General features: G+C 42.2%; 6 protein-coding genes across 15 annotated transcripts in view; 4 read left to right on the top strand and 2 right to left on the bottom strand.

Moving 5' to 3' along the window:
• The first annotated feature begins 6,296 nt into the window (after nucleotides 1-6,296).
• cops7a (COP9 constitutive photomorphogenic homolog subunit 7A) lies at nucleotides 6,297-18,646 on the top strand. 2 transcript variants are annotated; one of them, XM_020093101.2, is made up of 8 exons: nucleotides 6,297-6,529; nucleotides 11,380-11,502; nucleotides 13,855-13,930; nucleotides 14,645-14,733; nucleotides 15,533-15,735; nucleotides 15,826-15,931; nucleotides 16,543-16,712; nucleotides 18,101-18,646. In XM_020093101.2, exons 2-8 carry the CDS (start codon nucleotides 11,380-11,382, stop codon nucleotides 18,138-18,140), a joined length of 807 nt encoding a protein of 268 aa, XP_019948660.1. In that variant the 5' UTR covers nucleotides 6,297-6,529; the 3' UTR covers nucleotides 18,141-18,646. The 2 variants fall into 2 exon arrangements, with proteins under 2 accessions (XP_019948660.1, XP_019948659.1); XM_020093100.2 differs by having other exon boundaries at nucleotides 6,390-6,529; nucleotides 16,543-16,704.
• Nucleotides 18,647-21,508: 2,862 nt separating this feature from the next.
• On the bottom strand, nucleotides 21,509-27,625 carry pianp (PILR alpha associated neural protein). Of its 3 annotated transcripts, none has more exons than XM_069538000.1 (6): nucleotides 27,520-27,625; nucleotides 26,938-26,994; nucleotides 26,323-26,735; nucleotides 25,849-25,927; nucleotides 22,369-22,515; nucleotides 21,509-21,674 (listed from the first exon to the last, which is right to left on the bottom strand). In XM_069538000.1, exons 2-6 carry the CDS (start codon nucleotides 26,946-26,948, stop codon nucleotides 21,653-21,655), a joined length of 672 nt encoding a protein of 223 aa, XP_069394101.1. In that variant the 5' UTR covers nucleotides 26,949-26,994; nucleotides 27,520-27,625; the 3' UTR covers nucleotides 21,509-21,652. The 3 variants fall into 3 exon arrangements, 2 of the variants coding, with proteins under 2 accessions (XP_069394101.1, XP_069394102.1); XR_011245974.1 differs by lacking the exon at nucleotides 27,520-27,625 and adding an exon at nucleotides 22,013-22,079 and having other exon boundaries at nucleotides 21,537-21,674; nucleotides 26,938-27,078; XM_069538001.1 differs by lacking the exons at nucleotides 22,369-22,515; nucleotides 27,520-27,625 and having other exon boundaries at nucleotides 26,938-27,078.
• A 370-nt stretch (nucleotides 27,626-27,995) lies between these two features.
• LOC109647778 (uncharacterized) lies at nucleotides 27,996-35,052 on the bottom strand. Its single transcript, XM_069537999.1, has 13 exons — nucleotides 34,764-35,052; nucleotides 33,210-33,328; nucleotides 32,542-32,747; nucleotides 32,088-32,211; nucleotides 31,684-31,805; nucleotides 31,066-31,152; nucleotides 30,756-30,845; nucleotides 30,278-30,366; nucleotides 29,359-29,581; nucleotides 29,082-29,204; nucleotides 28,773-28,938; nucleotides 28,490-28,578; nucleotides 27,996-28,312 (listed from the first exon to the last, which is right to left on the bottom strand). Exons 1-13 carry the CDS (start codon nucleotides 34,851-34,853, stop codon nucleotides 28,209-28,211), a joined length of 1,632 nt encoding a protein of 543 aa, XP_069394100.1. The 5' UTR covers nucleotides 34,854-35,052; the 3' UTR covers nucleotides 27,996-28,208.
• Nucleotides 35,053-36,007: 955 nt separating this feature from the next.
• Nucleotides 36,008-44,424, top strand: znf384b (zinc finger protein 384 b). 5 transcript variants are annotated; one of them, XM_020093014.2, is made up of 11 exons: nucleotides 36,021-36,219; nucleotides 38,242-38,309; nucleotides 38,458-38,686; nucleotides 39,087-39,200; nucleotides 39,815-39,960; nucleotides 40,217-40,305; nucleotides 41,069-41,293; nucleotides 42,310-42,477; nucleotides 42,593-42,671; nucleotides 42,787-42,945; nucleotides 43,083-44,424. In XM_020093014.2, the coding sequence occupies exons 2-11, from the start codon at nucleotides 38,244-38,246 to the stop codon at nucleotides 43,464-43,466; spliced, it is 1,659 nt and encodes a 552-aa protein (XP_019948573.1). In that variant the 5' UTR covers nucleotides 36,021-36,219; nucleotides 38,242-38,243; the 3' UTR covers nucleotides 43,467-44,424. The 5 variants fall into 5 exon arrangements, with proteins under 5 accessions (XP_019948574.1, XP_019948573.1, XP_069394099.1 ...); XM_069537998.1 differs by lacking the exon at nucleotides 41,069-41,293 and adding an exon at nucleotides 37,037-37,131 and having other exon boundaries at nucleotides 36,059-36,219; XM_069537996.1 differs by lacking the exon at nucleotides 36,021-36,219 and adding an exon at nucleotides 37,820-38,028.
• A 1,356-nt stretch (nucleotides 44,425-45,780) lies between these two features.
• gnl1 (guanine nucleotide binding protein-like 1) lies at nucleotides 45,781-54,344 on the top strand. The gene is made up of 12 exons (XM_020092996.2): nucleotides 45,781-46,003; nucleotides 46,914-47,061; nucleotides 47,252-47,388; nucleotides 47,510-47,661; nucleotides 48,708-48,779; nucleotides 49,546-49,738; nucleotides 49,859-49,957; nucleotides 50,042-50,224; nucleotides 50,588-50,766; nucleotides 51,097-51,283; nucleotides 51,537-51,677; nucleotides 51,788-54,344. The coding sequence occupies exons 1-12, from the start codon at nucleotides 45,931-45,933 to the stop codon at nucleotides 52,051-52,053; spliced, it is 1,830 nt and encodes a 609-aa protein (XP_019948555.1). The 5' UTR covers nucleotides 45,781-45,930; the 3' UTR covers nucleotides 52,054-54,344.
• A 9,770-nt stretch (nucleotides 54,345-64,114) lies between these two features.
• The window catches only part of ddr1 (discoidin domain receptor tyrosine kinase 1), a 39,434-nt gene continuing 38,645 nt past the window's right edge, over nucleotides 64,115-64,903 (top strand). For 2 of the 3 annotated variants that reach the window (XM_069537564.1, XM_020092924.2), the window contains exon 1: nucleotides 64,119-64,456. The gene's annotated coding sequence lies outside the window, so the exon portion shown is untranslated. Of the gene's footprint in view, nucleotides 64,457-64,903 lie in introns of all 3 variants that reach the window. The other variant, XM_020092922.2, reaches the window with a different exon arrangement.

Raw genomic sequence — 64,903 nt, 5'->3', positions numbered from 1 at the left:
GAAAATTTGTGTTTGCACATGGCCACAAATTCTTATCGTCAGAGCGTCTGTACTGATTCAGAGTTTGGTATTTCATTAAAAAAATAACAGGCAGCTGCTTCTATGAGCATTTTTAAAAGTTTTCTGGTCTTTTGCACGTCACATTCTCACATGATGTCATGTATGAGGCATCTGTAATGGTAGATGGTAAAGGGATTGTATTTATATAGTTCTTTTTCAGGCTTATTGACCACGAGCTTTAAAGTACAAACCACATCAACTCAGCGCTACAACACACTGCCAGGACAGGAGTCAGGGACAACTAGAGGAGCAGGGGATCAAACCACCAACTATCTGATCAGTGGACGACCCGCCCTCGCCCCCTGAGCTCTCCACAGCTGCCCAAAATCTGTCATTCCTAGAATCAGAGCCATCAGAAGGGTGAATATACAACTGGGATTGTGCAATGTTATATGTGGCAGTTTGACAATGACAAAACAGAAGCACTAAACTGAAATCCAACACACAGAAGAAAAACCTGAAATGATTTGTCTCCTCTTTTGTTCAGAAAACACTCAACAAAACACTAATTTGTTTCTGGGGTCGGCTGGTGGGTGTAGTGCAGCATTTCTCCCAGGACATTTGTTTAACACTGCTGCAGTGTTGCGGGCAGAGGGACGTGGCTCAATAAATCAACCGGCGGAAACAAATTTAATTTCAAGGAGAAATATTGCTGCTCGGAAGAGAGAGGAGACACCAAAGCCTTTAGGGAGCGGAGGAGTTCCGCCATAAAGAGAGACAAAGCGAGAGCGTTAACAAGGACACTGCAGACCACAGAGGAGAGAGTGAAAAAAACCAAAGCTGTCTGCAGGGGTTCACAGAGGAGCCAGCACCTGGAGGGAACAGGCCTGTCCTCCAACACAGCCACAGTGTTTTATGTGTTCATGTAGCAAAGATCACAAGTGTGTACATTTACTCTTGTACATAACAACAACCAAGGTATTTGTTCTTGACATTTCCTTTTTATGCCACTTTGTGATTCAGCACATACATAATGAGGGAAAATACAGCTGTGATTATATTAAACTTTGGAAAGATTTTTACAAACATCTTTAACTTGTGTCATCTTCGTCTGACATCAGGTGTTTTGAGATTTTCACCAGACAACAGCTTGTAAATAAAGATGGATCCAGAGTCTGCACAGCGATGTGGGATGATGCCCCGGCATCATGGTTCCATCCATACTCAACCAAATAATTTTTCAGAAAACTAATTTAACACATTCTTTGACTTTTAGTTTGGTCCATGTCTTATCCACTAGAGACAGAGTTGCTATTTTGTCTCTGAAACATGTTTTACCTTATTTGTTGATATCCTCTCTACGTCACAATAACCATCAATGAATAAAGTTGTCTGGAAAAAAGACGATAGTAAGAAGTTTGTTTGCACGTTCAGACATTTTATCATTTGAGAAAAGTAAATGAGGCTGAATTCTGGTCAAATGGTTTTGCAGCAGGTCTGTAATCTCCTGTTACTCAAAGTCTGAACTCCACAAGCTCCACCAGATGATTTAAAATATAAACTGAATCGGCAGCGAACATGCTGTGGACTATTTTGTGTCTAATCAGGCTCCCAGGGACTGAAGTGCAGCGAGAGTGTGAGGAGTCTAACAGCTCTTCTGATGCTTATTGGTTTTTTGGCCTCCATCTGCGGCAACATCACACTCACTGTGAGTTTAAACACTGTCTTTCAACCTCCTGTCTTTCCCGCTCTTGCAGTCTGAGCATGTATACCTGTCAGTTGCCCTCTTTTTCTTGCAAGTCTCATTCTATTCCTCCATCCGGCTGATTGTTCTCTCTTTATTTCAGCTCAGTGTGCTTTTGGACACCTATAATTGGCAATAAAAAAGACAAAGTGCTCTCTCTCCAGTCCGGTGAGGGTCATGTAATAGAAAAAACACAAAAGTCCATAATTGTGAAATATATTTCCTGCTGGGCCAACGGTCTTTGGCAGCTCTGCCCGTTAATGTGCTTGTGAGGACACTTGCTCATTTAAAACAAACACCACTGGGACTGTACGTGCTTGATCTATTGCCACACATGCACACACACACACACACACACACACACACACACACACACACACACACACACACACACACACACACACACACACACACACACACACAAATAGAAACATCTGTTATTATAAGACTCTTGATAGAAATGTATTTTACTCAGCAATGTGAATAAGGTATAGAAGTATGAAATATGAAATACTTTCCATAATATTGGTATATTGTGCTGCTTTTTGTGCAATCTTTGTATTAACCAACATTGATTTTTTAGATAAACACATTTGTACAACACACATTAACTCTAATCGAATGAATCGAGATAAAACACTGTAAACAATTTGCTAAATCAACGACAGAATGAAAGAATGACTTTTGGATCCTTCCTCAAATTTCAAACTCATTCTGAGACACTATCTGACATGTTGTCATTAATACTGTCTCTCTTGATAAAAGCCAAATAGCCTAAATTTACCACCATTATCTGTATTCATGACTAATATCACATGAATTAGTCTTCTTATAATGTATTAATGTTTCTGTAGGCAAAGGGGAAGTGGCAACATAAACAAAAGAGACAGAAATCTGGAAAATGATGTGAAAAAAAAAACAGACGATGTTCACACTGTAAAATGATCATTTCCTTACAGCTCGAGGGAGCTCATATAAACTCAATTATTCCAGAAACAGCAGCAATAAAATCTCACAGAGATTCACAAAATGTCCACAGGACCAACACAGGGTGAAGATAGAGGAGAATCAGAAAACTGGTCCAATATATCAACACCTACAGAAGGTGTTGCCATGACGTTCTGCAGGGACAGTCATGGGCCCCAGAGGATGATCCCTGCTTCACTTTGATGTTCACATGATTTTTCCCGTAGTAACACCATCATCTTGACATTTATAGTTTTCAGGAAAATGCCTCAACAATTGCTGGATGAATTATCATAAGATTTATGTTCCCCTCAAGATGAACTGCAATAACTGTGGTGACTGCTTAACTGCTTATCTCGACAAAAGAAGTGACTCTTTATATCTTTTTTTTCAGTCCTCCTCTCAGTGATTGACAGGCCAGAGCCAGGTACCTCCCCGGCCTCATCATCTCCAGACCTGAAATTGAACTCGAATTGAATCGTTGCATCCAGTTGTGTCAGGACTTCACCACCCCAGGACAGAGCTGTTCAAAGAGAGGGGGCAAGATTTAGATCAAACATGTGCATGACCTCGTTTCACTGCTGCCTTTGATTCATTATGTCTCCCTCGTCCTTTTGTCTTGTTCTGTCTCTCTCATTAACAGTTCAGCAGTGTCCTGAAGGAGGACTTCATGTCAGGGATCAGTGTTACTATTTCAGTCGTGACAAGCTGGACTGACTGAAGAGCAGAGCCAGCTGCAGAGATGGGAGGCCATCACTGAGCATGTACGTGTGTGTGTGTGTTTGTCCTGACAACACTATTATTATTCTATTTCTATAAGGTTAAGTAATCTGTATAGCACTAATATTTGAGGAGATACCTTGGACTATTGGTTGTGTGGTTTTCGTTCCATATTTTAATCGAACTTGATCTTTGACCTTTAACTGATCTAGAGATATCCTTCCAAGTAATATGCTCACCAAGCTTGGCGAAAATCTGTCCATGTGTTGTTGAGTTATTTTGTGCACATACCCACACAGTCAGGGGTGAAACCATTACTCTGCGTGTGTGTGGCTATGTGCAGCGTAATGAACTCTTCTGCAGAGCCCTGCTGACCAGCGCAGGTGTTCCTCACTCCACCTAATTGGGTGGGTTACTGTGCACTGAGGGTGTGTGTGTGTGTGTGTTTGTGTGTGTGTGTGTGTGTGTATGTGTGTGTGTGTGTTGAGGCAAGGTCACATGATCTGAGTGTATTTAGGGTTTGAAAATAGAAGTTAGATTGAATTTGAGGACTTCAGAGGCCTTTTGAAGGTTAAAGTTATTCATCCCTTTGCTTTTCACTCTACAAATATTACCACGGAAAACTGAGTCACCTGTGAGAAGTTTGTTTTCATCACATATGTCTGTAAACTCTTCACATTATACATGCCTATATGTTAAAGGTTCTGCACATCTTTGGTCCCTCCTACATACATTACTTCATTGTATACCCAATCTATTCAGGACTGTGTGAGTGAAAACACACTGTGCTTGATTTGGTTCAGTGGGACACACTGAAGTAGATTATAAGACCTTCTACAACAAATCAAAATACAGTATCTGGTTGAAAAAATAGCCATTTAAGTATGCAAATATGCCATTGTACACTTTTTGAATTATAAATTAGGTCTTTAAAGTGGTAAAGATCTGGGTTTGGTTCCTCTGAAGATCTTTCTAATTATAATAATAATACAATTATTAAAAAACACTGATTTTTTGTGTGATTACATTTGGGTTGTAGACCATGAGTGAGCACCTTTTTTTGAAAAAGCACATTTTGTCTCGTCTTATGGAAAATACTTGAATGAGTATGTGGAGGTGAAGGGGCGGAGAGAGCACCTTCACCTCCACAGAGTATATTTGAATGAAAATTAGATTTTAGGGTTAAGGAATGCATTATGAATTTATGTTATCTCTAGGATGCTCTGGAAAAAGAAAGTGAAGAGAACCATTGGATGTGATTACCACTACTGGATCAGGCTCTTTGATTTAGTGAATGAAGGAGAGTGGAGATGACAACACACCACAGCACAAAATTTTAAAATGAACACAAATTCCCTACATTTAACATCTCATGCATAAAGTAATGATTGTGAATAAACTGCCCAGTAAGAGTCTAAACTATCCCTAATGAAATAAACAACATGTTTTTACCATCTTAAAGCTATGAAAAGTCATAAACATGTCACTTAAGAAACATTCACAACATTTAAAAAGGATTAAAATTCTTAAATTCAGCAGCAAAGCCTGAGATGAATGTGAGTTCCAGCATTTCATCATCAATAAATCAGGGAGCTGTGTGAGGTGAGCTTGTTTTCCCAGTTGTCAGAGATGTTCACAGCCGTAATTTATAGCTCGCCCTATCTCTCCCACTTTCCTGCGTCTTCTCGCCCTGTCACCGATATTGGGATCAGTGGAGCTCAGACCCAGATAACCAGCAGTCAGGACGGGAACACGGAGACGACTGTGCCTCCTCAGACCGCCACTCAAAGACAAGGTTTGATTTTCCTCGAGATCACATCTATAAACGAATCTGCCAGATCGATGCAATTCATCTCAACTGAATCCTCATGTACAACTGGAAACTACACAACGCTGTGAAAGAAAAACCTAAAAGTAATAGGTTTATATTCTGAATCACAAAAAATAAAATTACTTAAATTGCTTTACAGTCCAAAGAGTCATCTTTGTGACACCCCCCGTATTGAAGAATCAGGACACAATTTCTGGAAAGGGTCTATGAATAATCAATTAGTGTATTATTGAATTCATATATTTTTGAGAGGTTTCATCCAAGTTATTGAGAATTTCTAGATGTGCAACATATCCCATAATGTGATGAGATGTAAATTATGGACATGTTATATGATTTTATTTTCCGGGTAAGATGTATTCTCTAGTACAAGATATTCTATTCTGTTCTTCACCAGGGACACCCCTCCAATGGAAGGTTAAACCACTTCTTGAAAAAGGCTGCAGGACACGTGGACCAGTATCCATAAACTGATTAATAACATTGACACCTGCAGACTTTTACTTATAAATCAACATTTACAATTACATGTTGTCTCACAGTTGATAATGGGGCTGAGAAATATTAAAAATAGTCCTTATTTACGCAACATGGAAGCTTCTAAACTTAAGAATGTAATAGAAGCTTTAATTTTACCTCCATATCAACAGCTATGTTGTACCATAGTAAATCTGCAGTTGTAAATAATACGTTTAATAATTAGATTCTGCTCCAGATGTTGTTATGCAGCCTTTTTCAAGAAGCCTAGAATTCCAACACGACACCAGACCCCCTGATGAGTTAAAGAGCTAAAGTGCTGAAATAAAAAGATTAAGTGATATGTTGTTGTTGTTCTCAGTTACAAACGGTGTCTGCTGTCCTTCTGTTCATGCTGGGAGAGGGATCCTCACATGTGGCTCTCTCTGAGGTTTCTACGTTTTCCCCTTGTTAATGTTTTTTTTTGGGGGGGGGGGGGGTAGTTTGCATGTGATTTCTTAATTTATGTTGAGCTCTCTCGGCCACCGTAACTTAGTGACCCCTCACCTCTCACTTTAGGACCGAGTGAGGGCATCGATCCTCACATTGGATCCACCGCTGAGGAACATGTGGTCTGTTCCAGGTGGAATACATCGCATCGCCGCTAGATGACGCTGTTCTCCCTCAACCACGGACACAGCTTTTGATGTCCCGCCTCTTTCCCTTTAGTATCCAATCAGAGGACACGCTGCTTTGTTGTCGTACGTGCTCTGACAGTCACGTCGGTCTCTCTGCTACAAACACACAACAAGGTGAGTCTTTACGCTTATTCAACATTTGAACACTTTGTATACCAACACTTCTGCTCGTGTCGTATCCCCCGTGTCTTCAGACTGTGTGCCGGTGTCACTTAAACAACCAGAGAGGCTTTAAAACGTCTGAGGCCTAGCGTCGGCGGTGAGCTAAAACCGCCTGGTTAGCCGTTAGCTACCGAGCTAGCATGACACATTGAGCTTCGATAAAGTAAAACGACACAGACTCAAATGAAAAGCGTAAACGTGAAAGCAGCCTCGTGGCCGAAACCACGCGTGTGTTGTCTACTTAGCTCTTCATTCGTCAACTTTGGCATTTCCTGTCAAATAAGACCGTTAGCTTTAAAATTAGCCGAGTGGTTTAGCAGTTGAGCTAACGCTAATACAGAGGCTGAGGTTCGACTGAGTGAGTCTTACTTTAGATTCGATTTACCTTATTCCTTCATAGTGTCCTCACACTATCTGTGTGTTGTCTTCAAACACCACCTACGGTTACGATTGAGAATGTGTTTGATTGCATATTTTATTAGTGAACGGTGAAAATCCTCCATCTGACAGGGTCAATTACTACATTCAAGTGTTTTCAGACTTTTAAAGTAGTGTCACAGTCACACTGTCGTTCTGTTTGTATGGAAGTGGTGCAACTATGTGCCAAATACATGATATGTAAGTTCTTGTAATTCGTATATATTTTCAGATTTTTGTGTATTTTGTATTTTGCTGTTTCTGAAATGACAATTAAATCTCACTATATTTGCAGTCACAAGTTGAACTGGACAATAACACAATATCAATAATTATTGCTTTGTTAAATTGTATGTGTAACAATTCAAAGAAAGTGCAACACATCAATATGTTGATTATGCATTGTGTAAGCACAATGAGGCGGTATAACAATTGATTGAACTCAGATTTGTTAAAGTTTTTGTTGTTCTCTGCCCTTAAAGAAGAGTTTAAAACCACAACCTTCACTCAGAAGCAAAAATCAGTCTGCTGATATGAGAAACATTAGCGTGACATTTACTTTAAGTTTTGGCCTGACTCTTGCTCACCAAGTAGAAATCTTGTTGACTCCTCATTGTGAGAGACAGGAATATGACAACATCAGAGCTGTGCTTTTTTAACCTTGTGTTATATCAATTCATGCTGAAATTAATTTATACATTTATACTGCAGTTGAGAAGATAATTGGCATTGTTTTTGGTTATGAAATTATAGTTTGAATAATTTGTAATGCAACACTGGCAACGTTGAAACATTTCCTGATTCCCTGAGCGATTGCAGCTTTTCTCTGCTCTGTAGCATTTTAAAATCAATATATTATTCACTGTTCATTAGACTAAACAAGAAATATAGTCATTGAAAAATTGTGAGGAGAATTTTTCAGCCTTGTCTGACTAAGTGTTTATGTACTTAGTCAAATAAACTAAAAGACATGTGTCTTGTAGCCCTAATAACTAAACTTTTTTAATAATCAGAATATTAACAATAATACTATGACAATACAGTCAGTACTATTTCTATGTCTATAGTCTGTTTACACTGTTTATACACTGTAAAACAGCAAATTCCCATGTTGGACTAATAAAGGATTATCTCATTTTATGTCATTTGAACCCAGCCTTTAGTGATGTGGTTTTTTGTGCAGCCCTATTTTCCTGTCTTAAAATAACTCTAGACTTTTACTTCAATACTTTAATCTTAAGCTTTTATAGCTTTACAATTAGAAAAAAATCTTTTCACTTTACTGTGACATTGCAATAATCTCTTTACAGCTGCCCACATGCAATTAAAACCCCTTAAGATACAGTTTTCCATTTTGTTCCCCTAAGTAGCTTGAAGGTTATTAGTGTCATTTCGTCTCTGACTGTGCAGAAACATACATCTACTGGGCCAAATGGGTGTGCATGGTTTTCTATCTAATTTCCCAGCGTCTTTGCTATTTTTTAACAGCTTGAGACATTCACAATAATGTTGATAATGTGTTGTGCGTGTGAACAATGTTTAGTTGTACAGTATGAGTTTTAAATGTGTGACTGCTGGTTATATCAGTCTGAAGTTGCTCATTAGCCAAATCACACATAAAGGTACCTGTCCCCATATCTGTTGAAACATTGCATAATTTAGCATAAAAAGTATTCAGCACGCTCCACTTCATTTCAGTAAATTCTCAAATCTTCTAAGTGGTTTGGAGATATTTTCTGAGCCATTTAAAGTCCCTTTGGTTGAAAAGGATTATGGTGAAAATGGATGACTCACTTCTTAATAGAGCTGTGAGCCTATTGATGTGAGTGCTGTTTAGTGAGTTTGTACAACACTGGAAGCTTCCAGCTGCCAAATCCAATTTTCAATTATTTTCCTCCTAGTAGCCTATTGTGTGTTCGTTTTTCTTCAGTATTCCTTTATGATATTTTATTCTGGTGAATCTCTAAATCTATTTTGAAAATAAAGTCGCTGGTAACAATACCAGTTATAATCAAACGATGTAAAATGTTTTCAGTAGGGTCCATGGTGCCTGTTATACCACAGAAAAGAGAACAGAAGATACTGCAGCGAATAGTGTTTGATTGAAATTATTTTCATTGGCTGAGAGGATTCACAGTTAAATATACAGATGACAAACTGCAGGATACATTAGTGAAAAGGATGAAAATCCATAGTGCACGTATGGTCAATGAATGGGTTGAGTATGAAAATTATGCAAATCAAATGCTGTGGCTTTTGCAATGACAAGATCATAACCCCAAATGAACACCTTTGGGAGATTGTGGACCGACATGTTAGATGGTGTTTTCTACCACCATCACCAAAACATCCCACAGGGAATTTCTCTTGGAAAAATGATGTCATTTCCTCCAGTAAGGTCTAGAGACCTGTAGAATCAATGTCAAGATGCATTAAAGCTGCTCTAGCAGCATGAGGTGGCTCAACACCTACGGAGACACTTGGTAATTGGACTATGGTCATTACTGTATGACAAAGCAGTCACTGTAAGCAACTGTGTCCTTTTGTGCTTTGAGATACCTTAAATTAATGAATTAATGTTTACTTTTTTTTTATAGTTAGTTTATTTCTAGATCTCAGTGGTCACCAAGGTAATCTGTGTCTAGACAGCTGCAAATTGACAATAGACTTTATATTAAGATGGACAACATGACAGCCCCACAAAAGTGATGGCAAAGCGTCTCAATTGCAGTATAATAATAAATCCTCTCTCCCCCATGTTAGTGGATGGGACATGGACCAAATTAAAAAGTCAAAGTTCACGTCTAAGATGGTTTCTGTCATTTAAGGTAGTTCATATCACACTGATGATCAAGGGCTCCTGATCAGTTTTATTTTAATTAGTAATTTGATGCTATAAAGATGGGTGGAAAACTGGAAATGTCAGGATTGACAGCTGAGATGGATTGGTTGAGTGCAAATATCTGTGAGACCTCACAACCGTGGCTCCATCGCTACTGCACAGACTGTGGCTCTAAATGTGCAAGATGGCGGCTCAGTGGGGGGTAGCATGTCATCCATCTTTATATACAGTCTATGGTATTGACCAAGGCCACATATTCCTCCAGTAATTTTTGACTGATGAGATGACATAGTCATGTTTGACCTTCTTTTAAATCCAGTAGATAAACATTGATCCAGCCTCAGATTCAGAACTTTATTCGACTTAAAAAAACAACAACCATAAAATTAAACCAGGGTCTGTCTGAAACCCGAGTGTAGGTTAATTTGTTTGGCTGCAGCACATGCCTGCTCAGCTGTTCAGCTTCCCTGGGAATATGCTCTTTGGACCTTCTTAATGATGGTCCAGTGGGAAAACATATGGAAGATGTCTGTGTGTATCTAAATCCATCCGATTTAGGATGATACAACAACACATCAGCTCTGACTGGGGTGAGTAAGAGCCAGTCAGACCACACATTTTTTGAGCCTTGGGTACATCTAGACTCTCAGTTGAATTAATTTTAGGAAATGGCCTCAGGTAATGAAACTGGTCCGATGCATTTGCAATAATTTTATCATGCGCCTGTAAAACTAAACTTCCCTTGTGTCCCAGGATGTGTCCACTGGGATTAAGATATTAAAAAATCCCATCAAAGTCAAAAGGACATCATCTCACATTCGGATGTTTGTCAGCTAAGATACTTTTGAAATGGAAACTGGAATCAAACTGACATCCAGCTGTGCTATTTTTGTAATTTGTTTTTACTGTAAAACTTGTGTGTGAGCAAGAGTCAGGACAATATGCAGAAAACATTGATAGGAGATTTTTGTTTGTGCTTGTGTATTTGTTTTTTCCTGGATGCACTTTTTGGTATATAATTATCTACTGGAGGCACTTACATATTCCTTTCACAACTTAGGTAATTATTCTGGTGCTGCCCTCAGCCCAAAGCAGATTTTCATGCAAGAAATGTTTCTTTGATGAAAATACATGGTCTGCTTCACATTCATTACACTTGTTGCCCGCAATGGTGCGACCAAGCTATTCTTCCACTATTTGAGTGGCTCTCCAGGTAATTTGAGGGTTAAGTGCTTTGGTCAAGAAGACTACTCGGCTGTTAGACGGTAAATGAGGGGAGAGTATTGTTTGTTCGTAAGTGGCTGGACCATGTTTCAAAGGGTATGACATGATGTGTTTGAAGCTGTAGAGTCTAAGTGATCAGCAATAGAGTTCTATGAATGTTACCAGAGTATATTTATGGAAGAGTTTGACATGTTGTGCATAGATGGCATTTTTCCATCACCATAAAATGACCAAGGCAAAGCTCATATGTGTGTCTCTCCATCTTACCTCAGTCTGACCTGCTAACTGTGTCTGTCTTGTCTGTGTCCTCTTGCATCAGATGGAGGTGGAGCAGCTCCTGTCTCTGTCAGGCCCGGCACTGGCCCAGGCTGTCAGTTCTCTGCTGGAGACCCCAGGCCTGTACGTCTTCTCTGACATCCTGGAGCTGCCTAATGTCAGAGAGGTAAACACGCGCTCTCTCTCATACTTCATCTTCCTCACGCTCACTATCTTTTAAGACATTGTCAGACCTGTCGTTAAAGTCCATCTAAACTACAGCCCGACAGTTAATCCCTCAAGTGTTGATGTGTCCAAGAAACATTGAGAATCTGATCAACCACTATCAGAGGGTGAACTGATTATGGCCCTGTTCAGACCTGGTATCAACATCTGTCCTGAGAGATCCGATAACAACTGTGCATCCCTAAGTACGTCTGTTCACACGTGGCATTAAAATGCGTCCTGAATGTGTCTCCTGTGTCCACTTGTGATCGCATCTCACTTCCCCGCTTAACATGAAAATAATGATGTATGTAATTAGTGTTCACAAAGATCAAATGATGTCGTTTTTACCCACGTGTCTGATGACTCACTCAGGACGGATGTTAATACCAGGTCTGAACACGGTCCATGTGACCACATCGTTTGAGAAAAAACACATATGACCATATTTATCATCTACACACATGGCAATGCATATACGTTTGGGCCCTAATGGTGTTATCAAATTCACCACTCCAATTAACACATCTGTATAAAGATTTCTTGCATGTGATGCTGCCATCAAATTCAAACGTCACTAACATAAATTAAATAACACAGTCAACACCCTATTTTAAGAGTGACGCACTGCTGCTATAGTAGAGTGTGTTTGTGCAACACCGTTGTTCAACTGTTCAAAGAAAAGTCGCAGGAAAAAGAAGAAAAAAAACGAGCAGTGTGTTGATTTACTCAGAGAGGGCTTTTGTTAGGAGTTTAAGTCTAATTATATTAGTCATTGTATTTACAAGCACCACATCACAGTCCTTTGCAGGTAATATGGAAGAAAAGTGGCACTGCTGAAAAACTGTGCGGAAGATATTACATCTGAAGTTTAATGCCTGATAATCAGCAATTTGCTGCACATTTTATTTATTGACTACACGAGAAACAGCCAGGGAAAAACTCAGACCAATAAAATACTTAAGTGATATGTAATATTGCACCATATTATAAAAATGCATTCCAATGTTAACTCACAAAAGAGAGCAATGGTATGTTGTTTTAGCACAAAGCTTTAATCATCTCATTTATCTGTTTCCCTCTGTGGTTTTCTGCTTGAATATGTAATTTATTTTTGAATTGTAATTGCTCATAGCAGGTCCAATTAAATATGATTAAAGCAGCCATTAATACAAATTAAGTAGGTGTGTTATTTTCAACTGTTTAAAACAATAAACTCCTTTGAGGAGTTTAAAATCTCCCACGTTAATTTTCACAGCACATTCTTTTTCTGATCTTTTTGTTGAGCTGATAACATTGTCTATTTATGTTTCCTCACATACAGCCTTCCTCTCAGAGAATGAATAAATGCATTCATTTCTAAAGGTGTCTTCTTTTCAAACAGGTTCAACAGCAGAGAACATTTGGTACTTTTCCGACATCCTCCTCATGACATGTATAGGAATCAGATGAATTGCAGCCAGGCTCATTTATGCTGTTAGTCTTAGTAAAGACTCAGATGAACAGGTTAAACAGTTTGAAACATAATAAAAAACTTTATAGTTTAACAGATGCCTTAATGTCCAAATTCTTGTTTTTTGTGGCAAAGACAGACATCAAGTGATGGCTTCAAGTCGACCATTGGAAACACTTTTTCCTGATTGAAGAAGAAGAAGAAGATTTACTTTTATTGTCACGTCAACACTTTACATGCATACATGAAATTGTTCTCCGCATTTAACCCATCCAGTTGGCACCTGTCGAAACACGCATAGAAACACATTGACAGATGCCATGTACACACATATGCTGGAGCGGTGGGCTGCTGTTGCCAGCGCCCGGGGAGTGGATGTTGGGGAGGGGGGGCGGTGCCTTGCTCAAGGGCACCACCTCTCTCATCATCCAACATCCACAAAGATTTTACTGTCCTCAGGAGGCAGGCAAGATTCTGCAGTTTTGTTACATTAGTAAATAAATGAGAGCTCAACAGGCTGCACCTGCAGTGTGTTTGGGTATAGCAGTTCCATCTTCCTGCAGATGTTTTTATCCAGGTTAGGGTGTCGAGATCAGAATTGTTAAAGCTCTACTGTGGATATATTTTGATGCCAGGTGTATGAATATAATCCTTCAGTGATTAATTCATATGTGTCTGAATTTATGCAGCAAGGTCTGTGGTCTCTCTTTTCTACTCTTGCTGAGTCTCAGCATGACCTCTCCTCAGAGCTTCACAGTGTGCATAGATAAAATGCAGTTGCACTGTTTTTTGTTTTTGTCTCATTACCTGTTTCCTGCCACACCATTTTCTCCCTTCTCTCATCTTTCCTTATAACCTCAGATGGAGAATGGTCCTCATGCACCAATGTACCAGCTCCTGAACCTCTTTGCCTATGGAACCTACTGCGACTACAAAGGTATTGCAGTGGCAGCACAGTGTAAATAAATAATATGGCAGCCTGTGACTCTTTTATTATGAGCTGTATTTCTTTGCTGCAAGGCAGGCACCTTGACACAGAGGCTTTAAACGCCCTCACCTGAGACACTGCAGGCAGGTTATTCACAGCAAAAAAAAATTACTGGACTACTTTTTATCTGTTAGGGCAACTTTTTGTCAAGCGGTGTGATTGGCTGGTGTCTGTAGCTGCAGTGTTGGCACAAATGGGCAATAATCGAATCTTTTCTGACTCAATTTGCCGTCTCTGTAATGCATCGAGAAGCTTCAACAAGAAGTGGAATGTTAATTATGTCTAATTTTGTACTGAATTTCAACCAATAGCCTGTAAAAAGACTGTAGCCTACTTTATTTCTTCCTTCTCTTTTGAGTCATGTCAACAGACAGCACATTTACTTTCACAGAGTTGTGTAGTGCAGCCCTTTTAGAGTAGCTGTCAGAGCTGCAGTCTTGGGGGGGGGTCCTGTCACCAGGGGAGCAAGGCAGCAGAAGACACAATTGCTGGAGACAGACTTTCTCACTGCTGTGTTCTCTGACTGCTTAAACAGCTCCACTCTCACCTGCATGTCCATGTGTAAATTAATAAGCAGGGCCTCAACAATGTGAGAATGTTTGACCCTCAGCTATGTGACACTCACTGCTTTGTTTTATTTCATGGTCTTGTCTGCTGCTGTAGAGAGAGCAGCCTCTCTTCCAGAGCTTACCCCTGCACAGAGAAACAAACTCCGCCATCTGTCCATCATCAGCTTGGCCTCCAACCTCAAGGTTCGTTCTTTCTCCCTTCCAGTTTTTCACAGAAAACGTGCAGAAAAGTGCAGAGGCACTCAAGAAAAAATATCTAATTTCTGCCACCGTCACATTGCTCCAGGCGTCATACAGCAAGATATTAATGATGTATTCACAGTTTAAATTCATTGCGTTTAAATTTGGCTCTGCTATTTTATTCAGACGCATAATCCATTTTTTGTTTTTGTATCTATATCAGCTAAATTAGAAGTAAAGCCACAGACAAGCCTCAGGTTTCTAGAGAAAAAGTTTCCAGCTCAACTTCTGATGCTCATGACATTTTAAATATCTTACTCCTCCTTCTATCTGCATGATAAAGTATTAACTGTTCTTTTTAAAGGCAACTCTAATTTGACACCTTCCATCCATGCCAGCCTTCTTCTTAAGATGCCCTTTTCTTTCTCTGCTCGTGATATATAATTGATTCATTATTCTCACCAGCACTGTCCTTTTTTTTTTTTCCTTAACTTAATCTCACTTTCTATTACCATTACTCCTTTCACTCCTGCCCCCTGTGATTCTCTGTGATATGTCACTACTTTCTCTCCATGTATTCTTGAACTCTCTAATTGCCCTGTGAAGGATTGTTAAATTACAAATTCTCCTCTCTTCCTTCCTTCCTCTGGCAGTGACATTTAGACAAATTAACAATATCACTGTAAAAAAATGTTGTCATCTCCCATCTCCCAAACCATTAAAGTGGAATTAAATGTTCTCTCTGTTTACTTTGGTTAAGAAAGATGAGGATTAAGGTTTTCTCGTGTATTTTTCCCCTCAGTGCCTGCCGTACTCGCTCCTTCTGCAGCAGCTGGAGCTGAAGAATGTGCGGGAGCTGGAGGACCTGCTGATCGAGGCCGTTTACTGTGACATCATCCAGGGTAAACTGGACCAGAGGAACCAGCAAGTGGAGGTTGACTGCAGCGTGGGCCGTGACCTCGGCCCCAACGAGCTCCCAAACATAGTTAACACCTTGCAGGAGTGGTCAGTATGCCCACTGTGTGTCCGTGCACACTTGAGGTTTATGTCTTAATTATCTGTTTTCTAACTAAAAGTCTCTCCATTCCTGTCCAGGTGTACAGGGTGCGAGGCGGTGTTGTGCGGTATCGAGGAGCAGGTCTCGAGAGCCAACCAGTACAGAGAGAGCCAGCTGAAGGTCAAAGTCCAAGTGGAAACAGAGGTCAGTCCTTCATCCCTTCAGCCTACACTTCTCTCACCAAACTCTTTCCCTCCAGAAAATCCAGTGAATGTGACTCTCTGTTTCAATGCTTCCAGTCACTGGTGATATTTTACTTCTCTCCTGACTGCATGTTTCCTTTTCTGCATCTTGTTCACGATTCATGTCATACAGCAGTGTGTTCATATCACTAAGTTATTTTTGTCTGTTTAAAATAAAAGTTAAGGACCCATATGAACATTGAAAACTGGTTTTGCTCACTTTAATGATTGATCTTGTTCATACAACCCTTGCAGAGGTCTGAGTTGAAGGAATTAAGCTGGTATCCTCCAAGGTTACGGACTTCTTACTATAAAATTTCTTTTTTTATGCGATTGTCCTTCAACCGCAGCAAGGAAAGGCAGAGAGACATTAATACTAAAGAACAGTAATCGTAGTAGATATCCACTCTACATGAACAACTCAGATTATTGAAGCATCATAGTATCTTAATATAAACGTTTTACACAGAACATGGACTGTGGATTTTGTTCTGGGTTTTTTTTTATGTTCAATCTTAACTCATCTGTCTTGTTCAACCTTCCGTTCTTAATCTCCCTTTACTTTTCCCTCAGGTTTCAAACCTACAGAAAACGTTAAAGGCCAGTGCCGCCTCTCCCTCATCAGGCCCCGCCCCTGCTGGAGCCGCCTCCAATCAGGACGCAGACCAGCCTGCTGAGCCAAGAGACCCTGCCTCCTCTCAGGAACCTCGGCAACCAGGCAAAAAGAGTTCAAAGGTGAAAGGGTGAGTCCTGTGATATCACCTGTTGTTAACCGTGGTCGTGTGGCTTCATGCATGGGAGGCAGCCAAATAGTATCTGCATGACTGGAGTCATCAGCCCAACTTCAGTGTGGCAGCTTTTTACATAAAACGTAGCACTGAGAGTTTGCTTAGAAATTGCAGTCATTTTTCTACAGCTTCACAAATTGAAAACAAAATATGTTTGGTATGTTTTGGCATTTTCTGAATTTATGTTTTATTCAGACTTGTTGCACTTTGGAATCTAGTTTGACTTTTTTTTTTTTTTTTCATGTTTGAAATGCTATTTACTCCTCTAAGATGTGAAAATGGAACAAAAAGCTTTATGTGGAGGTTCTTTCTGTTAAGTTTTTCATCACTGCTGCGTCTTTTGTTCTGTAAAGCACTTTGTAACTGTGGCTTTTGAAAGGTGCTTTATAAAAACAAATTTACCTAGTTATAACCACAGCGCTGTAAGGACTCAAACACTTCAAACACTAAATTAAAACCATTAGTCCAATGTTCTTGTAGAGTGTGAAGTTAATTCGACAGAGAATTGCTGTTTCCATTTTTCCATAAACATTAAAAAAAAAAACAGCTGCCGGTGTAAGTGGTTTGTCTGTGTGTGAGCATGTGTGTGTGTCTGCATGAAGCATCTTTATTATCAGATGCACATCAGTGTTTTGCAGCAGTACTCTAACCCTGCTATCAGGCACTCGCTTTCTGTTCTGCCTCCATCCGGTCCAATTACCGATGGCTAATTTCACATCTGTCCAGGATTGTAAAATGTCACTGGATATACAAATGCCCTGTGTGCTCTGTTCCTAAAAGAACCATTTCCCCCTCCAGCGATCAAACGAGATGCTTTGCTCGTCTGCTGTTTATGTTGTTGCTGCTGAACAGAAAGCAGTGATTATTTCCTGGCTGCCTGTCACATTCTGATGAAGCATGGAACCCTATAATTTTCCACCACTCAGCAGTGCACTTCATTCAAAGAAGATTCACTTAATGTTTTGAAATCCAAATTAATGATAGCTTAACCTCAATCCTGGAATTAAAATGAGTTTTGACACCATTATTTGTAAAGCTATTTAAAGGATGGGACTAATAGTGCAGCAGTTATAAGAAATTGGATCTTTGAAAAAAAATAATTTTATATAAAGAAATAGGAAATCCACTGAGAACAGTTTTTATGCAGAAATACTGAAAACTCATTAGATGTCGTAGCACAAAGACACCAGAGTGCATCAGTAATGTGCTGCTTCAGTAGAGGAAGTGGAAAGTAAACATGTAAACCATTAAATCTTTCTCTGATAAATCTCCAAAAACGCAGAAATTCAGTGTTTTCCCTTTTTTTTTTTTTTGTTTTTTTTTTTTTGGGTTGTTTCACTCAGGCTGCGCGGCAGTGGGAAGATCTGGTCCAAGTCCAACTGAGGACAGGAGGAAGACGGTGGCACTGATGGACACTGTCACTGATGAATGGACATGTGGACGTGTTGACGGACAAATGGAAACATTAAACAATGTGACCAATGCTCACGGACACCCCCGTCACATACACTTAAACACCAGGAAGCTTCATGGGAACTTTTCTTATCACCTAATTTCACGGATTCGGAAAAACACAATTGACTGATGGATACGATGGGTGTGACATCTTCGCTTGCAGTTGTTAATTACCTAACAGGTGGACTATCACTATATACACACACTTAGAACACATTAAGAGAGCGCAGTCTGCAGAGGCAGTCTTTGACCAGAAACAGGATCAGTGTATTTGAAGCGTGTGTGTGTGTGTGTTTATCTCTATCAGTTTAAAAATGTTGTTTTGGTTCAGATTCATTCTGTGTTGCTTTGTGTTTTCTTCTCTCTGCTGAGTTAAGACATGTTTGAAATCAGAATATAAATAGTTGGGAAATAAAACAACGCCCTGTACTTATCCCGACTGTCTCGTTAATGTCACTGTCACATCTTTTATTAAATGCACTTCAGTGAGCATCTCTGGAGGGTGCATTGCTAAATGTTAACTCGCGGAAAGGGGCTACCCGTTAGGAGGTCAAGCCATTAATTAGGGCATGTCCCCAAAGAGACTAATGTATTATAGAGCTGAGGCTTCCCCTGTGCGCAAACCAGCATGGCTACACACACACACACACACACACACACACACACACACACACACACACACTGTGCATTCATATTTCATACAAGTATGTTTTGCCCAGAGCTTCGATTTCAATGTTGAAATTGCCTGCCCCCTCCCTCATATATCTCCATCACTCAGTCAGAATTGCCGTCATCGTGCCGCCCCTGTCCATCTCTCACTTCTTGGATCCCGTTTTCTCTCAATTCTCTGCTCTTGACATTAATGGCGTCAATTAAATGACCAGCAGCCACAGTGAGCGGGACAGAGATGGAGGAATTATGATCCTGTTTCATTTAACCCTCCGTCTTTCCCCCGTCTCCCCAGTCCCTCCCAACTTCCCTCCCCACCTCTATAAATAGGGGTGTTAATTTCAGTCAGTGTGATTGAGCTACATTAGTTCACAGTTTTTTTTTTCCTTTGGCAGACTGGAGCTGTGAGTTCTAACAGCTGTACACCTTTCAAAGTGTGTGTGTGTCTGTCTGTGTCTGAGTGTGTGTGTGTGTGTGTGTGTGTGTGTGTGTGTGTGTGTGTGTGTGTGTGTGTGTGTGTGTGTGTCTGTGTGTCTGTGTGTCTGTCTGTCTGTCTGTCTGTCTATCTGAGTGTGGGGGGGCTGTACGTGTAATGTAAAGAGGAAGTGGCAGGTGAGTCTTGTGTGAGTAAGCAAGTGATGACTCCACATTTGTTAGTTCACACCTCTAACCTCTGCATCAGTGTTTGCCCGTCGCGGTTACAGATTGCGGCACCGGCTGCCGGTACGGGTCTCATAACTAGACAGTCGTTAAAACTTGCCAGTGGAACCCAGCCAATCAATTACTTTGATTGATCAGTGAAATGCCCTTAGGAGATGGAAACACTGGCTGTGCAGTGGGCTGGTGAGGAATCTCAATACACACAAGTGGCATTTCTCCTCTCGCGCCTGGCCTTGATTTTATTGACATTTGTTTGAAAAACTACACAGGAAATTCTTGCTTAGCATCGTGTTAATCTCTCCGAAGCGAGCGGGATCCATATGAGGTTAAGAGATAAGGGAGAGCTTCAAACGCCCCTTTCAGCAGCTCCTCACTGGTAAAAACATGATTGGCACATGTGGGTCTTTTTAATGCCAAACCCATGTTTCCAAATCATCGCAAGGTGGTGGACTAAATGTTCAATTCATGCAGAGAAAGATTAGGATACAGTAGCTATTAAAATGCACAGTGTAAGCTTTATCCTTCCCATAAAGGAACAAATCGCACGGCTCCCCAGGGAATTCATTCAGCATGCACAGAAATAAACAGAGTAGAGGCAAAGCTAAAACACCAGTTTTGAGTCTTTATTGAACTTCCATGGTACAGACCACATTTCTACAGGAATGCTACTAAAAATCACAAGACTGGATATCTGGAGCACTGCACGAGCCACGCATGATGCCACCAGTACTATGTCTGTTGTGGAAATGTGTGTCAGTGGAGGGTTCATGTCTCAAAGCTGCTTAGAAAAGTTGCCAAATGCACACTTGACATTTGGCTTTGAAACGTTCTATAAGACATCTCTTCACTGATAGATAAAATAGACATTTATAAATAATAGATTTGAAGTAACTCTCACAGATGTCCTAACTTTGTACATGCAGATTCACTGGAGAGACAGAAATGTTGCTGCTTGATGTACCCACTTTCCCCTGGTGCACCCAAGACGGCTGATATACAGTAACTTGATCATGAAATGATGGCGGTGTTGTTTTTCAACATTTGGGAGTCTTGGCTGTCAGGTGGGGGGGGGGGGGATCCTTGCTGTGGCAACATCAGTCCTTTGAGTTCTCTTTTCTATGAAGACACAATCATTCAGAAACCTTTGGGACTCATCGATTATCAACAGGAATGCCTCTTCTATCTGTTCCCGTTTTGAAGATTTAATCTCTGCCAAGTGAAAGTACTTTAACGCTTATAACACACCTATACATGGTCCAGCGGGAACAAAGGGTGCTCGCAAAGGCTCAACAAAGAGGTGCACGTCAGCCAGATAATTAAGAGAACAAATCATGAGGAAAAACTGAGACAAAACAGACTCTTCTACACTGCGGGGGGAAATAAGCCACACTATTTGCATTCCAGGCGCCCGAAGCGGGGAATAAACAGCAGTTTTTGGAGCGTGACATGTTAAACGCATTGCCTGTTGGCTACAGCCGTGCCAAACAGCTTTGTGAAATACCTCGTTCTGTTTAGAGATGCTCAGAATGGCTTTTTTTTTTTTATTTTTTTTTTACCATTTGTAAGCCAGACACAAGCCTGCTGTAAACTGTGCTGAATTTGAGTGTTACTTCATGAAGGAACAGTCTCCTAGATGAGATTGAACACAGAACAGCTTTGTGTGTGTGTGGCTGAATCAATGGAAACAGTTGTGGAAGCACAGGTAGGGCATTTCAGGGGCAATGGGATGCTGCGATGGCTGTTAAACGGCTTGTTTGTGAATTAGTCATGGCAGGTCGATGCACAGAGTGGTCGGGATGCTTTGCAAGAGCTCGAGGCCATTCAGAGGATGGAAAACGGAACAGGTGACAGTGACGCAGAGACACAGAAAAGGAAATTTAAACCCAACAAAGGGAATATGAAGGAAGGAAGTATAGCAGGGAGATGAGTTTGTGTTTTTCAGACCTCAGGGAAGCCAAGGAGTTTTGTCATGGCTGCACACCTGGGATCCCTGAATTCATTTCACAGTTTCAGAGAAGAATAAAAACAGCACTGCGGGCACGTCCTCTGGTCGTGTTGATGCTCCTCCTCGGGCCCCGTAGAAATGTTTACCATATGGAAAAACAGTCACCTCAGAGGTTCACAACTGGGATCCTGACACAGCAAGAGACACAGACAGAGAGGAGTGAGAAAAAGGGAAGGATTGGAGGAGAAGGAAATAAAAAAAAGAGGAGGAGGAGGGTGGTGGGCTGCTTTGGAGCCCTGTTGATGGGAGGAAAGACAGAGGAGAAGTGGAGCAGAGAGGCCCGGAGCAGGAAAAGCGGTGTACACGCAAACAGTAAGCAGCATCACAGGGGACTGAGGGATGGTGGCGGTGAGGGGGGGAGACGAAAAAGAGAGAGTGGAGGAAGGTGTGGGGGAAGTGTGTGTGGGGAGGGGGGGCACTGGAGTACAGCTCTATAATTGTCCTGATTGAGAATAACTTTAAATACCCTGGAATACAAGCATCATTTGGTGGACGGGGGCTGGCCAGCTTTGCACAGGCCCACGATGACTCATCTGGAGAGAGAGTTTAAAACACTGATACATCTTCAGGCCTGAATACTCCACAGAGAATCACACTACTGTCCAATTATAGTCCGTGTACATGCTTACAGTGCACACACAAGGGGTAATAAGACTGCTTCACACACACACACACACACACACACACACACACACACATACACACACACACAAAGTTTTCTTGAGTCCAGAGGTGCACAGTGACACATGCACATCAGACTTATAGACTTACACACACACACACACAAACACACCCTCTCTGTGTGTGCAGGCGACTCATTACCTCTCCCTGTCGGTGAAGGAGGAGGAGGTGCTGTGCAACGTCTGCCGGCTGTCCTCTGAAGCGAGCGAGCGAGGGAGCGCAAGGGTGAGGGGGGGCGCCACGCCACGAGAGAGTGGGGGTGGATGCTGGGAACAACTGCGATCATAACTGGGAGAAAAGAGTGGTCCAGCGGATAAGATGGAGAGAGAGAGAGAGAGAGAGAGAGGGAGGAGGAGGAGAAGGTGGAAATTGAGATTGGGGAAAAGAGGAATAAAGAAATGAAAAATGTAAAGGACACAGAGCGAGGGAGTGAAGAAGAGGGGTTGAGGTGGAGGGGCAAAGAGAAAAGGAGGGAAGTAAAAAGGAAACGATCAGAATTATAAAGGTAAATGAGACAGGAATATAAATAGAGATCAGACGACAAGTAAGAAAGTTGGAGAGATTAAAATGAAAGAAGGTTGTAGAAAGAGAGGGGATGGAGGGAGGGAGAAATTGAAATTAGGAAAAAGAGGGATAAATACATATAAGATAAAAGAAAGAATACGGCGAAGGATAGAGAGTGAAGAAGAGAGGTGGAGTGGGAGAGAGAAAAGGAAGGATGGGAAAAGAAAGATTATTAAGGTAATGGAATATAAATAGGAATCAGAAGACAAAAAAAGAAAGATTAAAGTGAAAGAAGGTTAGAAAGAAACAAAGAGGGAAGAGGGGATGGAGGGAGGAAATGAAATTGGGAATAAGAGGAATAAAGATTGAGAATAAAAGGAAGAATACAGAGAAGGATAGGGAATAAAGAAGAAGGGTGGAGGTGGAGGAGAGAAAAAAGAGGGATGGGAAAAGAAAAAGATTATTAAGGTAAAAGAGACAGGAATATAAATAGAGATCAGAAGACAAAAAAAGAAAGATTAAAGTGAAAGAAGGTTAGAGAGAGACAGCAGGAAATGATAGAGGGAGAGTTTGAAATGAGAGAAGACACAAAGAGAAACGGATACAGAGGGGAAAAAAAGAGCAGAAAGACAAAAGACAGAAGGAGAGAGAGAGACGGAGGAACACAGTGAGAGAGCACCAAGAACAGCCGAGCCATTTAGCATCAGCGAACACATTACACTGCCACTGTGAGAGAGAATTAGTGCACTCATCGGACTCATTAAAACGCTGTCAGAGGGGAGAGAGGGAGGCAGAGCGAGGGATGGGAGGATGGAGGGAGGGATGGGAGGGATGCAACAAGGTGAGGCGGTGGACAGAGGGGCTGACACTTCAGTGAGCCGGCGTGCCTTCAATGGGTGAGTTACGGTGGAGAGTCAGCGGGGTTGAGGCTCTTAAGAATACTTAAGATGCACAACAAAGCTGCTCTCGCTGCCTCGTCCTCCCTCAGTAACACCTGTCCTCTCCTGGCTCACTTCCACACACACCCTGTGCAGCGTGAACACACACAAACACACATCCAACACACACAGTCACGCTTGATGACATTACAGCCACACCGTCAATTTTAGGGCCGGGAGAATCACTGAGCACATATGCCGCTCCTCTATACTCATAATGAAGTGGACTGGGGCCAATTTCCACTATAGGCTATGACTTCAGTCCATCTGCACCCCCCACCCCCATCTAACACATGGCATTATTTACACATTTATGACACTGAAGCACGTGGCAGTGTATAGAGACGAGCTGCTGCCATGTCTCCAGTCTGAATCCCTCCACAGTTCTCACTTTAGTAAGGCCCTCTGTGGAAGAGACCGGCAGCACGGGGGCCTGGAGAAGTAAGTAATCGAAACAACAGTGGCAGGCGGGTTTCAAGAACAGAGAGAATAGTGGGGAGGGGGGGCGCTTATCGTGTATCAGCTCACGGCAAGCCGGAGGATTATCTGCGGATCTGCAGCCGGACTGGCGGCGCTGGGAGAGATAGGAGACTGGTGAGGGAGATAAGAGGAGCGCCGGCTGTGCAAAGACAGGCTGCGTTAGAGAGTGAGGCAATGGAGATAACTGGAAGTGAGTGGAAAACCTGGAGGAGGAGAGGGGGTGGGGGGGAACACGAGGTATTCTGAGAAAGAAATCAAGAAAAGTGTGAGGAAAAAAGAGGAAGGAGGCCTACATTGGAGGAGGAGGAGGGAGATAATGGAGGAGTGTGGGAGCAAAATTGAGATTAAGAGAGAGCGTGGAAAAATGGGGGATATCGGGGGAGAACAAATTATACAGACTGAGGCAAAGTATGATACAACAGAAATGTGGCTGAGATGGATTGATAAGGGGAATACAGGGGGGGGGGGGTAATAGGAGTATAAATGGCGAGGAAGACAAGGAGAGTACGGGAAGAGAGTGGAGTCCCAGCGGTTAAATAAACCAGGTGTTATTGGTTTGATCAGCAAAGCGTGGAAGTGCTCCACTACATCACAGAGATGACTCCCCCCATTTCGCGCTAATGGCTGCTTCTAAAGCGCTATAGCAACATGTACAAAACCCACCCCTCACCCCTCACCCCAACCACAACCCCTCCATGTTCACATGCTCTGACAGGTTTAATGGCCCCTCTCACGCCTGTGAGACAACAGATCTGGGTTTTTTGTTGTTTTTTTCTGTCGGCGTCCTAATGGCCGGACTGACTGTTCAATCATTGCCGCTCTAATGGCACTAAATGACACATCTGTGCCAACTGTGACTTTCAGGAACACACAAGTCATTAGTAAGCGATTACTCAGCTCTCACTTCAGGGGGGGAGGATATACATGTTGTGGAGCCGTTGCATTTTCATGAGAAACAGACAAGACACACATGCACATGTGGCCCAGTCCGTACATTTTCATCTTGAGCCATTGGGGGGTAAACGAGGAGTAAGACCCCACTTCTCCTTTAATCTCTCAACACTAATGCACAATTCTGATTCGTTTCTGTCACTGATTCTTCTTCACTAATAACCAGACCTTCAACAAAAGGACAATTAGTCCTTCTCTTTTTTGTGTTTTTTTTAGAGAAACTTCAAATATCTATTAATTAAAAGGAGAAAACGAGATTGAACTTAAGCCTTATTTTGTGTTTTTTTCTGCTTCCCTTGGTTTATTATTCAACTCGTGACCCCCAGGTTGTAAACGCCTCTTAAAAATCCTTCTACAGTTAACCTCAACACATCCCTGCTTTAATTAGAAACTCCCTTATTATATATTTTTTTAAATCAGCTTGTTCCAAGCAAATATAATCTAGGAGGTCTGCAAAATGTTTTCAGATCAAACACTTAATTTAATCCTTTTAGTCTTAAAGGGAAGAATTCAGAGATACAAAATGCCACCATATTGATGGAAGCAGCTCCCACTGATCTGCACCTTGTTGCATTTAACAATTCTTCTGTCAGAAACTTTTACCTGAGAAAAAAACAAGATGCCCTAGTGTCCTCCTCCTGCTGTGGGACATGTGTCCAGCTCCGACCACTTACACTTGTTGAGGGATGCCCACACACACACACACACACACACAAAAAAGATTTTGGAGGAGAGATTTGGTTCCTACCAGAGTTTGGCTATAATGACGACAGCCGTCAGGATGAGCAGCGAGGAGATGGTCACGGTGACGTAGAACTGAGGGTCCACTGTAACACACACACGCACACACACACACACACACACACACACGTTACTAATCTCAGACCGTGACCATTTCTAATTGTATCCAGAACAAAAGAAGAAATATGGTGAAGCCAGCTGAAACATGAAATTGGATGTGCACGACTCTAGCCTCCAACTATAACACCAATCCCATGACGTCTTCCCTCTATCTCGCAGCTTGACGGCCAGTTCCTCCCTGTGAGTGATGAGAACTTTATTAGGCATTCCCCACCACAAACTCAGCAGGGTGTCAGCCTTCACCCCGGTGACAGCTAATTCCCTGGAGGACTCCTGGTGTGTGTGTGTGCGTGTTCATATGAACTGCAGCTCACGGCCACCTTGATTTAAAAATCCTTCATGTGCATCCCCTGACGCCCACCTTCCTCAGGCTCCGTCTCCTCCGCCTCCGTCCCTCCATCCTCCACTCCCTCCTCCTCCTCCCTGGACTCCAAAGGTGTCTCTTCACGGGGCTGCACGCTTGCACCTGGATGAGGCCAGTCCTCGGATGTAGCGGCGCCAGCCTCCTGCTGGCTCCCGTGATGATGCAAGGGGTCAGCTTCCTGGCCTGAGAGGAAGTGGTAGGTCTCGTCCTCAAGTTGCTGCGTGGGACCCCAGATCACCGCCCACAGAGGCGTGGGTGTGACCTGTGCCGTGACGGACTGCTGGACCGACAGGGCGTCCACCTGCTCCTCGCCCTCAGCGTCGTCCCGGTTACAGGTGGAGGGCTGTGTCACCAGAGCAATCAGGAGGAGGGAGACGAGGGCAGTCAGTCGTGCGACAGGAGAGATGGAGCTGGAAGAGAGATGAAGGCGAGAAAAGATGAGAGGTGATGGAGTGACAGAGAAGTTATCTGAGAAAATGTACTGTCCGCAGGCACCCTGCATGACCTCCAGCACTCAGACATTGATTCCCATGCTAGCCATCACTCACCATGACATTTTATGCATCTGCACCACATACATCCCTCCTTCACCTCACAAACTATTCATCTTACCATCTCTCCATCGCTTCGCTCTGTTCACTGAGACTCTGCTCCTCCGATCATCTCTCTCTGTGAGATAAGACAGAGGGGCAAGAGAGGGATAGAGAGAGGGAGAGAAGGGGGAGGGTCCAGCTTTTTTTTTCTCTCTCCATCTTTTATGTTCTCAGATAAAAAGCATGTAAACATAGACACCAGCAGTAAGACTGTCACAAAGCCAACTGTCACCTTCTTTCAACAAAAAAAAAATCCATGCAGGGGCTACGACGGGCTTTTAAATTTAACAGTCAATTGTGCACCACATGTTCACACAAATCCACATCTGCATGCAAAAAACACCCTGAAGTACATTGTCTGTTCTGCTCCCTCACACACACTTAGAGTGCACACACCTGAGCACAGCACATTAATCATCATTAGAGGCGTCGTGCACAGAGCCAGCACTCTATATGGCACTTTGAGCCGAGAGAGGCAACTTCCCCATCTACAACTAACTGCCTAAATGCCACAGAAATGTCACTAAGAGACACACGAGCAACGCCGGGAGACGGACACAGATACACACACACTCTGACACATATCGGTTATCATGCCTACCTCTGTCAGTGGAGAAAGGGAATGAGAGGGAGACAGCGAGAAAGGGGGAGATACAGAGAGCAAGTGAGGAGGGAAAAAAAGCATCGGTTGCCTTAGCGACTGAGACATGTAGAGTCTGCTAGAGTACAAGAGGGGAGAGAGAGCGATGTAGGGAGGGCAAGAGACTGTAGGAAAGAGATTTAAATGCTAATTATGTGTGTTTTTACCAAAAAATGGGTTCAATTAAATGGACGCGGAGAAAAAGAAAATGAATCTGACGAAGCAAACAGAAATGATACTGAGAATGACATTAATAACCTCATTTTGAAGGCGGAAGGTAAAAAAAACTCTTCAATTATGTTGAGAGAGAGAGAGAGAGAGAGGGGCATAAAGAAGGACTATAATTCAATTTCCATTCATTTACACAGGATGCACCGGCAGAGCGGGGTGACAGACTGGTCAGAGTGACATCGAAAAAAGGCAACAGGAGATGCAAATTTGGAGGTCAGAGTCACAGTGGGACGGCTTTATTGTACATGGAAATAATATTTACATAGAAAACAATCTGCCTATCACTCACACATATGTACACACACCATCCATATGCTCCCCCTCCGACACTCAGTCTGTCACACTTCACTCCCCTCCCTCCCTCTCATTTCCTCTCCGTGGTTGCAGGCCATGGTGTCCTCAGCGTGAGAAACCAGCACTCACTGGAGAACACAGCGCAGCCACGCACCGAGCCCCTCAGCCTCCGTGCCATCACACCGCCCGTCTGCCCCTTCATTGTTGTCATCATCATCATCTTCGTAATCTACAGATGACAAGGGGGTCAGACAGATTCGTCTCAACACGCATCATCTAAAATTAACATGATAGTGGAAACTGCGATTCCACAGTTAGTCATCAAGTGTGTGAGTCAATGAAATGATGACCTGAGGATGTGTGAAATTGCACGTGTGTGTGTGTGTTTGTGTGTGTGTGTCCATACCATCAGTCTCCTCATCATCTTCTGTTTCCTCCTCTGATTCTAGCGTGCACGAGTCCAATCGACTGTCTCTCTTCACCGTGACGTCACCCCTGTAACATTTACACCCACAATTAATTAAACACCTATTATCAATAGAAGTGTGTGTCAAGCTCTGTTAAATCCCAGTGTAGTTCCAGGATTAGCAACTGACCTCAGAAGAAATAATGAATATTCAAATACCGAATATTATTCAGTATTTTAAAACTAAACTTTCCGGAGCAGTGTTTGCGGGTGTCGCACCCACCTTTGCTTCCCGGAGCTGGGGAGCTGCTCCCAAACAATGAGACCGTGACCTCCCGTGACCCACCGGTGGTCACCGCTCCCAGTGGCCCACGCCGCAAAGCAGAGCATTCTGGGAGCATCGGGCCAGGTCAGAGAGGCCAGGTAGCGACACTGAGGCAGAGAGAACACTATGGAGGGAGCAGGAGATGAAGGAGGTCAACAGAGGAAAACAAAGTGGTTTCGATTTTATCTTAAGTCTTCCATTGTGCTGTCACGCTCTTGGAGTGAAGTGAATGACTTGTGGTTGCACATGGTTTACTCCGGGACTCACAATTTAGCGTGCTCTCTCCATTTGCCAGATCATAGCAGGAGCCAATTAGGAGGCCTCCTGTCTGGTGGACACAATCTGTTACCCCGGTGATGCTGCTGTGATTGGTCAGTCTGGATGTTGTTCCTGTGATAATTGAACAGATGTTAGGTGGAAGGATTATGCAAATGTTCCTACATCTACTTTCCCTTTTCACTCTTTATTTTGCTCCCTATCTAACACACACACACACAAACACACAAACACACACACATTCTACCCATGTCATTCCAGAGCTCACCAGTCCTCCAGTGCAGGATCTTGAGCCAGGCTTGACCATAAACCAGGAACACTTTGTCTCCCCGCGGGCTGAGGGTCAGGCGCCCACCCGGCCCCCCTCCGCAGCCCGTCACCTGGCCGCTCCAGTGGTGCAGCAGCCTCAGGGGGTCTCGATCCGAACACCGGTTCTCCCACACAGACACCCCTCCCTCAGCTGAGCCGCTGAACGCCAGCGGACCCTGAGACTGTGGAGGGCACGGGAGACATGGTTGTCATGGTGATGTGAGTCTTTACCCAGTTTTATGTGTATGTGTGTGTGTGTACATGTGCATGTGAGTGTGTGTGTGCATGTGAGAGATAGACAGACAAAGACAGAGTGTGTCTATGTTGTAAAAGGAAAAGAAGTGTATGAACATTTTAAAATGTACATTTCTTTGGTGCTGTTGGTTATAAATGGATTGTGTGCTTTGCATGATAAACAACAAAGAGGATAACAATGATGCGCTATGCTTTAATGCTTCAGGCATATTTTGATGACAGCAAATTGGAAGAAAAAAAGTGTGAATATACAGCTGTGGATTCGATATTCATAATAAAAAAAGCCTTTTTGCTCAGATTCTGTACAGTATGCTCTCTAAAATTGGCCGAGCTTACATCTTAATAAATATCTTTGATTTCCTTTTGAAAGCAATAAACAAGGACAGCTTGTGTGAGGAAAGGCTTGTAGAAATGTAGCCATCTGATTTCCTGAGCAGAGGCTTTTTCACAAATTAATAACCAAGACTTCAGAAGCTACTTTAAGCAGCTTTTACAGAGAGAGAGAGAAGCAGTGTGTTTTTGTGTCAGACATTTTGTTCTATAAAAAGCCCGAAAATTTAAACAGCTTGAGCATCCTCAGGGCAGACAGTGTGTCATGACCAGCAGGTGAGTGACCCACCCACCTGGATGGAGGTGACTGCTTCTTGGTGAGCGTTGATTGACTGGCAGTTTTCAAAAGTGTGCCAGCTCCAGGCTTGAACTTTCCCCCCGTCTGCAGGGTGACAGAATGTGAGGTTAACATGTGCCGACAGGCGGCTGGCAGTCATTATAGTTGGTCACGGTCAACCCACCTGAGCCTGACTGCCTAAACTGTGTGCCTCCATCTCTCTGATTCAGCCTGATAGCCCTCTGCTACACTGACTAACTCACTGGCAGATGATGCCACAGTGGCAGACTCTGCCAACACATTAGTAGGCATATAAGACACTCACACTCGTATAAAATGTATTCATACATATAAGCATGTCTGCTAAAAGCACACACTGCACATGTACAGTGATAGATACAAATAACATGTGATGGGACACCACTTATTCTATCCACTGTGCCACAAGCTCTTAGTTTTCCCACATTCGCCATAGTGTGCGCACAGACACACACCTGATCCAGTGATGATGTAGCCGTCTCCCTCTGGCACGAAGCAGAGAGCAGTCACAGCGTTGAATGTGTAGATAGACTTAACACATTGCCCTGGAGGTAACAGGAAAATACTAATTTAATTGACAAGTCACAGACCACCAGTCAGCCAGGCATACATTAATTACAATACACACACACACACACACACACACACACACACACACACACACACACACACACACAAACAGGTTTTCCAGACTGAGCCCAAAGGCACCCTCTACCTTCATATACAGTAAAATATCTGTGTGTTTGTTTCTGTGGGTGAGCGTACCAACATTCAGGGCCCAGATCTTCACGTAGCAGTCTGCCGAGCCACTCAAAATAAACCTCTCCTTGTCGGACAAAGCCAGGGACCGGGCTGATGAGAGGGCAAACAGAGACAAAAGAGCGGGAGGGGACAGAGGAGGAGAGGGAGGAAAGAACAGGGATCAGAGAGAGGGAGACGGAGGAGGACAAAAAGATTAAGCTGAGGAAGGAAGCTGTAAATAAATGATGATGCACAAAATGAAAAAAGACACCGTTTGCAAGAAAGGCACAGAGAGAAAAGAGACACGATATAAAAAAGGAGCAAATAATTAGTCAATGGGTGCCGCGTTTACATAGTTCCACTGAGCTGCATCATTTATAGACTTGGTGTTTTAAGTTGGGGTAGCGGGTGTAGGAGGAGAACCAGAACCAGGGAGGCCGCTGGAGTTCAGGTGATGGAGGGCTGCCTGCTTCAGACAGACAGTGAACTTTTCCAAAGTGTCTAGTGAGGTTATCACTCACTGAGCCTGATCTGATGAACTGCTCCTATAATTACCAGACCGCAGGACACAGGCATTACTCAGCTCTCATCAGCGCACATGTAACAAAGTGTGTGTGTGTGTGTGTGTGTGTGTGTCCTCACCCAGCCTCTTGCAGTATTCAGGGGGAGGTGCAGACAGACAGGTAACCCCCCCAGTGTGGCCCCCCAGGTTCTTGTGTTCGGTTGCCGTGGGAACGTGCCACACCTTCACCGTGGTGTCTCGGCTGCGGGGAGCAGACAGATGGACAGAACGAGAGAGAGAGAGAGAAAGAGAGAGAGGATAGAAGAGGAGTAAAAGAGTAGGTGAGAGGAGGCAGTAAAAAACAAGCAAAGTTAAAAGGCGTTTGACATAAACCGCAGGAGGATTGAGCCCGAGCGTTCGAGGCGGGGGAAGAAAAACAAATACATGTCAGACAGCGAGGGAAAAGGAGCGGCAGTGTATTAAGTGATAAATTAGGTTGAAATGTTCACTTTGCACATCCATTATGCAAATGAAGCCACTTTACCTTCCAGAAACCACCAGGTTGTCAACGGCAGCCACACAGGTGACTATATCGTTGTGACCCTCCAGTAGCCTCAAGCGGAACCTTGCCTTCTCCCATGATGCTTTGAGGGATGTGAATTCAGCTTCTGTGCAAAGATATTATTTATGCAATTAGCAATGTTGACTCATCAGCACCCCAGTTTGTTAATGTACACAGATCTTCAATATGTATTAGTCTGCCCCTGCAACATGTGGAGCTCATTTAGCTCCAAGGATGCAAATGTTCTTCTGTCTTCAGGGAAGTCAAAGCCGCCTTTTAGTTTGTTTTTTTTATACTGGCAGCCACGTGGGATTGTTAGGACTCCTCAGGGCAAACATGTGTAATCTGATTTTAGATGTTAATCTCATGGTACTTTCAGCTGTCTGAGATCACCCCTAATAACAATCTCTTCAGCTGTGTTACTTAATTATTCCACCTTCCTGCCGCCGTTGCTGCTCCTCGTCAAAGTCCGAACAGCCTCCCGACACCTCGGCCGGCTCCGTCTTTTCCCGTTCTCTGCCCGTCTCCGCTCCTTGCCTGGCAGCGGGTGATGGCGTTGTCTGAGCTTTAAACTGCTCCTCTCCCTTAAGCATCTTGGAGGCTGGAGGGGTTTGTGATTGAAGGGTCCCAGGAGCATCCTCCCTGAGCCAGTGTGGAGAGGAAAATGCTGAATGAAGAATCAGGATGCAAAAAAGTGCACACAGCGTCCTCTGTGACAGGGAGCAAACCTGTGGAGGATCTCCAAGACCCACACAGACAATAGCAGTACTTCTTAATGACCTCTGAGTCTCTATGTGAGAGAATAAACATCCACATGCTGGTTTCAGTAATCTGCACAAAGGCCTCGAGTATCTTTAACACAGAGGACGTCATCCCCGAGTGATGTTTACACGCCACATTATGAACTGTAGACAGTTGCCAATTTCTTAAAGCGTGACAGTATTTGACCTCCAGTGTGTTGGGATAGACATACAAAAAGATCAAAAGCTTCAAAGTGAATGTTGTTGCTTTTGAAGAATTATGCTCCCACCCCACACACACACACACACACACACCCCACGCACCCCCCCCCCCCCCACCGGTACCTCTCCCTCACTTCCTTACACTTGTCTTTTCATCTTCTCCTTTTTCCCGTCTCCCACAATCCCCAGAGTTTGCTGCGGGCCAGAAAGCTGCAGCTGAAGCTCAGCCAATCTGGAACGCAGCTCCGCCTTCCTGGAGATCTGAGAGGGAAGGAGGCACGAGATTGGTTGTAAACCAAGCTACTAAATCCACAAGTTGCTTATGTGCTCAACCAACATACTTGGCATGTTATGATTTATTAGACTGCAACTGGCAACACATGCCTTGCTCCTGACTGATGAAATATGCATGAATGATTGAATTAGACATGTCAGCCTGGTTCTCTTAGCTCGGACTTAGAAATTACACATTTTTTAACAGAAATTTGTGGCTTTTTCATAGGATTTGGACATTTACTAAGCAGGGAGTGTCTTTTTGTGGACACTGTCTCCCTGGCTAGGATTCGATTTTTGGGGAGATTGACCTACATGAGAGAATATGTCACAATATCTGTCTGGCTTTGATTATTCCTTCAGTAGCAATGGTGACAGAAGTATTTCATATTTTACTTGTTGCAAATTAAAAGAACATATGTATTTTATCGAAGTATTATCAGCTAAATGGATTTAAAAGTAAACGTGTCCAAGGTAAAAGTACAATTTTAACCCTTGTCCTTGTGTTGAAATATTATTTAATGATTATTAATGAAGTATAACTGACAATAGCACATTTGGTTGGTCTGAGCTAACTACAGCTAATGTTATCTATATTAATGCATTATCTATATTAATGCATATATAGTATTTTGTGGTATTTTCTACCACTATTTGTGAGTCTCCAACTTAATGGAAGTGTAAACGTGAAAAATCTAAATCCATGAACTTTCTCCCACCACATAAAAATCTGTCTTCATTTGACTTTGATAAGGAGATAGTCCACTGTGAATAAAGTACAATGTTACCTTGTTTATTATTCATTACTTTATTCTTACTTCATAACATACTAAGTTAAGACAAAGTAAATGTAACTACACCATTAACCTTCACTGCCAATTATCCTGATGTGTGTGTATTCATTTTCCTGCTCAGTGAAGAAATCTACTAAACATTGAGAAAACTGCCTTTAAACAAAGTGGAGCTGAAGTTCCTGATGATTCTTTTCTTCGTGACACACTTTTCTCAAGTTGTGAAAATCTGATCTTCTGGCTTCCTCAGGCAAAAGCTGTCAAATTATTCCCTCCATTATTTTTAATAACTTATTTTATTTCCACGTTCTCTTGTGTATGATATCAACACTGTTATAGCTTGAAGAAGCCCTGCTTTACAACGTTATATATATAAAACATCTGCATAAACATCAGCTTTATTTAACCATGTGAGCTTAGCTTCTCTGCACATTAATGTGATGAACCACGTCAGATGTTTGAACATGAAACTCTTCTGTCTTCTTTATAAAGTTTACACTGAAACTGTGTGTGAGCCGCAGTCACGACCTGTTGTTACACGTGATTAAAACCTATTCAGGATCTGATCCGCTGATCACAATCAACGACACGATAAGAAACAGAATAAGTCAGAGGACGTGTTGGTCCTGTACCTTGATTCTCTCCTCTGGGCTGAGACTGATCTTTATTTCCAGATTCTCAATCTGTCTCAACTTCTTCTGCAGCTTCCTCACCTCCCCCATCTGCAGCACTGAGCTTCTCCACAGGCGAGAATCGACACTTTGAACTGAGGGACCTGAGCCTCGGTGTCAAATAAACAACATTACGGCTTAATAAATAATAAATAAAGGGTAAACCAGTTCAATGTACCGCACAGATCATCGGCGGTGCGTGAGGAGGACGTGTCGCCGGATGTTGACGATACATTAGACGTGTATAACTGTCTATGCAGCGCCACCGTGCGATCACTTAAGGTATCGCCTTGAAAACAACTGTTTCCATTGAATATGACTGTACATATTTATCATTCATTCGCAGGGACACGTGTGTGTGTTGAGGAGAGCTGATGGTTTGGTTTTTATTGACACGTCACGACCTGAGAGTGACTCTGGCTCGTGCGCTGATCTCTGGAGGACACACAGTGAGCAGCCGCGATGCCTTCAACTGCCGCTCTGTCAGCTCGTAATTTTCAGCTTCCAGAGTCGTTAATGTGATTTGAACGTAAAATCAAACTGACTAACTTTTTCTTTTCTTTTTTTTTTTTGGGCAACAACAGGAAAATATAAAATATATAAGACGAAACACAGAAAAAAGAAAACAAGATTGGTTGATATACAATACGTTAACTCACATATTCTACCACTACTGACAATAACTCCTCAATTCATTCACAACTCTATTAATTAATACTGTTGAGACTGGTGCTTGTAATCAATGTTGTAATACTATTAGTTTGTTTATGTTCTCATCTATTGCACTTCTGTTCATCCTGGGGAAAGGATCCCTTTCTGAGGTGTCTACATGCCCCCCACCCCCGTGTGATTATGGGTTATACAAATGAAATTTGATTGATTACATGATTAAATTATAGATTGATTGATTAAGTGTCTTGCTTCAGGACACTCGATCGCTGGCCACTTGCGATCGGATCTCTCGGGGCAGATGTGAACACCAGGTGTGTGCAGGGCCTGTGTTGTGTCCTGCAGCACGTGAAGGTCTCATCGCTTTCCTCCATCACAGCTTGAAGCTGAAACGTTTCAAACAACAAACTCAAACACAACAAACAAACACTTCCGGTCACATCTGTACAGATGTTGTGGCTCCGATCAGCGGACGCGTCACATGGATTATTTTACACATTTTGATAAAAAAACGATCGGTAACAGGAAGTGGCGTCACAGCAGAGCCTCCTTTTGTCTGACGACCTTATCCGGAGGAAGTGAAGCTCAGACGAGGCCGCTGACCGGAGGAGAAAAAAAAAACCAAGAGGGGGTAAAAAAATAAAAAAAACTTGATCGGTTTGCAGGAATTTGGAGACGTAAGGAAACCGTGTCCAGAGCGTCCCGGCGCACAGGAGTTCCGGGCGGGGAGACGGACTCATCGGTTCCGGTAAACGCCGCCATCCTCCCCGCACTTACTTGTCTTCTTTCAGGCACATTTGAGCGACTCTGCTGCCGCCTCTCACCGTCTCCACAGCCGGAAGTGTGTGAGGAGGGTCTGCTGGGGTTTTTTTTCCCTTCGCTTCAGTTTTTTTTTTTTATCCTTTGGGTTTTTTTCCTCTTGTTATTTTTCTCGAAACACACACGGACACACACACGGACACACACTGAGCTGCTAACTGTGATGATCAGGCCTGATTTACCACAACATGCGAGCAGCAGAAATGGAGTCCTGCTGCGGAGCTGCACTGAAAACATGTGTCCGATATGAGCTGTTTTATCAAAGTTACACACGTCTGTTCGTGTGTGTTGCTAAGAGCTAAGTAGCTGGGCCGGATGTAAATAACACAACATTATTTTTATGACCGCGGGTCCGCGCTCAAAACCATAAAAACGGGATGTCCAGAAATGAAAGTTGACCACAAACGATGGTATAAATAATCCAGGTGCATGATCTCTAATCATTTACTAGTTTACGACGGTGTAAAACAATTAGAACCCTAACGTCAGAGACTAACATGTTCATTCTGTGTTTGAGGTAAGTTTATTAAATATCTCAGGTGCTGAGCAAAGAATATCAAAGGCTTCATGACAAATTGTAGAAGCAACATAAGACAATACCAAAAAAAAGCATTTAAAACGAGATTAAAAGAGTTAAATATCCATATGGTTTTATATCTCTCTCTCTCTTTCTATCACGCCTTATCAGATTATTTAGTGATTAAAGCTTTCTGATTCATCTCCTTGTTTGTATTTAAATATTCCAGTTGGGTCCTACAGGGCAGCGTGGGTCCCAAAGCTTCACTATGATCTGGACAAACCGTCTCAGGAGCCCCAGGGGCAAACTTTTTAATCTACATCCGTGAGTTTACGACTGTTTAAAACTAAAATGAGCCTTAACCCAGAGGCTAACCAGCCATATCGATGATCTCTCTCTCTCTCTCTCTCTCTCTTGATCATGCCTGATCAGATTAGTTCGTTACTTAATCTTTCATAATTCATCTTCTCAGTCAGTCTACCTGTTGATGGTTCTTATATTTGGTTCTTCCAGTTGGGTCGTACAGGGCATGGGCCTCAAAGCCTCACTGTGATCTGGGCAGACCGTCTCCTCTGCCACAGCTTGTGTTACATTTAGTTTTTGGTCATCTCAATGAAAACATTTTTATTGACATCTAACAGTAGTGAAATCATAGATGTTAACAGCAGCTTCAATTTCAGGATCCTTGTCCATGTTGATCACCGTCCAACAGCCATGACTTGAGAAAAGGGCATATTGTAATTCTGAGTATGCACCAACAAAGTGCAAAATCAACTGAATATACTCCGAGGCCTTGAGGCAGCTCCGTCCTTATTACCTGATATTACCTATGCATTTTACTACCTTGAATCTTAAAGAGCGGCCTTATATTAAAACCTAACTTTCATTATTCCTGCTGGTGTTTTGATCATAAGGGATAAAGATCTCCCTGCAGGTGTGGGACATCACCAGACTCACTGAGACTGCAGAGGAATGGGCCACTTGAGTATTTCTTTCTATTTCTAAATCATGTTTGTAGTAATATAATGTTCTTTTTCCGGTTTATTAGTTACACCTAGCTAAAGCTAATTTAGTCTATACAGCAGCTCTGCAGTAACACTAAACCACGATGACGGTTCTAATGCTCAGTTTTTGTTTTACAGACATACTGATTCAACTTCATGGGCATTTTGGCAGCTATAGTTTGTGATGCTGTTGCTTTGTATTGCCTTATGCCAAAAGGTTTTTCTAATATTTCCTTCTACCACATCAGCACAATAAACTCCAACTTTTGTAAATAGTCATAAAGTCAGACTGTGATATTTCTCTTTTGTTAACAGATCGATTGGGCCTTTAACTGCTTTGTCCTGTGGCCTGTTGATTGCGTATTTGTAGTGCTGGCATTTCTGTCGAGTCAGGAAAGATATTAATTTGTGCTCTTTTGTGTTATTGCAGAAATGATGGAAGATTCTCATTTTAATTCGTCATATTTCTGGTCCCCCATCCCCACTGTGCCAGGACAGGTGAGACTGGACAAAACACAAATCCTCATTCTTCATAGGCTTTGCAGTACTTCAGTAGCTAGCTGTACCAAGAGTGTTTTAAAACAGCCATCACTCCAGGGGCCCAGTGCGGTCGAATCAATGTCTAATCAAAATCCCCCCCCGACAGATTGAGAATGCCATGTTCCTGAACAAGGTGAAGGAGCAGCAGGAAAAGAATGCTTCCTTCCCTCCTTCATCGACATCCCACTATCAGACAGCTCTTCTCACCATCCCCACTTCTGGGGCCAAGACAGATGGAGGAGGGCAGGCTGGTAGTGGGGCACACCTCCACCCTCCTCACAGCACCCAGAACATCACAGTGCTGCCTGTCCCCTCCACGGGCATCATGACAGCAGGTGAGTCTGCTGCTGCTCGGAGAAACCTCTGGCTCGTTTGTCAGTTTGAGGCTGTTTTTGTTTGAGCTAAGATACTAACCAAGTTAAATTCTGAATCATAATCTAACAGCAATGAATTAAAGGATTTATTTGATTAGTACAACTTTGTGTAAAGAGCTTCTGTTTGTGTCACCTTGTGCGTCATCCTCAGGGCTTCCCTCAAATAACGTAGCAGTACTTTACTACCATTTATCGTAACATGTCGGTAATACCTATTGAAACGAAATTCTTGAGATTCTTGAACAGGACATTGCTCGTCTCAAACTGTATACTTAGAGAGAAAATTCTCCACAATTATCAACTTTAATTCTTGGATGTGACACTGTCCTTTAGTAAAGTGTGATTATTTCTTACTTCACAGCGGGTCTAGTCATCACAACTCCTCAGGGAACGCTAGTCTCTCCCACCTCATCTCAGTCGTTTGTCTCCGGTCATCCAGCAACAACCATGATCGTGTCAGCACTCCATTCGACAGGTGAGCTACTCATAATGGCATACATGCGTATAAATGTAAACATTCAGATTATATGCAGAGAATAGTGAAACCCTTACTAGAGCTTCCCTTCAACAGAACTGACCTTCATTTAATAAATCCTTGCACAAGCACACATTTTGTTTGCAATTTATAGTTTCAGTGCAGCATTATTTCTTTAAACAAGGGACCAGAATAATTGGGTGGATGAATTTAATTTTCCACATTGTTTGTTTCAAACATGATCAGAGCTGTGAGAAGTTATACAGTTTAATTTTATTTTGCTTGCTCTTTGAGTTCAAAGCACATATTGATCTCAGGATGTGCAAATAAAAGAACCACGGTATCAGCAGCAAATACTTTCTCATCAAGGCTGTTAGTAATTTATTGTTCTATCCCTTAGAGTAAAACCCCAAAATCCATATGAGAGGTATTGTGATGGGCTGCCCATAATGTATTTGTTCTCGGAAGCCACATTTTGAGATTTTCATTTACATGCCTTCATCAATAAATTTGTCCTTTTGAAATAAGCAGCAGATCAGTAATATCTGATTGAGACTTTCTAAGAGGCAAGTCCAGTATTTTATCTTAACGTTCTGCTTTTGATTTTGTCACAGACAAAAAAGAAGCGGATGGAATGTCCCACGTGGTCGTGATGCCAGCGCCCTCGAAACGAGGCAGAAAGAAGAAGGTGACGACACTGTCCAGGGTCGGTCCTGGAAATGAAACACTTGTACTGGCACATCTCACAGCTGGTGGCCAGGTAGGAAAATAAGAGATGTAAATCTAAGATAATAAAAATGATAAAGTCATGACGATTTGAATTGTCACAATACAATCCGCTGATTTTATCTGGACTGTTTATTTATATACTTATATAATAAGATAATAAGATAAGATATATGGACTTGCTTATTGTGAAGCACTTTGTAACTGTGTTTTAAAAGTGCGTCATAAATAAAAATAAGTATATTGTGATCGGATAAGTAAGACTTTAATATATATCTTTTTTTTATTAGGTGGCATCTTTGCAGCATCACAGTGGAGACCCATATGACCTAAATGAAGACGAATACCACGGCCAGAAAGACAGCGCTAAGACGTACAGGTACACTGCGAAAGATAAAAGCAACATCCGCTGTTTATCCCTGTTTCTCTCTGCTCTAGCTGTGGAATGCAAGCACACCTGTTCTTCTGTATCCAGTTGAAATCAGCATAGAGTGGTTGTGCTTTTATAAGTGAACTTGGCGCTGCTGGATAGAAGCATCTGACACACATCCAGACACCTCTTCTAAACACACCTCACTGCATGTTGTGGCAGAAGCTGCCTGCTTCGTAGTGGACAGTTAATCTCTTCTCTTAATGTATTTGTGGTGCAAATACGTCAGTGCTACGTAGATGCTCTTTTGCGCACACTGGACATGAACCTGCTCTCTGCTGTCCTCTTTGTCTTTATACAGCATGCTCTGTCAGTTGTGATCTCTGGAGCACTCTTGTCTCCTGCTCTTTCACTTTATCTATTATATACGTACCTTTCCCCTTCAATTTTCACTGATATTTCCCCTTACATCTTTCCCTGTGTTTATGTGTCCCTTACGTTTGACCGAGCCGAATTCTGTCTTCATTGATTTCTTTCTCTCACTCATTTTTTCTTTTCTCTGTTTTTTGTCTCACCTCTTTCTGTTGACCATTGCTTGATTTTCCTCTCCCTCCTTCCGTCGCCCCCTCCTTACTCTTCCCTTCTCTCATATTCCTTTTGTTTTCTTGTATCTTCTCTTTTTTTTTTTTTTTTTGGTATATTTTTCCTTTCTCTTCCCTCTTGTTCTTCCATCCCGCCCCTTCCCCCCATTTCTGTGTCTCTCCGCCTGTAGGTGCCGGATGTGTGCGGCGACCTTCTTCAGTAAGTCTGATATGCAGATCCACTCCAAGTCGCACACAGAGGCCAAACCTCACAAGTGTCCTCACTGCGCCAAGTCATTCGCCAACTCCAGCTACCTGGCCCAGCACATCCGCATCCACAGCGGGGCCAAGCCTTACACCTGCTCCTACTGCCAGAAATCTTTCAGGCAGCTCAGTCATTTACAGCAGCACACACGGTACTGCAGACCCCCCTCCCCCCCACCTTTTTTTCCCCCTGTTACCAACCCCGTACCATATTCCCTGTCGTCTTAACTTGTCCTGCCAAATTCCTCCTTGAAACCCGCACTCGTGTCTTCTGCTTCCTCCTGGGGAAGAGAGCGGAGTGGTGTGCAGATGCATATTACACTGCCATGTAGATGTTGGCTCGCATGCTTCCACTTCCAACCAGAAGTGACCTTTTCGTAAAATTAGAATTCAAATCGCACCTTTTAAGTCGGGCTTCATCCATAAAAAGATTTTTCATAATTTATACACTAATCAGAATGGCCATTAAAAATGCATGGAGCTCTTATACGAATTGAAACAATGAGAATATTTGACCTGTTCTTTCTTTTTCATTTGTGTGTGTGTGTTTGTGCACAATTCTTGCCTTTGTGTAGCGTTTGCACTTAACACCTTTACCTTCTGTCTGCATGTTCTGTCATTTCCTCTGCCAGTGCTTCTACCACAGAAACACACACGTACACATTTAGAAATACATGCTGAAATGAAAACCTTGATGCAGACTTAGTTCCATTGAGCTACCCATGAATTCCATCGTGTCGGCTTTTTCTGACTTTCTCCATTGAATGATGATGCTCAGTAGAAATCCTTTGCTGCCATGCTCTACTTTCATGCTGTTGCTTTTTTTGTGGTGTCCTTAAATCAGTTTTCATTTCTGGAGGCATGTTGATTTTCACTCATGAATTCAAATTAATAAATCAAAATATATTCTAGATATTATCATGTGTAAATGTATTTTATTAGATTGGTCACCTGTACATTTCAAATATCTTAAACTAAAAGCAGGTCCTGAACTATAAGAGTCAAGTTTTGTTGATGTCGTGTTATTGTAGATTTTTTTTTTACTGATGTTTGTTCAGTGTCCAAACATGTTTTTACAGGGATGTATGTCATGAAAGGTTTTGAGAAATGAATGAAAGCAAAACGTGTCATGTTTCTTCTCTCTCACCCTCCTGTCTGCTCTCATCAGGAATCACACAGAGTCAAAGCCTCACAAGTGTCACCATTGTACCAAGTCTTTTGCCAACTCTAGCTACCTGGCCCAACATGTCCGTATCCACACTGGAGTGAAACCCTACACCTGCTCCTTCTGTCAAAAGTGCTTCAGACAGCTCAGTCACCTTCAGCAACACAACAGGTAAGTCAGTCATTGCTCTTGGGTTTCTCAACTGTCTATTCGCTGTCGGTGTTGATCACCCGTAAAGGGATAGGAGTGCGTGTACGTACCAGTGTGTTTGTCCTTTTTAATACAGGATTCACACTGGAGATCGACCGTACAAGTGCACTCAACCAGGCTGTGAGAAGTCCTTCACGCAACTCTCAAATTTACAGGTGTGAAAGATTTTAGATTTCTGGTCAAGCACTATATGTCATGTCTGTTATTTCCTGAAGACTAAACTGTTACTATGACACTATTTTACCTTTATCTTATGTCTTTGTCTCTCAGTCTCACCGGCGTCAGCACAACAAAGACAAGCCCTACAAGTGCACCAACTGCAATAAAGGATACGTAGATGCAGCGAGCCTGGAGGTGCACATGTCCACACACACTGTCAAACACGCCCGGATCTACTCCTGTGGTCTCTGCAACCGCACTTATACCTCAGTAAGACATATTTCTGAAGAGCATTTCTACATGAAACACTATGAATCCTGTCACTGGCATCAGACACCTGGCAGCTACTTTACTATGTGTAGTCATGTGTCCACTGTTTCCCTCTATCTATCCTCCCCTCATCTCAGGAGACGTATCTGGTGAAACACATGGAGAAACACAACCCAGACCAGTTGACTGCATCAGCAGTCGTGGCAGCGCAGTCGGCACAACAGAACCAGAACCAGGGCCAGGCTGGAGCTCAGAACCGAGTAGAGAGCGCAGATGGGGGATCGAGCCGCTCTGGGGGAGCTGGAAATGGAAGAGCGGGTGGAGGCCAGCAGGGACAGAGCCAGAGTAACTACCCTCAGACAGAAAACATACCCTGTCCGTTTGACCTTCACCAGTATAAGACAGTGTCTGCCAGTGACATCCAGTACAAACCAGTCAGCGTGGCTGACCTTACTTCTCACAAGGACCTCTGTCTCACTGTGTCAGCATCCACCATTCAAGTAGAGCACCTCAACTCTTAGAGGTGATGAAACGAGGGAGTGTGGGGGATTTGGAAATTAGAAATAATTCAAAAATGCAAGAAATGGAGGATGGCGAGTCAAAGGATAAAAGCAATACTAAGGTGAAACAAGAACTTTGGATCATGTGACTGTGCCTGAACGATGGTTTGAGGCAGACAGGACAAATTATAGTGGTGACACAGAATACTGAAGGCTATAATTTTGATTTATTTTTTTAGTTTGTCTCTTATTTTCTTTCTGCCTTGTTTGATTTGTTTTCCTTTTGCTTAGCTGTCCTGTCTTAGTATAAAATGCATGTAAAAGCTGCAATAAAGTATGATTCAGTCCATCACAGTGATGGTTTTACAATAGGAAGGGAGTCAAAGAAACAGTACTTCTGTTGTTTTATCACCTCCTGCTCTTCCCTACAAACACAGCTTTGGCCATAGCAATTTATGGTCTCTCTGTTAATGAAACTGGCAGTTAACTGTGAAGGTAAATTTTTATACTTTCATACAGTCATTACAGTTTTTACTCGTGTCGTTACTGTTATTTTGTTATGTAATATACGGATCCAATTCATTCTTTTTGACCTGAAAAGGGATGTAGAGGTTATTTCTTTTTAAGGAAGGAAAAATATCAATCAAGTGTGTGAATATATATATATATATATATATTTATATATATATATACACACACACTACCAGTTTATAAATAATGATAGTGTTTAAATCCATGGAACCTATTCAGACCCATTGACAGGCCTTCACATGACATTCAGGGGAGTAATGTGCCAGTTCACGTTTCATGTTAATCTATTGTACTGCTTTGTGTGTATGTCCTAAAAGTTATGTTACAAACGTGTACCTGCTATTATACTACCACAATAACATTTATAATACTTCTTTATAGACATACTGACACATCTGACGTTTATGGGGATTTTCTGCTTTTAATACAATAAACCCTCTGAAATTTTCTCATCAGCATATTTTTTTTCTTCTGTCCCAGTTTGCTGCAAGTTTTTTACTGTCATGCATTTATACCCACATCTTTATCTGTACTGTTGTTTGTACCCCCATTCTGACTCATCAAATTATCTTTTTGGTTGTTATTACATCTGTTGCCTTGCTTATCAGCATATAACCATTAACCAACATTTAAATTCACTAGATCCAGATTTTTATTTAGATCTACCCATAAAGATAAGACTCAAAAGATTTGATGGCTTCTTCCCTGACCCATACCTCATCCTTCCACCAAATTCTGTGGTAATCCGTTTGGTAGTAAAAAAACGTGTGAAAACATAACCTATGACAGAGGTAATAATTGTTTGCCATAGTAGCTTTTATTCAGTCTACAAAATGTCAGAAGTATTCAAAAACCATAAAAACTCAAAAGGTTTGTCCAGGTTGGAACCCTAACCCTGTAAAAAAAAAAAACATGGCACCCTCTGGAGTGGATCTACTCCTGATGTAAATATAAAGGCCCATTCTAGGGTAAAGAAAACAACAACTCTTACAATTAGATGAAACACTATCGATAACATCACCAGTATTATTATATGATCAATTTCTGCCTATATATCCCTTTCACCTTAATCTAACACACTGAATCTTTGAGAGGCCACAAAATTGCATTTGATAAATGTTTATGTCGATCAGCACATTTATTCATCGATCATATTTTCTCAGCTCTGCATCCATTCATGTTTATACCTTTTAGTTTTTGAGAGGGAAAACAAGTACTGAGGTCCCGGGAGGAACACTAGTGTCTAAAAACTAAGCAAAAGCAGCAAATAAATAAAAATGGAATAAAAACAATGGAATCTCAAACTAAACAAGGAGAAAAACAATGCAGATTAAAAAGGATTGATTGATAAATTAGTATGATATATAAATATTCAAAGATGATTGCATAAAAGAGTCACTGCTGTGTGGGTGGTACTGCAAAGTAGAACTAAGATGATCTTTTCGATGGATGTGACTTTAAACAGAGGTAAACATCACGTTGTTTATGTGATGCATGTTGATCTTATGTGACTTAATGATGCTGTTGTGGGCTCAGGTGTGTTCCTGCTCTTCAGCCTCTGCTCTGCAGGAATGTGCAAATGTGTGAGGTGTTTACAAAAGTGGACCGTACCACTGAAGAGGAGGGGGGGGGGGTTACTGTTAGATAAAGAGGACGGTAAACACAGTAAATGTTTGTAATGATTCTCAAAGTGAAGTTAGTCAACTCTTTAAAAAAGCCATTTGTACACCGGAAGGATTAAATGAAGCCAGAATGATCCAGATGAGTGCGGGTTTGGAGACGCCTCGCCGTGGTGTCGCCCACCATTCTCTGCAGTGGATATGGCGTCACTGGAAAGTGTAGGAGTCGAGAAACTTCACGCATGTAAATAACGTCAGTTGGTAAAGCTGAAGGAAGCGACACACAGTGTACAGAGAAACATTTATATTAAACAGGTCGTTTATTTTTTACAAACATGCCCCGAAAAAAGCCATTTACCAACAAGCAGAAGAAGAAACAGCTGCAAGTCAAGCGGGAGAGGAAGAGAGGTAACTACATCTGCCGCTAGCTTCACCGTGCTAGCGTTAGCAGCTAGCTAACGGTCCGTGGAGCACAGCTAACTAAACGTGCTCCACAGGCTGATGGTGGGTTTGTCTGTCTGCGGGTTTGAGTTGTGATTTAACAGAGACGTTCAGCTAAAGCACGAGAGAGTTTCACATGGAAACCAACGCTGCATGTTCGGTGTTAGCTAGCGGGTAAAACAAGCAGCAGGATCATACAACTAGAACCTGTGTTGACAACAGTGACCTGCCTGTGTGCGGCTGAAGCGTCAACATGGTTTTTATTAGCTAACGACACAACATGCAGCAGAGTTACAGGACTGTCACCAGCAGGTTGTTTTCACCACTGGAACCACTTAGTGGTGATCTTAGTTTGATTGAGAGATCTCCCAGGAGCTGGATATGTGTTAAAGAGGTTTAAGTGAGTTTAGCATTTTAATGTACGTAACCTTTCTGTTACTCTGTGCTCGTTCTTTTTTATGTTTTAAAATGCATCATGAAAGCTGCTATACAAATAAACCATCTCATATATTTTTGAGATTCTTTGCTATTTCTTAGACTGCTGACTTAATAACTCAATTTCAGCATTTCCTTTAGGTCTGAAGGTTAATTCATTAATGGGTCCAGTTTTGCCTTGACCCACAAGACAATAAGCCATTTTCTTCATTTATTATTATTTCATAAAATTTAAAACTAGAATGGGACCCAGTAGAGCCCATACATCCCCCAAAGCCCATTATAAACTAATTTAAATTCACTAGATTGATATACTCATTTTTGCAGCACTAATCGACATTTATAAAGAGCCAGTGTGAGTGTAAAAAGTAGACCTTGTTATCGATGTGTGCTGTATGCCTCTGTTTGACTGTGATTCCTGCCATTTGGCCCTCATTTCTAGGTGACACAGGTTCTGGTCCGAGCAGCCGTAATGCCAGCGTGGAACGAGGAGGAGAGCGACAGTCGGATACCTCTGACAGTGAGACCACTGATGTCAGAAGAATGAACCAGCAGCCCTTCAGCAGAGAAGTTAGATATAACCCCAACAGGTGTGTTTTCAGAATCATTACTAATACTCACTGTGATTTCCCTTCATCTTGTTATATTTTTTTAATATATAGAAATCTAAAAATCTTACATGCTTTCCAGCAAACCACCAATTTGAAATTGATGTTAAATAATTGCGTTTACGATGTGTGACCCACAGTCTAACAATGTGCTTCTTACTTTTCTCTTCAGGTTCAGACTGCACTTTGAGAAAGAGAGTGAAGAGGAGGTGGAAAAGAGAAAGAAGGTGGCCATGGAGAAGTTCTTGACTCCAGTGTCAGACAAAGAACTTGAAGTCAACATCGATGACATCTATCCCTCAGAGAAAGGTCTAGCTGTTTTTTTAAATGCTTTACACATGACAAGACTCAAAATAAGCCAAACAGCGGAGTAGGTGAATGGAGTGTGGGTCACGGCTTGACACACTGAAACTTGATTATCCAATGCTAGGTCTTGGTTTCCCACGACGGCCACCCTGGAATTATGAAATGACACGAGAGAGCCTGCTGAGGAAAGAGGAGAAGTCGTTCAGAGAATACCTTGATGATCTTCACTCCAGTAAACCACTTGGCTCCCTCAGCCACTTTGAGCACAATCTTGAGGTGAGTAATTTAACAAACACGATGCGCTCTTAAGGACTTTGGGGTATTAAAGTCCTGGACTGGGGAAACAGTTTTACAAGCTCCAGCATTTTCTCAGGGACCTTAAATTAATTAGAAAGGTGATAATTATAAGTATTTCGGTTAGATGTGGGAAACGTGGCACTTACTATGCAACTCCATCCTTTGTGTTAATTCACTCAACAAGGAATAAAGTACAGATCCAACCGTACCAATTTTTTGGTGAACCAGGATCAGTTAATTAGTTTTGGAGGAGATAAATAGGTTTAACGTGTTAAATAAGAAGCAGCAACAAATCACTCATTTGCTGATACCTTTACTGTGTGAAAAGAGATGCCTGTTCACTAAATAATTAAATTAAATACATGAATCAGCCTGCAGACTCACTTTCATATCTTTCAGAGGAAAGAAGCAATGTTATATAACATATAAATCCAGGATGAACGTTAAAGTGAATGTGTCCTTCCAGTTGCATCATGTAGAGAACTGTAAGAATTATATGACTTAGCTGCATATTGTTTAGTATTTTCCTCTGGGAACAAAGAATCATCAAATCGTATCTCCATGCTGTTCCATTGCTCAGGCTGTGAAATGATAACATTGTTTTTCAAATCTAAAAAAAACCCTGCTGATCATTTAATTGTGTGTGGGCTGAGCTCAGGCAGCACATCACAGCAGACGCAGCGCTGTAGTAGTTGGTGATGTAATAAGTGACTGATTATTATAGAGATAATGGCTATTTAAGTGGTGCAGAGGATCAAAATGATAACATGTATAACACATATGAATACGCTTCATGTTTGAACAGGTTGTTTTGCATTTAGGGCCTAATATTGATGTTATAGCATCAACATTGAGAATACTTTAAATTTGATAACAAATATCAATCTTAAGAAGTTTTTCCTTTGCCATTCTTTCATAATAAACTGTGATGCTGAGAAACACAACAGAATTTGTAAATTCTTAACTTTGTTTTGTTAGCTATACTAAACCTAACCCTACTTCCCACTCCATTTTCTTTGTTTCAGACATGGAGGCAGTTTTGGAGAGTGTTGGAGATGTCTGATATTATTCTGCTCATTGTGGACATCAGGCACCCGGTAGGTGATTGTTTGACCATAAGCCTTCATAATGGATCAGGCCACTAGATGGAGACACAGTCAAGATCTATATCCAAACCTGATGCTTTTATTATTTATACATTTATTTAGGTGTCATTTTTAAATTTTTTGTGTTTTTTGGAGGTACAAAAATAATGATATAATATAATAATAATATATAATGCTGTACCCTGGGTAGATATAAAAGTAGTAACAGATTTTAACAAATATATGGGTTAGTAGAATTCAAGTCAAATCATATAAAGTAAATGAGAATGTTATCTCACCTTTTGCTAATGCAAACTAAAATGTTAGTATCAAATTTAAATGAGAAGTTGGTATGAGTCACAGCAAAACTTGGCCCATATTGTTTGATGATAAATTAATGTGTCATGTTTCATATTTTGAAAAATTAGACCGTTCAATCAGCAGTTCAATTTAGCAGCATCTCATATATTATAGACTGTTAATCAAATACTGTATTCTCTATAAACTACTAAATACTGTATAAATTGTGTGTGTGTAAAACAGAAACCCATTTCTTCTCAACAAATCATAAGACTCATGCTTCTGTCACTTTATTTCTGTTTTATTCCAAATCTACTTAATGTGGCGTGAATTTAGTTCCAGTTTCCAGTTTCACTGCTAACTTCAAATCAGCACAGCTCATCTTGAGCCTATTAATAATGACATGATGTGGTGGTTTATTATCAAATGGCTCATAATTACTATTTTAACAAAGTGTGTCCTCATGTGAACCTCCTAGGTGCTGCAGTTCCCTCCAGCCCTGTACCACCACATCACAGGAGATCTGCAGAAGCAGGTGGTGCTGGTGTTGAACAAAGCCGATCTCTGTCCTCCTCCATTGGTGATCGCCTGGAAACACTACATGACCTCTCAGTTCCCCCACCTGCAAATAGTCTGCTTCACCTCCCACCCTGGGCAGCCCTACAGCACAGGTGAGGAGAGGGGGAACATGGGGAAGGAAAAAAAAAACTGGATTGTAGTGAAGCCTATAAAAATTCAACATCAGACAGACATTAAAATGTCCATCTCTCTCTCTTTCTGCTGGTTTATAGTCCTTCAGAAGAAGAGGATGAGAAGGAAGGCTGACTGGAGTCATGGTGGAGGTCCTACAGATATCCTGAAAGCCTGTCAGGAAATCACAGCAGGGAGAGGTGGGCATGTGCTCATCATCTTGCATACTTATCTTAAATCCCTCATAATAGCGCAGGCATTAATTTGTCCACATATCTTCACAGTTGACCTTTCCAGCTGGGATCAGAAGATTCAGAGAGATGCTGTTTCAGAGGGACCCAATGGGGACCATTCTGATGAGGGAGCGGAGTCTGTGCTAGTGGAGCATCAAAGTGACAGTGCTATGAAGATGAGCAGCCCATCACAGGAGCTCTACAAAGATGGTGTTCTCACATTGGGTTGTATAGGTATGATACATCCCTGTGTGGATTGAGCCGTGTAACCAGGTTGACTGAACAAATTATTAAAACAAATCCATAAAGAAGAATAGGAAGATGTTAAGGGGGATTTCTCAACTGTCTTTTGGTAGTTAAACCAAATAATTACAGACAAAAGATGTACAGAAAGTAATACAATCAAGGTTGTCTTGTTTCATTTTATTTATAACTAAAGACAACAGGGTCTTTTGAGTAAAGTTTGTAATTTGGTTGATTCCATACCGCACCATTCTTTAACTTTAGCTTTAAATTTGCATGAGCAAACTGAGCTGAAGACCATTATTTGATATTAAAGACTGATCATAAACTCATCCTTTCCCCCCCCCCCCCTAGGCTTTCCAAATGTTGGGAAGTCGTCTGTTATAAACACCCTGGTGGGGAGGAAGGTGGTGAGTGTGTCTCGAACACCAGGCCACACCAAATACTTCCAGACCTACTACCTCACCCCGACAGTGAAATTGTGCGACTGCCCTGGACTGGTCTTTCCCTCGCGTGTCAACAAACAGTTACAGGTACAAACTCTGTGCACTAGAAAGCAGCGGTAACTCTGAGTTCACACACCCGTTTAGGCTTAGTGGAAACATAATTGTGTTGAACAGAGCATTCAAACAATTCTGGGTAAATTGATTATTGATTCCATACCCCCCCCCCCCCCCCCCCCCCCCCCTTATTCCAAGCTTGTTTTGTGCAATGACTCTTCAATTTTTCAAACATTTCGGTTTTTGGATACAGCCGTGTTCAAAAAGGATTTTAGATCTCTGTTTGAATTTCCTCATTGAGCCTTTTCCTTATAACTATTGTTTTTCTGCTTTGATCTCAGCCTTTGTTTTATGTTTTTATAGATTCTGGCAGGCATCTACCCAGTGTCTCAGGTGCAGGAGCCCTACAGCTCAGTTGGTTATCTGTGTGAGAGGACCCCCTTCCTCTCTGTGCTGAAGCTCAAACATCCCAGCTTGCTAGAAGATAAACCCCATCAGAGATACCAGGGATCAGAAGAGCTTAGATGGACTGCTTGGGAAGTGTGTGAAGGTAAGATGATTCACTGAGACACTAAACATCTAATATTGTGTGAGGTTGTAAAAGTTTGTGCAGAATAATGGTCCATTATCAATTGTAAAATTAAATTAATTAAATTAAATGAAAAACTCTTTTTTGATGCATTTCTCCACCACACACAGGAAGTCATATTATGGTTGCACAGATAATACTTGTTGGTACAATTTCCCCATGTGTTAAACTGTCATCAAGACTTTTCTCTTCCATCAATTTTTGCGTTCTTTAGCTTGGGCAGAGATGAGAGGATACAAGACTGCAAAAGCAGCTCGCCATGACGTTTATCGTGCAGCCAATAGTCTCCTGCGGTTGGCAATTGATGGCAGATTGTGCCTTTGCCTCAGACCACCTGGCTACAGCTGCCTGAGAGGTAAAAGATGCTCTCCCATGACTAATTGTTTCAGCTTCAAGTGTATTTGCGAAGTTGAAACAGTAGGTGGGTAGAATTGATTTATCATGATTATTATTTATGGTCTACAGAGCATTGGGAAAATCACCCAGACCTACCGGAAATCATGGCTCTACTAGGAAGGATGACAGATGAGAAAGGTGATGGAGACAGGGATGAGGAGGAGGACGCAGAGTCCAGCACCGAGCCAGAGGAAGAGAGAGACAGGGATGCAGACGATGATGAGGATGGGGATGATGAAGATGAGGGGTTTGGACATCCAAGACGGAAGGATGAAAAGCCATCTGGCTTCACTGTCAACATGTACAACGTCCTTCGAGAAAATCAGTGTGAGTGAAAGCGAAGGGAAAGACGTGCAGAAGATATAAGTTCCTGACTTTTCCCCGGCAATCCCAGTAAATTTCTCATTCCTCCTTTTTCCAAAACCTGCATTCCTTCTCCCTTTTCCTGCGCATTCACTCCATTACCTTCTCTGTACATTAATATGATCTATTCTAATGAATTCACCCTGTCTCCTCCACAGAGTGAACAGAGCATTTTCATGTATTCCATGTTGTGCCTCTGCTCTGCTTGTTCACAGATGAAGCTTGTTCATTAATGTTGCTTCAAGGAATTGGCTTTGTTTGGTTTGACTTTATCTTTTTCTTTTCTTTTTTGCATGGACTTCTGAAAAGACAAATGAACAAGTAACTTCCCTCAGCCTGGAATAATCAACCAACCAGCTTTCATTCTCTTTGATAAGTGACCTCACAGCTGAGTTGCCAAAATTCAAGAATTATTTTTTTCTTTAAACGAATCCGATGCACTGTCAATATGATGTCATTCACTGGAGCAGCCGTTTGGCTCTCAGAGCAGCTTGAGATTTAAGACCGCGACTCTAAATCATCTTTATCGAGCATGCTATGTCTCAACTTTGACTAAAGGGTGGGATCTGGGAGATAAAACCAATTTTACTCACACTATTTTTAGTTACCAGTATATTTATATTTTATTTGATTCTACACAATACACAGGTCATTTCAGAACTTTTCTTGGAATGTGGGGAGGGGAATGAGTGTTGTACTGCTGGACGAGGCCGTTTCAGGAATTTAACCTGTAGTGTTTTAACTACTACAAATATTATCCATAGATGCTTACAGAGGTTTACAGGATATAGTGCAGGATTTAGCTGCAACCATTCAACACGTTTAAAAGCCAATGGCGGCACAGTGGAACTGATTGAATTGAGGCTGCTTAAAAATTCATCTGGGGTATCTGTTTATTGGCTTCCTTGCCAGGTTAGATGAGAAAATTGTTCTCGTTCTCGTGTCTTTACGGCAAATGTGACGGTAGAGACAGTTAAGCTCAGCACAAAGGAAGACAGGAAGAAACAGCTAGATTAGCTCTACCAGCACCTCCAAAGATTATCACCATACTGTATCTTGTTTATTAAAGCTGGGCAAAAACTAAAGTGTAAAAATAACACTTATGTGCTCAAGTATTTCTTGGAACCAGGCTTTCAGGTATTAACTTCACCTGACTGAGCATTAGAGGTACTGTAAGCTGTGGCTTAATATTCTCCATACAGACTTGAGAGTAGTAACAATCTTCTCATCTAAATCTCATCAAAAAAGTGAATGAGTGCATTTACCAACATGTTGGACAGTTACTTTAACAACAGAGAGAGAGACTCTACAGCTTCAATCTATCTGTCTTTATAAATAACATTACACACTCCATCCATCAAGTTGTTTTATAAAGATTTAGTCCGATTCAAGCTATGGTCCTGTAATGCTATTACAACATCTGCTGCAAATGTTCCTCATATTTTTAATTTAACTTTCTCTAGAGAAGTAGAGATGTTCCGATACCATTTTTCCCCTGATGGTGACTGGACTTGTGTATCAGCAGATACCGAGCACTGGTCCAACACCGGTACATTTATAAGAACAACAAATCACATATCATAAGTGATGACTGGCAGGAACAAATTGCTGGTTTTACTCCACTACCAGAAATTGCTTCTTCTTTGCTGATCTTGAAACTGTTGCCAGTGGCAGTACAGCGCAACTGCTGTCTCAGAGCAACAAAGTGATTTCTGGTATAAGATCTTATCATAGATTTGTGTATTTTGTCACCACCTGGTATTTTCGGTGGTATCAGGAGCATTTCTGATCTGGTATCGAAACATCTCTAAAGAAAAGTTGGACCAGTCTCTCTCTCTTTCTCTCTCTGTGATTTGCAACGGCCCCGCTACAATCCTGAGTGCTGTATTATTATTATAATTATTGTGTGCTGCTGTCGTACCTCATTCACATGGTCACTGAGGGAAGCCTATAGCACAGTGCTGTGTTACTATGTAATGCATCACACTGCAGCCACATGCAATCATTTCTACCATTGGTACAATATTAAATCAGTTACTCAACACTACCATAATGTTATAAACACGACGGATGTTTGGCTGTGTTGATGTGGAGTTTCTTTTGTTGTTTTGAAAAATTAAAACTGACTGTATCTGAAGATTTTGCTGTGAAGGCTTGAGGTGTGTTCAGGCTACTTACTGCATTCCTCATTTCATTCCTACTATACCTGATGATGAACTGGACTGCTTTCTGCAATAAAAGAAGATAATCATTGAAAACCATATTTGTGTTTGCGAGTGGGGTCTTATTGTGTTTAATTATACATTTTATATTTTCGGGGAGAGTCTGTTCTTTCAAGGTCGGGCTCTCTACAACTTATTTTTGCGGGTAAAAAAAGTCACCCACACACATTGCCTCAAGTAACTTTAACTAATTTCCAATGTACATAATCACGGTTTAGGCTCTGAACTATTCCTTTAAATTAAATAATAAACAAACACATGAAGGGAGGTTTGTGAAGTAGATGAGCTTTGTCAAACTAATTACTGCAGTTGGTGTACAGCCTGAATGTCAAGTAGATGTTGAGATAATTAATATAGTAATGCTGTTCTAAATATTTCTACATATGGCCACACTACCATTAGCTCTGTTATGACCAGGTTTTATGGCTGAGAGATTGTGTGATAGACTCCAACCTGTGTAGGAGGTGTACAAAATGAATAAATCAATATGAAGAAGCTACGGTGTCATTAATCAGGTTGAAAGAAAACATTTAAAGACTCCCATATTTCATTATAAGAAATACTTTGGTATGCACTGAATGTGATTTATTTGTCCTGTAAAGAGGCATTTAAATGGTTCTGCACAGGGAAAAGTTGTGATTCTGCATCTATAACAGGATTTGTTTATCAAAGCACTTTTACTTTTCAGTTTTATTTCACGGTGTGTCCTACATGACTATTTTAAAAAAAAGCACAATATGATCAGGACAAAGAAAATGGTTCAAAAATGACTCAAGAGGTTTGTTCAGTGCACCGCTGCTGTGAAACATATGGAATAAAGTATCACCTCTCTCAGCTTCTAATAAATGTATGTCTATAGTCATCTGGTAAAAATTTGAAACATATCCCTGAGATTAACGTCCAATTTGAATGCTTTATGTCTGTGTTATTGTGGAATGACTGTGTTTGTCAAAATTATTCACAGCTCTCGACGCCTTTCCAGCCCTGCTGTCAGCGTGGATCTGGCTGCTGCCACAGTATTATCTCATTATGTTTATTGTGACCCACTGGGCACCCTTCATCAGAGAGCTGAGACAGTCTGATGATAGTCAGCGCTGAGGACTGTCATAATCATTATTTACGGGATGGAAGTGGGTGGAATTCCCCGCATTTTGCATAATTTGGATTCAGTGCCAACTTGCACCATAGCTGGAGATTCTATTTGCTGACTAGATAAACTCTGAGGAGGGAAGAGAGGAATCATCAGCAACTGTTTCCAATTCACAGCCGGAGCCACGGGCCGCTTTATTTCCACTACTAGAGCTCCAACTATGTTGTGGCCCTCAAACATGTTTGGCAATTATTACACCCAGACAAAGACCTCAGATTTACTGGTGCGTGACACCGTAAATTTCAAAACTGTTAATTAAATTCTGCCCATGTGGTTTGAATTCACTCTTTTCTTTTTTTCCAACCGCTTCTTCTTGGAATGCTTTCTGATGATGCAATCAGGTTGTTGTGGGGACTCTTGCCCTCTTTCGCCTTTCACCCCCCTTCTTGTGTTTGGCCCCGTGCTGCTCCCTGTGTGACCCCAGCTAACATGTGGGTGAGGCCAGGCAGTAATGAATTGGTTGCATATGAGAGCCAGAGCATAGGCAGAGCAGAAAAATTCATTAGTCTGGGTTTATATGCTCCCCTGGGGCTAAACATCACACACACACACACATGCAAACACACATACAGGTGAGATAGAGTGAGTGAGAAGTGAAGATACAAGAGTGTTTGGAAAAATTTAATTAAATACAATCTCCCAGCTGACTTTTTTATACACAATCAAACTGCAATACTTCCCTATTAAAGAGAATTATACTTCTACAGTACATCTCATCTGGCAGGTACACATCTGTGGTCACTAGAGGGCTATGAAAGCCAGCACTACTCCGAGTCTTAGCTGCAGTTAATAGTCAGGTGCATTCAGCTGATTGTGCACATGTGAATAATGTGTGGTGTTTATGGTGTTGTGTAATTTGAACAATGCTTAGTTTATCACCTTTATGAAAGGTGTGATGTGGATGCATGCAGTCACCGACTGTACAAACAGCTTTATCTGTGTGTGTTAACACTTGTTGGTCTCACAGTAAAGTTTCCTGCAGTTTTATTGGATTGTTTCCTCTCTCATGTACCTCTGCAGTAGGTGAATCTGTGCACCGCTGCTGCTTAACTTCTCTTAAGTAAAGGCACACATATACAGAGACCACACACACACACACACACACACAAACACACATTGATTTACAGCTCAGGCAGTTGTCCCCACCCCTGCCCCCCCATTGGTGTCCTGATGCTCCAGCAGCGCTGTGGGGGGTGGCGAGGCTGGATGTCGTCCTCAGCTTCTTCTCTGGTTGCTTTCCACTAAGATAATCAACAGTGGAGGAGAGAAACTAAGAACATGACTTTTTATAATGAATACATTTCAGATGAGGATGTTACATTAAAGCAGATACAGTGTGTTGTGTGTGGTTGAGGCCTCTCGTCACATGGTTCAGATGTCTTGGAGCTGTTAGTGATTCCACTAAACACACATTCCTCTGTAAACTTTGACCCATTAATCATCTCACAACCCAGGTTAATCATGTGACCCTGAGGGGAGTGGGCCGCCTGGTTAGGAACCAACTACACTACGTAACTGTATTGGTAAAAAGCTTCACACTTCCTCTTCACATTTCCTCTTCACATTTATCCACCAGTAAGACATAATATTCCGTATTTGTCAAGTGGGGTTGTTTTTTCTGCAGATTGAGTACTTTTACATATCCTTATAAATATGACTTTAAATGTACATATTTTACTTGTAATTTGAGTATTTTAGATTGTAGTATTGGTACTTTTATTTAAGTAGGGTGAGTACTAAACCACTGATTTTAAAGCAGAATAGCACACAGTGGAGGGTATATATTGCAATGTTAAAGATATTTTAAAAATCCTTTTCCAGTTCTTTCTTGGCCCATTCCACATCCTTCCACCAAGTTTCATGAAAATCCATTCTGGTGTTTTTGTGTAATCTTGCTTACAAACAAAAGCAAATGGGCCGGGGTGAAAACATAACCACCGAGATGAAAACAGCAGAAAATCACTGGAGCTTTTCGAGTCAAAATATTGGTGACATTTTCGTACGAAACAGATTTTAGCTCCCTTCGGATTAAATTTGATTTAGTCAGTGCAGACATATACAGTTTAGATGGATAAAGAACTCATCCAGGTGATCATACCACACCCATATTTTATAATGACTCTGCTATCCGAGCACAATGAAGAGAAAAGAGACTCTTTTCTTTTGGTGCTCAGCGCTTGGCAAACTATCCCAGCAGCATGTCAGCATGGGGTGAACTCAGAAACAATATTTGCCACAGTGAGCATTCAACACGATGTGGACAGAGCCGCTTTTCCCATATTCCTCCTGCAGGGAGTCACAACATGGCAGCTGGGTTTGTTTGTTCAGTGGACTTGAGTTTGAGTGTGGAAAGGACCGGCTCTCTGTTTGAGATAGAGCTCTGCAAAACACAAAGTTCTGCCAGCACAAACTCAGAGGGGCTCAGTGTTTTATAGCTCACTTATACTGTCAATAGGTGTGGCTTTATGAATTTACTGTGTGTGTGTGTCTGTGTTTGTGTGTGTGTGTGTGTGTGTGTGTGTGTGTGTGTCTGTGTCTGTGTGTGTCTGTGTTTGTGTGTGTGTGTGTGGTACTAGTCCCCATAACGTAAATCATTACATTTCAAGTTGAGGACATGTTTAAGTTTAGGGTTTCACAAGTGGTAACTGTGGTTAAGGTTGGAGTAGGTTTCCAGGGAATCAATATAAGTCAATGTAATGTCCTCTGAAATCATGGAGACATGACTGTGTGTGTGTGTGTGTGTGTGTGTGTGTGTGTGTGTGTGTGTGTGTGTGTGTGTGTGTGTGTGTGTGTGTGTGTGTGTGCGTCTGTCTGCTGGTGCATGAATGAGACCTCACTGGTCACTGGCCTGTGTGTGTGTGTGTGTGTGTGTGCATGTGTGTGTGTGTGTGTGTGTGTGTGTGTGTGTGTGTGCGTGTGTGTGCGTGTGTGTATATGTGTTTGTGTCTGACCCTGTTTGTGAGTTGGAGCCCATGTGTCAATAGGTATTTTTAGCGCCACCTCTCACTGCTTTGCAATGGCACTCATTTGCACCCTTCTGATTCCTCCCCGCACACCCTCCTCCTCACCCTCCTCACCCTCACACCCACCCTGTCCTCGGCACCTTCAAATCTGCCACAACATTCACTCTCACTGGAAAGAGCCAGCAACAGCCTGGATGAAAGTTTAAAAGAAGGGAGGCAGAGTTTGACATACAGGGGTTGGAGATGGGGAGAGATCAGACTTGAGTTACCATGGTGATAAACTCTCGTGCATGGCATTTAAAATTGCTCATATAACTCAGCTCAGTTTTGTCTCTCCTTTGGGCTTTGGCCAATTTGGATATTGATAAAAGTCAATTAAAGGATAGCCATGATTATATGTTTGTTTCTCACAGACCCTGGGAACGTGTCATGGCAGTGAGAGGCAGCGTTCTGCCAAGTTTAAACCGTCTGAGCCAGAGAGCAGGGGTGTGGAAAGACTAAACATGTAATTGGTGAAGACAGAAGGTGGAGGGCCAAACAAAGAACATCAGAGCACATCCGATCGCGGCTGTGGTGAACAATTCCCACAGCGGGCACTAATGTTAGCAGAGCAGAGAGATGGGAGGGGAGAAGAAGGCCATTCATTCAGCGGCTGTGGCTCAGACAGGTGAGGAGAGGAGGGAGGGAAAGGGGGAGAAGGAAAAGGGGAAGTAAAATCCTGGAGCGGCTGCAGTGACAGTTTGAACAGAGGGTGACAGTTGTATGAGGAGCCTCCAGAATGCCATAGCAGGGGCAGCAGTCCTCAACGCTGTTAGATTTGTGTGTGTGTGCACAGATGAATAGCAGGGGATTTCTGGGGGGGGGGGGAAACCTGACACCCCAAAAGAGTGTGCATCCCCCCCGCCCCTCCAGCCATGAGGAGGAGGTGGCACAAGTGCGCGGCTACAGCTGAGAGGGTCTCCAGAGACTCCTCTGACTGTGTGAGGGGTCATCTGGACAATCCCACCTCACCCACAGCCTCCCACCCACCTCACCCCATATCTCCACACATTCCCCTGACAACACTGAGCTCATCGCACTTCACACACATCCAGCTGCACGGTCACAAGGACGCCTCCAGAGAGGATAGGATTTATGCAGCAGATACTGAATCTGTGAGAGAAGCAGCAGGATGGTATGAGGCTGCAAAAATTCATCCGTGTGAAAGTTCTCTCCTGTATAAGTGAGAAATATTTTGGTTTCAAAATAAAAATCTAGTGCTCGAAAAATTCCTCATTTTCCTCTCACAAGATCACAAAATTCTAATTATGAATCATAGATCTGTTTTGATCTCCAAACTCTTCATGGTCCCAAGATGATGAATCAAACAGCTGATGATCCCCTGACTTACCTCTAGCGCCACCAGCAGGTTTCCACCTATCTCGTGAACACTATGTTTGTGTAGTTTGATTGAATTTAAGGGGACCGTTGGGCCCTGGTGGATGTACAGTCTCTACTGAGTGCCATTCTAGTTAGTTCACTTTTATTCTCTCGCACCTGAAGGTCAAGATTTGAAGGAATGTTTCTCCTGGCGTCACCTGCAGGTCAAACATTTTAATTAACACTGCGTTGACCAAATACCTGCAAACTAAGACAAACACAATTTCATGTGTTCAGCGCCAATGAGTGGTATGAGGGGTAACATGTAAAGCAATTCTATACATGCAGCCTTTCAGAGCCACTAACACGATGACAAGCTCTTTCACTTGTGAAGAAAATACAACAATCTCCAATCCAAAAATAGAAAGACAAAGGGGAAGAGACTAAAAGTGAGAGGAGCTGACACAAGTGTTTTCCTCTGTGAACACCTAAAAGGAGAGCTCCAGGGCTGTGATGCCCACCGCAACACACCCACCCAGGAAACTCCCCCTGGAGCAGATGCTGACCCCAGCGACCCCTGACACCTCCACCGCTCCCAGATCCTCACCAGGGGCCAATCAAATACAACCTGCCCCGGGCCTGTGACACTGATATTGACGGAGCACAGACAAGTCACAGTAAACAGACATTATAGGGGTGGGGGGGTGCATGAGTAGTTGTACATTTACGCAGACACACATGTGCACACTCACACATGCATTCGTGTATGTTTAAACCAAACACGGACTTGAGGTCACACAAGCTTGCTGAGAAAGGAAGTATTTTTGTGGTAAATGGAGCCGTGCGGCTCTCTGGAGGTTTTTCATTGACCATCTCAAATCTGAGACATTTATTGGTTTTCAGAGATTCCCAGTGAAAAAGACACTGGCAGAGATGTTTCAGAGGGTAGAATGCTTGGTATGCGGTTTTACGCTGGTTCCCAACATACTGCAAGCTTCGCATTCTGCAACTGATCTGTGTTGTCTGAATCCTGCAGCCCTGCACAGCTGTCAGACCTCGACAGGGGGTGGACAGGCTGCCCGTGAGTGAGTGTGTGTGTGTGTGTGCTGTCCCATGAAAGGCCTTTGAGTCAAACTCTCCTATTTCTAATTCAGACGTTTGTGTTTTTTGACTGAGGTGATGTCTGAGAGGTGATAAATTAAAGCTGTACATTGAGAACGACAGGCCATAGATCATCTGTCATCCCCCCTGAATAGAATTATGGCAGGAAAATGCCAATTTTCTGCTGAACGTAATAACCCTTTTAAAAAGTAAAAGTTTTTTATTTGAACTTTTCACACAGTTTTCTCTTTTTGAAAACCCCCTGTTCTCTGTCTGGACAGATGATTGATGTCTCAGGAAACTCGTTCTTCTCTCCCTTTGTTTATCCTGCCATACACATGGCATTAAATGCTCTCCTGTCCTTGCTGACTCATGAGCGATACAACTTTCTGGCTCTCTCTGTTTGTTTCTCCCAACAAGTGAATTCCTCACAGGATCAGACCTGCTTTTTATGCTTCGCCGGTTTTCTGTCAAAGCAGAATGAGGAGAGAGAGAGAGAAAGAGAGAGACAGAGAGAGAGAGAGGAGGAAGAAAAAGAGAAGGAGGGAGTGTGTGTTTGGTGACAACAAACCAAAACTTTACAGAGGAACTGAACATTTTCTAGATCTAAAATGGAAGATAAAACAATTTAGAATAGCTAGAAGAAAGAGAAGTGGAGGTGCGACAAAGGAAGTAATGGAGAAAAAGGTCATACTTTCTGCCAGGGGATTTGCTGTTGCCCGGACAACGAACAAAGCAGAGCCAGCTGGACTATGTGCCCAACAGAACGACTGAAAGGAGAAGGGAAAATCTCTCAAGAGTGAGAAAGACCGAGAACCCAGAATCACTGTGTTTATCAGCAGGATCATTTCTGGGAATCAGTTTACATTCTGCTGGTGAATGTCACAGATAATAACTCTCGAATGTCAACAGTGGTTTGATCATTACCCTTTTAACTTGAGCTCATACCTCCATCACAATCATTTTAAAATGTATTTAGTTTTACTGGAAAACAAGGACTTGAGAGGGAAACAATACTTGTATGAAACAGACACTTGTAGGAAAATAAAGAAAACAATAATTAATCTTGATCAAGTTAAACACAGGAAAACTGTTGACAGAGTGAAGTTTAACCATTAAACACAGGGGAGAGGAGGGTTTTGGTGGATTTTAGCTCTGAATTAAAAAGTGGTGAAAGGCTGTTAATGATATGCAGAGAAAATGAGTCCAGGCCAGAAAAAAGTCCAGCTAAAGTCTTTATAAACCCAAAGAATCATGCAGAGAGAGAGAGGGAGGGTGAAGGGGTGAGAACGGGGGAGTTGCGCAGGGAGCTGTGACCTTAACATGAAGCTGGACAATTAAACAATATCAGCTAGACTGTCTCCTTCCTCCACCAAGGCCCAACAGTGCCCAAATTCACTATTTCATGGTTACTTATTTAGATCTGCTCCAAATTGCAAACACTCATAAATATCAGTCTTCTAAACATTCCTGAACACACCAAAATATAACAACTTCGGTCAAACAGGGGTGAAAACATAACCCTGTTGGCGGAGGTACTGACGCAATTTGTCAGGATACATAGTCATCACAGGATAAGAGAAAACTTTGAACTGCTGGCATATTCAATAGTATAATAATTACCGTAATATATTTTTCATCAATAGCAATACAACAAAGATTCAATATACCAATATAATTCTTATTGAATAAACACAGTGAGGAGGTTTGACATATAAATGATGGATCTCAGATTTGTGAAATGTTTTGCTCTTAATTAAGTGTTTGTCAGAAGAGTTTAAAACCACAACCTTCACTCAGGAGCAAAAACCAATCTTTACCTATAAAAGAAATAATAATGAGAGATTTTATCATGATAATTATTGATATCATCAAATATGAAAAATGTTATCTCGATGTAATTTTTGACCACTTTGCTGAGCCCTACCTTCACTACACTGTATGGATTAAATACATTTTTGGCGTATACAATTAACACAAATACAGTTACACACACACAGACTAACAAGAAGTGAACACAGCAGAGTGTATCAGCTTCTCTTCTGTGTTTATCCAGGGTGGGGTCAGAATGTGCTAAATAACCTTTATTGTCCGTGGCTGGTGATGGAGCCCCAGCTTAAGTGTCCCTCCCTGTCAGTCACACAGACAGGAACACTGTAATCGCTGCTAAACATTTCTACCTCAGTCGGTCTCTGTCTGACTTGTCCAACTCTTGATTCAAACACACGCACATGTGGCTCTTAAAAAACATGAATTCCTATCTCACTCCAGCCTTGCCTCTGGGTGTCATATCAACAACTCTCCAGGTCCCAGCTACGTTGCAGTGTTTTACTGCGAAGCCTTCAATCTGAGTCATTATAGCCCAGGGCCAGTAATGGTATACAGTTACACCACCACCGCTCTGTAATAAAGTTTCTTTCAAGGCAGGCTGCTGTGGGTCTGCATTAAATGCTTCAATCCAGGTGCTGAGAGGTCAAAGAGATAATTCAAGTAGTTTACAAGTTTATATGATATTTAAAGGTTTAGTGTGTAGAATTTAGTGACATCTACTGGTGAAGTTACATGTTGCAGCTGAACACCCCTCACCTCACCCTCCCCTTTTAAACACGATAGAGAAACTATGGAAGCCATCGGTTTTCATAAAAACTCAAAGGTGTCTGGTTTGTCCATGTTGGACTAATGTTAAAAACATGGCGGCCTCCATGGAGAGGACTCGCACCTGATGTAAATATAAAGTATTTAAATATAAAGGGCCCATTCTAGGATAAAGAAAACAACTATTCTTACGATGAGGATCACACAGTAGTGAAAACATCACCAGGATTATAACATTAGATCCCTTTCACCTAAATATTACACACTGGACCACTGAACAAAGGGTTAACAAGGTGAAACCACCACACTGTGTGCTGCTGGATCATGTGTCATATTCCCAAATCTCTGTAACAAAGAAACAAACCCTCTCCTCCCTCTCCCTCTCTCCCTCTCTCCCCCTCTCCCTCTCTCCCTCTCTCCCCCTCTCCCTCTCTCCCCCCTCTCCCCCTTTACACTGAATCTCTTTCTACAGTAATGTCAGGGTCACAGATCCCGCCCACACGAGGCGCTGATTGGACGTAGGCCTTGTTGAGATATTCAATCAGACACCTTGCTCTGGGCTGTGATTGGACGAAGCCGGTGTAGTTATGTAAATGAGCACCTGGTGGCGCCTGCTGGCGGAGCCGCGGAGCCCCTGGACCGAGGGAAGGAGCAACACACAGCCGGGGATCGGGCTCAGTGAGCGGCCACAGGCGGAGGGAAACACAACGGAGACCGCACCGTCGCTTTTACTTTTTTCTCTCATCGTCGTCCAGTTCTATCCCGAGAGAGTGAGTGAGAGTGCGCATTTATCCACGGGGAGAAAAGGCGCAGGAGTGTTTCGGTTGTTTTCTTGAGTTTTGACACAAGTCGCTCGCAGCTGCTCCGGAGCTCAGGTTGGATTATTCACTGGTTCAGGGCAGAAACGCAGCTTCACCTTGTTCCACGCAGACTTCACAGAAAAGTCTGCACCGCTGTCAGAGCGCACTTCTCCGTGTCTTTTTAGGTAAGTACAGACACACTCCTCCAAATCCTGCTTTACGCGTCTCCTTTACGCGCACTTTACGCATTAAACACCGGCTAATAATGATAATAATATTGCAGCGGATAGCCTATTTCCTGCTGTCTCTCTCACTCTCTGTGTGTGCGTGTGTCTGCCTGTCTGTCTGTGTGTCTCTCTCCCACTTTGTGGTTTGGCGTCAATCAGTCTCGGTGTGAGGCGGGCACGACAGCTCAGGACGGTGGCCACTGGCAGTTTAGAAGCGCATATGAGGTGTAACGTTGCGCCCTGGGTCTCTGCGTGTGTGTGTCTGCGTGGCTGAAATACTCTGACAGTGTACATCATAGTCGCGTCCTGTTGCAAACCGTGCCGTCCAACATCTCTCTAAATGTGGGCCCTTGGCAGCAGAGAAAACATTATTCTGAGCCCTGATCGGTGCAGTGACTATTGCTG

This window comes from Paralichthys olivaceus, chromosome 13, assembly GCF_024713975.1.
Source record: "Paralichthys olivaceus isolate ysfri-2021 chromosome 13, ASM2471397v2, whole genome shotgun sequence".
NCBI lineage: Eukaryota > Metazoa > Chordata > Actinopteri > Pleuronectiformes > Paralichthyidae > Paralichthys > Paralichthys olivaceus.
The sequence above is the reverse complement of the archived record's forward strand: the minus strand, read 5'-3'. Positions and strand labels throughout refer to the sequence as shown.

Coding starts and splice junctions, on each gene's coding strand:
- cops7a (XM_020093100.2), top strand. CDS start 11,380: ATGGAGGTGGAGCAGCTCCTGTCTCTGTCAGGCCCGGCACTGGCCCAG. Junction 11,503..13,854: donor AGCTGCCTAATGTCAGAGAG/GTAAACACGCGC, acceptor TTATAACCTCAG/ATGGAGAATGGTCCTCATGC. Junction 15,932..16,542: donor AAGTCCAAGTGGAAACAGAG/GTCAGTCCTTCA, acceptor CTTTTCCCTCAG/GTTTCAAACCTACAGAAAAC.
- LOC109647778 (XM_069537999.1), bottom strand. CDS start 34,853: ATGGGGGAGGTGAGGAAGCTGCAGAAGAAGTTGAGACAGATTGAGAAT. Junction 33,329..34,763: donor GCCCAGAGGAGAGAATCAAG/GTACAGGACCAA, acceptor CTTCCCTCTCAG/ATCTCCAGGAAGGCGGAGCT. Junction 29,582..30,277: donor AAGCAGTCACCTCCATCCAG/GTGGGTGGGTCA, acceptor TGCCCTCCACAG/TCTCAGGGTCCGCTGGCGTT.
- znf384b (XM_069537996.1), top strand. CDS start 37,968: ATGGGCATTTTGGCAGCTATAGTTTGTGATGCTGTTGCTTTGTATTGC. Junction 41,294..42,309: donor CATTTACAGCAGCACACACG/GTACTGCAGACC, acceptor TGCTCTCATCAG/GAATCACACAGAGTCAAAGC. Junction 42,946..43,082: donor GCAACCGCACTTATACCTCA/GTAAGACATATT, acceptor CCCTCATCTCAG/GAGACGTATCTGGTGAAACA.
- gnl1 (XM_020092996.2), top strand. CDS start 45,931: ATGCCCCGAAAAAAGCCATTTACCAACAAGCAGAAGAAGAAACAGCTG. Junction 50,767..51,096: donor GTGTCAACAAACAGTTACAG/GTACAAACTCTG, acceptor ATGTTTTTATAG/ATTCTGGCAGGCATCTACCC. Junction 51,678..51,787: donor TGGCTACAGCTGCCTGAGAG/GTAAAAGATGCT, acceptor TATGGTCTACAG/AGCATTGGGAAAATCACCCA.
- pianp (XM_069538000.1), bottom strand. Junction 25,928..26,322: donor GGAGACGGAGCCTGAGGAAG/GTGGGCGTCAGG, acceptor TGTGTGTTACAG/TGGACCCTCAGTTCTACGTC. Junction 22,516..25,848: donor GTCATTATAGCCAAACTCTG/GTAGGAACCAAA, acceptor CTTTTCTCCCAG/TTATGATCGCAGTTGTTCCC.